General features: G+C 46.8%; 1 protein-coding gene, 1 long non-coding RNA gene and 1 pseudogene across 2 annotated transcripts; 1 reads left to right on the top strand and 2 right to left on the bottom strand.

Moving 5' to 3' along the window:
- Nucleotides 1–2,790: 2,790 nt before the first annotated feature.
- LOC120689869 lies at nucleotides 2,791–4,009 on the bottom strand (annotated as a pseudogene).
- An 11,932-nt stretch (nucleotides 4,010–15,941) lies between these two features.
- Nucleotides 15,942–21,868, bottom strand: LOC120687541. Its single transcript, XR_005680777.1, has 3 exons — nucleotides 21,602–21,868; nucleotides 16,404–16,511; nucleotides 15,942–16,296 (listed from the first exon to the last, which is right to left on the bottom strand). It is a non-coding gene; the product is annotated as an uncharacterized LOC120687541 (long non-coding RNA).
- A 2,227-nt stretch (nucleotides 21,869–24,095) lies between these two features.
- Nucleotides 24,096–25,698, top strand: LOC120691058 (extensin-like). The gene is made up of 2 exons (XM_039974021.1): nucleotides 24,096–24,295; nucleotides 24,423–25,698. The coding sequence occupies exons 1-2, from the start codon at nucleotides 24,133–24,135 to the stop codon at nucleotides 25,424–25,426; spliced, it is 1,167 nt and encodes a 388-aa protein (XP_039829955.1). The 5' UTR covers nucleotides 24,096–24,132; the 3' UTR covers nucleotides 25,427–25,698.
- Nucleotides 25,699–72,089: the final 46,391 nt, after the last annotated feature.

Raw genomic sequence — 72,089 nt, 5'->3', positions numbered from 1 at the left:
GCGTCATCGGCACCTCAGATGGGCTCGCCGGGCCTAGATGGGCTCGGCGGGCTCGTATTTTTTTATTTATTTTTATTGATTAACAGAGGCATTCACAAAAATGCCTCTGAAAATGTTGTATTTACACTGACTATAGCTCGAGGCATTTCCAAAAAATGCCTCTGAAAATAAAAAATGCACGCCTCTGAAAATGAAAAATGTAGTAGTGACTGCTTGCAGTTGGGGCTGGGATGGCTGTGAAGGGGCTCGTCGGCGATGGCGCGGCGGTGGCCGAGGTAGGGTTTCACTGCCAAGGTGGCCACGGCGGGTCTGGCTGGCAATCTCTAGGGGCTACAGTTCTGGGGGGTGAGGGGGTGGTTTTGGCTGGGTTGGATTGGCCAATGCGCGGCTGGAGAGGCAGCTCCACAGCGAGCTTGAGCTCGCCGGAGCAATGGCGGGCGGCGGAGGGGGTTATGGGGTGTACGCGCGACTCTGGGCCACTTGGGTCCTACTTATAGGCGAGCGGGGGGGGGGGGGGGGGGGCTAAGCAAGCTCCATGTCGAGTCATTACGCTCGGGGAAGGGCTATCTGGCCTTGGGAGGCTCGACGGCAAAGCGGCCGGCCGTGGCGACGCCGTCAGTGGCGTGTTGCGCAGCCGAGCTGGCCTGGACGCGTGGCGTCCTCGTGGGGTCCCAATTGGTTGCCCATGACCAGGCTGCGCCGTTCCCGACTGCCGGCGGCGTACAGACAGCGTTAGGGAGGGAGCGAGTGGTGGGAGAGAGAAAGAGGGTCCTAGCTGTAAATAGGGAAACATTTAGGGACCGGTCTGTAAACTAAAAGTTACTCCCTGTTCCCTAGGTCAAATCAATAAATTTTGAATACCAATTTTGTGTAGTTTTTCAAGATCTACAACTTTTATTTCAGGCACTTTTTCATTTGAGCAACGGTTTGTGAACTAATTTAAATTTTCAAACCTTTCACAAAGGACTTGATATTTTATGCAAAATTTCAGCTCTATTCAAACTAGAGTTCTAATAGACATGTGCTTCTATTACACTTACAAATAAGCCTACAAAATTTCCAAGTTATTTGTGACATGTTTTAAGAGTTGAAATAATTTTTTTATTTCACCTAAATATAATCCCATATTTTTGGTTCAAATTTATAATTAGCTTTTTAGGTGCCCTTTTTTTGAATTGTTCTCACATTAACCATATGATTTTGTTAATAAGATTACATTAGCATTTTAAACACCTAGGGTGTCACAGAAATACACCACACTAACAAAGAATTACTCTAACAATGGACCAACACGTGAGGTCGCTTTAGACAACTAGGTTGGAGGAGGGATGAGGAAAGATGGGGGAACAAAATCCAAACCTGATCTTGAGCGTGTGGCTGACGCAGTCGACAGTGTCGATGTAGTTACCTGCTGCGCCGGAACTGTAGGGGCAGCTACGGCACTCCCTAAGAGCATCTCCGGCAGTCTCCCAATTCCCAATCCAACTATCATATTAGGAGAGTTAATAAGAAAATAGTGTTTTACCAGTCTCCCTAGACTTTTCCCTTTTCCCACTAGTTATTGGGGCCACCCAATAATTCACCTCAACTCTCCCTAAATAAAGGGGGAGTTGTCACTCTCCCTATAAAATAGTTGGATTGAGATGAGATTATTGGGAAACTGCAAAAGCAATCCCCCAATAATCCTAAAGTTGCTATTAGGACATCTCCTAATATCAATTATTGGAAAATGATTATTGAGAACTGCTGGAGATGCTGTAGGGCGCCGCCCGATTCTCACAAGACCCCCCCCCCCCCCCCCCCCCCGCGCTTCCCAGGTCTGACTCGTGAGGCCTCCACCGCCCGTGGTCCCTGCTTGGTTCATGCTTCTGTTGGAGTTGCGGCATCCTCCCCTATATGCCCGCCCACGAAGGGAAGCGGTCATTATCCCCATTGCGGCACCGTTAGTGTGCGGGAAGATCCGTGCGGAGCTCCGCCTCCGGCCTCCCACCGTCGCTGCTGCCACGTGAGCTCTGTTGGCCAGGAGTATGGGTCCCAGCCACCTTGGCCCTTGGCGCCGGCTCGCGATGGGCATGCTCCGGAGTCGCCTCCCGTCGGCGAAGCCCTAAGCGCGAGATGGAAGAGTCGCTGAGGAGAAGAGAATGGAGATTGAGAGAGAGGTAGATAATAACGTGTGACGGAGAGCTGAAAGGCAATAGGGAGAGTAAATGGGTCGAGTTGCGTGGGGCCCTGACGTGGGTGAGAACTAGAAGCTCTAATCTAGTCGCGGAGCCGGCCGTTCAGCAGAAATAAAATACGGCCGACTACATATTACCTTCTAAATATTAGATAAAAGTAAAAAACAATCACAGTATTTTAGGTCGGCTACCTAATGGTTTGTCCTGCAGTATAAAAGAAAATCGGTGGTCTGGCCCAACTTGTACGCCGGCAAAAAGTGTAGTACTTCCCTATGTCAAAAGGTTGTGCAGGGTTAGCTGGGGTGCACTGTACTAAAGGGACAGTGTACAGTGTAACAATGAACGGATGTTCAATAAGAGCTAGCAGACACGGTGATCCATATGATCTCCTCTATCAAAGAGACTTTATTTGCTTGTGCACGATTGCTTCTTTAATCACCTCTTTTCCTATCGCTCACAGTAGCAGTAGTTGAAGCTGCACTGTCGTTTGAAACCGGTAGAGATGGAGTCTCTGTTTCTTGATCCAGCGGGAGCGGGGTACAGATGAAAAGGTAAACATCAGCAATGCGATAAAACTGTCAGTTGAATACCCATGTGGGTTGATCAAATTCAGTAGTGCTTTCGAACGATCAACACGGCTTAATCATAGATAAAAAGGTACATATATAAACCATAAAGCACATATCTTGGTACAGCTCCCCACTCATCATTACCGAAAATATTACATATGCCATGTCTCCGAATTCTCAATAAATTATAGCACCCCTATTTGTAGCTGAATGATAATCCATGGCTCCAATCTCACAGTTTGCTCGTGGAAAAAGAAAAAAAAAGTCTCGCACTTGTAATATAGCCATTATTCTGCAGACTGCAAATTAAGTCACGCAAGATTGACATGGATGCTACTCAGGGATAACGAAAGGAGTTCAATACTTTGCCGGAGGGTGATAGATCGGAGTCGGTGGTGGAGCGGAAGAGGGGTTCTCCGGTTGCGGCTCTGGCATGGGATCTGGTCTAGGCTCTGGTGGCACGGGCTTCTTGTGGAAGTGATCGAAGAAGTGGTCCAGCTCATGGTGTTTGTGGAAGTGTCCGGTCAAATGAACAGCTGGAGGCTTCGGTGAACCGTTGGACGGCGTTGGGGCCTTGGGCTCTGGTTCGGGCTTGGGCTGGTCTGGCTTCGGCTGTTCGCCCTTCTTGTGGAAGTAGCTGCGGAAATGTTTCATGATCGGGCCGCAGATGGTCACAGATATATGCACACTCTGCTGACGGTTGGTGCATATTCCCAGGGACGGCAACGAAGCTGCCATCCGCCAGCGGCGTGATCCTCGACGGCTCCTGTCCCGGGCACGCCGTGCCCGATGCACCGTGGAGCTGCGCGAAGCATTCGGCGCCGTGGAGATCGACGGAGAGGGGTACGTTGAAAGCGCCGGAGCTTTCGAGTTCGCCGACGGCCTTGCTCATGTACTCACCATTGTTGTTCTTGCACTTGATCGCCACCTTAAGACCTGAGATTACGGTGTCATAAGGACATCAAGGATTAAACATCACTTAATAGTGTAGCAAACACGTCTATCTTACCCTTGAAAGCTGCCTCAGCCTTCATGTTCTTCCTCGTGCAGTCGGCACACTTGGCCAGGCCGACGACAACCGATGCCACCTCGCCAGAGGCAGCGTTCGCGACGGCTATCGCCATCAGCATGGCGCAAACGCCGAGAATCCTGTGACATGCAGATCCCATGCTCGCAGAACAAGTCGATCCAACTTGCTGCTAGCTAGCTTGCTTCCTGATAAGTGTGAAGTGTTAGAGGTTGGGTTCAGAACTCGAATAGGCGACGCTTGGTATATAACTATATATAGGGTGTGTGTACATATCGAACGATGTGGTGAGTACGTGGATTGATTACAGATGATAAAGGTCTCCAAACACTTGGCGCCGAATTTGGTGGTTGTTAATAATCAATGCTCTCCCCGGCCCAAATGAGCCTGTCTCAACTGGTGGGAAGCAAATCGCCAGATTGTTGACGCAAGATTGGTCAACACTCAAGCACTAGAACGTGCGGATCGTAGCGATCACTTTACCAACGAGATCACAAGGCAACCGGTCAAACCCGTTGCGCCAACCGGTCAGACCGGTTAGACGCAGAGAGTCCGCGAAACCTAAAATCCCAAGTTCGGGAGGGACCCCATCGGAGCTTAGATATCTAGGGTTGTCTTGAAGTCGGCAGGCCACCCAAAACGCTCTTGAACGCCGTAGAGACGAGCAAAGAACAGCAAAAGATTGGAAAAGCTAGGATTTGATTGAAAATAATAGATTGATTGATTCGATTAGGAGAAAAACCTCACTCAGTCGTGGCCTTTATAGTTATAGGCCGGGGAGGACGTAACCCTTCCAAATCGGGTTACAAAAGAACTCTAAATACATATCTAACTCGACTTGGATTACACAAGCTCAGACCGGTCGACCTTAGTATTTGCTAATTTTGGCCGCCAATATATGCCCCCTGCCTTTTTGGTGAGCTTTGCAAGTCAAAAACCAAGTACCAGAAACTAACCTAGATACATGTTTACACATAAAGTACAAGGTCTTAAAAATAATGCTAAGGGCGATACTCATATACCGGCCGCCTTCGTCTTCAAGCGTCTTACCACACGCTGGGTAGTATTTCTTCAAGTATCTTCCATTGAAAGCCCTTGAAAGATGTTCTCCTTGCAACGTCTCCACCATATAAGAATTGTCGAATATAACCTTGACAATCTGATGCGGTCCTTTCTAGCTTGGCAACCTCTTGCCAAACCTCTTGCTCTTTGTCCCAAGAGATAGAATTATTTTCCAAACTAGTTCACCAACCTGAAAAGATTTAGCTCTTACATTCTTTTTGTAATCCCTAGCCACCCGAAACTTGTCCTTCTCAATTTTCTTCAAAGCTTGCAACTGCTTGTCACTCATGTCATCAATGTTATCCATCATCAAATCATGGTAATCAATAGAGGAGAGATCATTTTGTTCAGTCAATCTATAAGCGTCCAGATTCACCTCAATAGGTAAAACGGTCTCCTGACCATATACAAGCTCAAAAGTAGTAACTTTAGTAGCACCATGTCTAGATATGCGATGAGCCCACAAAGGCTCAGATAAAACCTCATGCCACCTCCTAGGATTGTCTTCTATCTTTTTTTTGATGAGCTTTATCAAGATCTTGTTACTAGACTCGGCCTGACCATTGGCCTGAGCATAATATGGAGATGAATTGAGTATCTTAATCTTGTAGGGTTCAGCAAACCTTTGAAATGAATGATGAGCCATGATCCGTTGTCAAAGTCTGCGGAATGCCGAATCTATGAATAATATGCTCTGTAATAAATTTAATCACCTCTCTATGTCATAATATTTAAAGGAACTACTTCGGTCTACTTAGTGAAGTAATCCATAGCAACCAACATGAAGGGATGCCCCTTTGAAGAAGGAGGATTAATTTGTCCAATAAAATCCAACTCCATCATCTTCGTCTTAATGGCTATGGCTTGATACTAGGATGTAATAATGTAGCAGACACCAATTGTATATCACCAAATTGCTGACATTCTTCACACTCTTTATAATATCTGAAACAATCCGTCATCATACTTGGCCAATAAAAACTGGCTCTCCTAAGTAATCACTTCATTTTATGAGCCGATTGATGTGTGCCATAGATGCCTTCATGAACTTCTCCCATAGCAACACGGGTCTGATTGGAATCTAAACCCTTGAGAAACAAATCTTCAGCGGTTCGATGATAAAGCTCACCATCGATCAAAATATACTTAAATATAATGTCAAACGCCGAATATTTCTCTCTGCACCACGACCAGAATCCCTCAAATATGTTATGATATACATCCTCCAATCCCCAGCTTCGGCCTTGCCCTTTGGATTAAGGTTATTGGCCGAATTGATGTTTTCGGCTGTCTCGGCCGGCCAGACCGGTTTGGGCGGTCAGATTGGTCGACGCGATGGATTGGACCGGTTAGTCCAGAACCAGTGACTCGGCTATTGTTCGCATCGGCCTCCTCATGTTAAAATATTTTTTGGTAACATTGTAGCAGATGCTTGCTGAGCCAGAGTATTAGCATTTCTATTATCTTCTCTTAGAATATGTTGAATTACAAATTCATGAAAGCAAGAGATAATATCAAGACATTTATCAAGATATGCACTTAAAGACCTGTTGTAACATTGGCATACCTTGGATACTTGCTACACCGCAAGAAGTGAATCTCCATAGGCATCGACATGCTTGACACCCATAGATTGCAAAAATTCCATGCCAAATAGAAGTGCTTCATATTCAGCTTGATTGTTCGTGCATTCCTCTTCCAATCGGTTAGAGAACTAAAAAATAGCACCATTCAGAGATATAAGAACAACACCAATTGCTTGACCATCATCACAAGCCGATTCATCAAAATACAGTTTTCATGGTGTACAAGTAACATAGCTGACTTCCAAATCATCATTAATCCGATGTTGAACAATGAAATCCACTACAATTTGACATTCTATAGCTCTTAATGACTCATAAGCCAAATCATATTCAACTAGTACATAAGCCCACTTTCCGTTCCTACCAGTTAAAATCGGCTTTTGTAGCATATGCTTAATAACATCGGCTTGACAAGTAACTATGTAAGTACTAGATAACAAATAATGTCTCAACTTGGTACAAGTATAGTACAAAGATAAGCACAACTTCTCAATAAAAGTGTACCTCATTTATGCATCAATAAGTCGTCGGCTCATATATGTAATAATATACTTCTTGCCTTCGGTTTCTTGAGTCAAAACAGCGCCAATAACTTTATCTTCTGCAGCCACATAAAATCTAAAAGGGGTTCCTCTCTTTGGCGTCTTGAGAACTAGTGGCGAAGATAAATAATTCTTGATCTTCTCAAAATCTTCTTGCTATTCTGCCCCCAAGTAAATTTAGGCTCATCTTTTAACCAAAGAATAGGAGTAAAAGCATTTATCTTTCTGGACAAATTAGATATAAACCTTGTCAAAAATTCACTTTGTCTAGAAACTTCTTCAATGTTTTCTTGCAAGTAGAAGCCTACACTTTCTTCATGGCCTCAATTTGCTTTGAATCAATCTCTATGCCCTTCTCATGAATAATGAAACCCAAAAAATTTCCAGCCGATACCCCAAAATTACAATTGAGAGGGTTCATCTTCAAACCATACCAACGCATTCTCTCAAGAGCAAGTTTTAAATCAGCCAAATGATAATCTAAACTGGCCGACTTAATCACAATATCATCAATATAAACTTCCAAGATAACACCAAGAAAATCATGGAAGATCAAATTCACCGCTCTTTGAGAAGTAACGCCAGCATTCTTTAAACCAAAAGTCATGACAACCCACTCAAACAAACCAACAAAACCAGGACATCTAAAGGTCATTTTAGGCGTATCTTCTTTGGCCATAAGAATTTGATTGTAATCTGCATTACCATCAAGAAAACTGATAACACGATGTCCAGAAGCTTCATTGATCAACATATCAGCTATAGGCATAGGATATTCATTTTTAGGAGTGGCTTTATTAAGATCTCTAAAATCAATACAAACTCTAATCTTGCCCGAATCTTTCTTTTCGATGGGCGCGACATTAGAGATCCACTCCGCATAATGACAAGACCGAATAAATCCCACAATTAATAAATGATTAATTTGTTCTTTAATTCAGTCGTACATAATAGGATTAAAACGCCTAGTAGGTTGTTTATATGGTCTAAAATCGGCCTTAATCGGCAGCCGATGCTCAACCAAATCATGACTCAAATATGGCATCTCAAAATATTCCCACACAAAACAATCGACATATTCTTTTAATAATTTTATTAAATCGGCTTTATAATCAACCGATAAATTTATATTTACAAAAGTCGGCCTAGGAACAATACCATCTCCAATATATACCTTTTCCAAAGGATTAGCCGACGTAAAACCTTGGCCTAACTTATCTATATCACCAAAGTCCTAAATGACCTCGCACATATCATTTGTCCTCACCCGATAGTGCCCAATGCGCTGCTGTAGCCAGTCTGCGCTAGACCGATCTGGTGCACCGGTCTGACCGGTTAGATGCTGCAGTCTAGCCAGTCAGCTCTGTGTTGCTGTACTGATGCAACACAATAGTAAATTTAGCCGATTCTCCATCGGCTTGAGAACAACAAATACAAAACCATCTTTGATGCACCTGATCAAGTCATAACCAGTCAGATCCAGGCCCGATAAGCACTTGATGTTGTCACGTGCACCATCAAACTCTTAATCGGCAATTGCAATGAAAGAAGAGGTATCACCGTGTACCACCTCAATTTCATCATCGATCCACTAAATAAGAAATTGATGTAAGGAAGATGGAACACACTGATTGGCATGAATCCAATCATGTCCAAGTATGAGGTTGAAGTTACCTCGCACTTCGAAGATGAAGAAGGCTATTGGTATCGTCTTGGTCCCAATGGTCAACTCCATGGAAGCAACCCCTTTAGAACCAATAGGATCGCCTCCACCGATGCCGCTGATCATCATGTTCGTCTTGATCAGCTCTTCGTCTGTACTGCCAAGCTTCTTGTACCATGAATAGGGCATCAAATTTAGAATTGCCGCGCTGTCCACAAGCATACGAGAAATTGGCTTCCCATTGATATGCTCGCTCATTTAGAGAGCCTTCAAGTGATTGTCAGACTCTTTGGGCTTCTGAAATGTAGTCTCGCGTGGCCTAAAGTCCAGATGAGTAATTTCCTCCTCCGAGATTGCCAAGTATTCCTCAGAGAAGTGCACAACATTGATCTCCATATTGCTGTGCTAAGGAGAAGCTTCATAATCCACCAACTCCTCATCATCCTATGTTGGAGGAGCTTCTGGCACCCTTGTTGCGCCAATAGCCGAAGCGGGAACAACTTCTTTGGCTTTTTGATCTGTTGCAGACTCGACCGGTCTAATCGGTTGCTCTGAGTGGTCAGATCGTGGCATGGTTGCATAGCCAAAGATATATAGGTTTCTGAAGTGCAAGCTTTCCCTGCACCTTTGGCTGGTTAGTCTTCCACATTTCCACTTCCAGATGCTTTGTCTTGAATGTCCGAGGCTGACAACCAGGGCGGTATGACCGGTGAACAGAACTGGTTTGACTAGTTGCGGCTACCAGTCTGACCGATCTTGCCTGAGCAACAGACCAATCACCTGAAGAAGAACCCTCTTGTTGCCCGGGCATATGAGCTTTGAGACTGATTTTCAAGGTCTTCTCACCTTCAGTAGTCTTCTCCTGAACCACCTCTCTGGCCAGAATCTTATATTTGACAGTTATCCGCCTTTTGTCACCAATGATCACGTTCTACCCTTTTGCTCCTTCGGCTTGCTCCGGCCGAATAAGCACCTTGGAGTTGTTCATATCAATGGAGCTTTGTCAATCTTCATCTCAGGAAAGGTCAATCATTCTTCATTTATGGCCGATTGTACTTGTCGACGAAACACATTACAATTATTAGTAGCATGAGATGAAGAATTATAAAATTTACAATACACATGCCACTTTAGCTCCTCAAGCAGCGGTATGACATGAGTAATTTTAAGATGCCCAAGTCTCAATAATTCATCAAAAATACGATCGCACTTGGACCCATCAAAAGTAAATTTCATCTCTTCCTACTGATTCTTTCGAGTCAGCTTGAGAGATGCGCAAGAACATGATTTGGCCATTGCTGGCCAAACAAACTCAGTAGTGTAGACCTATGAATCAGAATAACGCTCAACAACATAAGTATTAGAACGATGAGGCTTATGATTTTTTTCTCTTTTAAATCTACACTCTTCACCCAAAGCGCTTACGTGAATTTGATTTAGAGAGTAATGATTCATACCATCAAGTTTCTCCCTAAAGTTAGAACGCAAACCAGTAAGAGCTAAGATAGCCAAATCTTTTTCTGAAAGCAACAAATTAAAGCATCGGTTTTAATATCTTTAAATCTTTTAAAATACTCATGGATAGATTCATCTCTACCCTGTTTAACTGATGTCAAATCTGTCAACTTAGCCTCATTATCCCCATTTACAAAAATGATCATGAAACTTTTATTCTAATTCGTTCCAAGAGTGGACCGAATTCGGGGCCAATGAAGAAAACCAAGAAAAGCTATTCCAATTAATGAAAACGAAAATAAGCGAACACGTAAAGAGTTACTAGAACCAGCTTCCCCAAGTTGAGCGATGTATTGGCTAATATGCTCCCAAGTGGTTCTGTTATCATCACCGCTAAATTTAACAAAATCGGGAACACGCCAACCAACAGGGTAGGGAATTAAATCAAAACTATCAGAATACGGCCTTTGATATAGCCGATTCCTATCCACATCTAAACTAAGTTTAGATTCAAACATGCTGGCCAGATCTTCTTTCATCCTAGTAAGATTGGCCTCATAATTTCCCATAGATGTTTGGCCACTAGCATTTAAATGATGCATCATAGGATCAGTGGCAGACACCATTTATGTAGCATAATGGGGATTACTCTTAATGAGATCATCCCAAACATTTTTGAGGCATTGCTAGAGGAAAAGGGGTTCACCGTAATATTTTGTAGTATACGGCGGCTCGAAATTCGCCAATTCATCTATTCGGCCAGAGGCAGCCGAAGAGGGAAGAGGTGCGAGCTGTGGTTGCGGCGCTGAGCCCATCACCAACGCACCGGTTTGACTTGTCTGATCGATCCAGCCACCGAGGCACCAGTCTGATCGGTCGGAGGGGCCGGTCTGATCGGTTCGGCTGGTGTGGGCCGAACTGGGGCTGGTGGTGGTGATTGCCCTGCGAAATAATTCGGTGGCATACCATATTCTGGAATACCTGTATGTGCAGCCGAAGAATTGGCATTAGGGGTTTCAGTGGAATAATCATGAGCTAATTTTTTCCCCTTGTTACCATTGAGTTGCAGATTCATATAAATATGCAAATCTTGTGTAAGCTTTTGCGACTCTTCAAATCTAGTACCGAGAGCATCTACAAACTGTTTAACAAAGTCATTTATATGAAACTTACATTGCTTACACCAGAAGTAGATGTAGTGGTAGTAGATGGGTTCGGCGGCATTAACGTAGGCATGCGAATTGCTCCTTCTCGATGACACCTTGCCTAGTCTTCCCATAACATGCAAGCAACCTCTTCGTGGACACTTCTTGCTCCTTCTTGAGGTAGGCCTCAGACTGCTTGCAGCACTCCTCAGGTATGTCCTCATACTTGACATCAATAGTTGTAGCATCTACCTTGGAGGGATTTGTCTTGTCACCGGCCATAGCTGCCGATGGATGCTTATCCTTCCTCAGCGGAGTCGCCAAAATGTATGTTGATGCAAGATTAGTCAACACACAAGCGCTAGAACATGTGTATCGTAGCAATCACTACACCAGCGAGATCACCAGGCGATCGGTCAGATCGATCGTGCCAACTGGTCAGACCGGTTGGACGTAGAGAGCCCGCAAAACCTAAGACCCCAAGCTCGGGAGGGACCTTGTCTTGAAGATCTAGGGGTGTCTTGGAGTTGGCAGACCACTCAAGATGCCCTTGAACACCATAGAGATGAGCAAAGAATAGCAAGAGATTGGAAAAGCTTGGGTTTAATTGAATATAATAGATTGATTGATTCGATTGGGTAGAAAACCTCAATCCACCGTGATCTTTACATTTATAGGCCGATGGAGGACATACCCCTTCGAAATTGGGTTACAAAAGGACTCTAAATACAGATCTAACTTGACTCAGATTACACAGGCTCAGACCGGTCTGACCTGTCAGTCCAACTAGTCAGACCGATCGGCCTTGGTATTTGCCAATCTTGGCCGCCAACACTGATCTATTAGGAAAAATGATCTGATAATAACAACGGGAACACATCAACATAATGGACTGCCTCCATGATCTGGACGACGCAACCAGCGGTCATAGTGGTACAATACTGTGTACCTAAATCAAGAAGTTTACACAACAGATATAGAATAACGAGATAGGCTTGTTGGAAATAACAGCATTTTAGTGTTATGAATAAATTAATTCTAGCATGAAAGATAAATATTGCATAGACATGTATTCTAGGCATGGCATGAACAGCAGGCATTCCTATCTCAAATACATATACTATCAGATCACAAAAAGACAAGAGACATGAACTACTGACAGTAGAATCTAGGAACAAGATCATTTGGATCAATAGGTGATCCGATCTACTCATCATGGGGTTTTTCGAGAATGACTTACAAGGAAGCGCTCTATCGATGGGTGACGTAGAGTCTGGTGAGTCGATGCAGGCAGAAGCGGTGAAGGCGAAGACGACGTAGACAAACAGTGAGCAGTCATGACAACGCTTCCCAAAAACCTGATACGCCCCCTACCCCGTGCAGGGACACAAGACGACGCCGGCTTCGGGGACATGCTCTCCCGCAGCCGATGGCACATCAGCGATGGGATGGGGGAGATAATGAGTAGTGCAGCGCAATGGAACGGAAGGCAAAACATGGTACTGAATGAGGCTGATGTCTCATCCTCATATGGATCTCGAATCATGCACTTAAGGAAACCCGCGGTGATCAAGGAACCACATTAATCACCGGCCATTAAGTGAGAGATAATTTCCTACCATAATTGGCTAGTGCAATTAGCTCTTATGCATGCAAAAATAGAGTGGCAAAAGGAAGCTACAGGCAGGCCCACGCAAGGACCAGAATTGGCCAGACCATTCATGCGGGTGCCAGGCGCCTGCGCCCGGCCCGACCCAGCGGGGCGTGGCAAGGCAAGGTGTGCAAGAGCGCGCGTGTGTTTTTCCTTTTCCTCCCCTCTATAGCTTCAACCATGGTGGCACAACTCAACTATATAATTTGGTCTCACTCCACCGAGTCAAGCAATATGGGACTAAAGTTCCCACCATACCATGCATACATGAGTGGGCCTTTTGGATTGATTCGAATCATTATTTGGCCCAAGGCCCAAATCTTCTAACAATCCCCCACCAGATCCCAAAGGCACAACAGAATTGCTCAAAGTACCAAAGCGTTGTTTATATACCAGTGTTTCGGTGGAGACCAGTTAAGGTTGAACATCCACCTAGAACCCCAAGTTGCACTCAAACACAACTGCACAATGGACTAGGCCTTGAATTGGCAGTTTGGTGTGAAAGAGTTTTACCTGAGGCCTTAGCTGATACTTGGCTGTCAACTGACTACCCCGCGGATGGAGCATATGAGTCTTACTCTTGTCTCACTTCATGAGCTTTTCAAGAACTCCCTTGGTAAAGGGATCTACCAGGTTTTTAGCTGTATTGATATATTCTACAGCTATCACTCCGGAGTTTCTCAATTTCCTGACAGATTTCAATCTGTGCTTCACATGTTTGTTGCACTTCATATTATCCTGACTACTTCTCACCTTCACAATGACAATTTGATTGTCACAGTTTATGAGAATAGCATGAATTGGCTTTTCAGCCACTGGCAAGTCCATCAACAGTTCTCTCAACCACTCTGCTTCAGTAGTGGTTGTTTCTAGGGCTGTGAGCTCTGCTTCCATAGATGATTTTGTTAAGATCGTATTTTTACATGATCTCCATGAAACAGCCCCACCAATACATATCCACTAGTGGCATTGAGCTCATCAGCATCAGATATCCAGTTTGAATCACTATATCCTTCGAGTACACTAGGGTATCCTGAATAGTGAATTCCATAATTCAATGTGCCTTTTAGATAGCGCAGAACTCGATCAACCCACGCCAATGATCATCTCCCAGGTTTGAAGTAAACCGACTCAGTTTGCTTACAGCAAAGGAAATATCAGGTCGAGTTGTGCTAGCTAGGTACATCAGTTAGCCGATAATTTGGGAATATTTTAATTGATCCTTTTCATTTCCTTGATTCTTCCGAAGTATTAGACTAGGATCATATGGAGTTGGAGATGGTTTTCTGTCCATATAGCCAAATCGGCTCAAAACCTTCTCCACATAATGCGATTGCAAAAGAGAAATCCCATTCTCATCCCTTATCAATTTAATATTAAGGATCACATCTGCCTCTCCCAAATCCTTCATGTCAAAATTTTGAGACAAGTATGATTTCACATCATTTATCTCGTCAATACTTGTCCCAAATACCAATATGTCATCAACATACAGACATAGTATTACTCCCTTACCCCCACCATAGCGGTAATACACAAAAGTGTCAGCTTCATTTACCTCAAACCCAGCTGATGTTAAAGTTTTGTCAAACTTCTCATGCCACTGCTTTGGCGCTTGTTTCAGGCCATACAAAGATTCAGTAACCATCAGGCGGATCCATGTAAATTTCATCATCCAATTCTCCATTAAGGAAAGCTATCTTCACATCCATTTGATGTATGAGAAGACCATGTGAGGCAGCCAAGGACAGTAGTGCGAGGATTGTAGTTAATCTGGCAATTGGTGAATAAGTATCGAAGAAATCTTCGCCTTCTTTCTGAGTATAACCCTTAGCCACAAGTCTAGCCTTGTAATTTTTGATAGTACCATCAGGTCTGAGCTTTTTCTTGAACACCTGCTTGCATCCGACTGGTTTATAGCCAAGTGGTCTATCTATTATCTCTCATGTGCCGTTAGCTGTAATGGAATCCATCTCGCTATGAACCACATCCTTCCAGTACTCTACATTGGGAGATGCATATGCCTCTAAAATGGAAGTGGGAGTATCATCTACAAGATATATAGTGAAGTCATCAGTGACGGATTTTGCAATCTTTTGTCTCTTACTCCTTCGAGGAGCTATTTCACTGTCATCATCATTATTATCATGCGAGTGCTCAACTAAAGTTTCGGGTTCAGGAATATTGTTTGATGAACTAGGTAAGCTATGTGTCTTTTCCATCGGAAATAAATTCTCTCAAGACTCTAAAATTGTATCTACCAAGACATCAGGTGCTTCTGATTTGATCACGACAAACCTGTAAGTTGTGCTGTGATGTGCATATCCTAGAAAGACACAACCAACAGTCTTAGGCCCAAGTTTGCGCTTCTTATTTATTAGTATATTTACCATGGCCAAACAGCCCCAAGTGCGCAAAATATGAAAGTGATGGCTTTCTTCCTTTCCATCCTTCGTAAGGAGTGATATCACTGTTCTTAGTGGGAACTCTATTTGGAACGTGACATGCTGTTAAGACAGCTTCCCCCCACCATGCCTTTGACATACCGGACGTACTTAGCATGGCATTTACCAAGTCAGTCGATGTTCATTTCTTCCTTTCGGCAAGCCCATTGGATTGAGGCGAATATGGTGGTGTTCATTCATGAATAATTCCATTCTCCGAACTGAAAGAATCAAACTCATTGGAAAAGTACTCTCCACCACGATCTGACCTTACTCGTTTGATTTTCTTTTCTAGTTGATTTTCCACCTTAGCCTTATAGGTTTTAAAGAAATCTAAAGCCTCGTCCTTGGTTTTCAACAAGTACACATAGCAGAATTTCGTTGCATCATCAATCAAGGTTGTAAAGTATTTTTCACCTCCTTTTGTCAACACACCACTCATCTGACAAATATCAGAATGTATGAGTTTTAATAATGTCGAGTTTCTCTCCTCTATAGCCTTGTGAGGCTTTTGAGGTTGCTTTGCTTGCACACAAGGCTGAAATTTAGAACCCTTGACAGTATATATCTTTGGAATTAAACTCACAATGGACAGCTGAGACATACAACCAAAATTAATGTGACACAAACGAGAATGCCATATATCAGACTCACAATTTTTTGAATCACACATGTTGTTCACAACCTTATTACAAAAATCAGCAAGGGACAAGCGGAACAAGCCTCCTCTGTCGTAGACTTTGCCAATGAATTGGCCAAACCTAGAGATGACTACCTTATTAGACTCAATTACCAGTTTGAATCCATCTCGACACAAGAGGGATCCACTAATGAGGTTCTTGTTTATTGAGGGGGCATGCTGTACGTTCTTCAGACGCACGATCTTTTCCAAGTAAACTTCAGATCAATCGTACCGACACCAAGAACAGGAGCATGCGATCCATTCCCCATCATCACGCTTGACCCTCGTGCGACCTGGTAAGAGGAAAACATGTAGATATCAGCACAAACATGAATATCTTGTATCTATCTACCATTCATTAGATTGACAAACAGAAAATACAGTAGGTAAATTACCATACCCAGAGCCTCTACTAGGATCACCAATTGTCACATTGGCAGACTCCTGCCCTTGATGAATTTTCTTGCCCTTGCAGTTGCGACATTTCTTGATGAAGTGCCCATTCTCACTGCACACATAGCACACGATCTCATCCATGTTAATCTAGCAAGATCTAATCAGATGTCGATAACATAGCCTAGATTAAATAGGTCAACCTAGCAAGATCTAATCAGATGTCGATTACTTTTGGTGATAAAAGTAGTAAAAATCCAGATTAACGGATAAAGATTAACCTAACAGATTACTAGCTTTTATCGATAACTAGTGAGCAAATCAGACCCCGCCGGATGGATGCAAATTGCTCAATAACTGGTGAATAAGCTAGATCCCGCCGGACGGATCTAACTTACTCAGTAAATTGTGACCAATTAAGTCCCGACGGACGGACTCAACATGCTCGATAAATTATAGCACCATAGATGGAGGAAGAAGCGATGCGCCATCAACCTGAACCCATCTATGCAACTCTACTCAGAACTTTTCAACAAGCGAATGACATAACTGCTGAGAATAACTCGTAAAGAGAAAATCTACTGCAACTAGGGCAAAGATGCCGTACGAAAAAGTAGATGCATTGAAAGGTAAAGTATTTGGTTGGATGTGGTTGATAAGAATTTACAAATGCCGGCGGTCTACTATTTGTAGCCTAACCCTAACCTCCCTTACCGATACGACGAGATTACAACTTGATTGATGTGAAACAAACTTGCCTAACTAAACAAACTGAAAAATCTTAAAGATAAGCTACCAACATCATGTGTTGGCTACTTCCTTAGCCCCATCGGCTACGATGCTTCCTTCTTGCCCAAAGGCCCATTTTGCTCCGGCTTTATCTTCAGTCCAGCATCAGCCCATTCCAATCAACCACCTGCTCAAAGATTGACACGTGCCAAAAAAACGATGTCAACACATACCCCCCAATTTTGGAGTGAAATATAATTTTACTCCCAAAATTCTCCTACAGTACGATCAGCTCCCTTCTCTTCCGCGCGGATTCCGACTCCACACAGTTGTTTCCTCGCCTCCTGTGCAAGCGGCATGCCAAAAAACTCTGCCACTGGTTTTTCATCTTCCTGGCCACTCATCTGGAACGCAGCGGTACACCTTCCGTATTTTCACCCTGATTTTCTTTTCAATTCACCACCGGATCAAGACGTTCCATCTCCCTTAGCCGATTCCAGCCCTGCTTTTGGGTCACAATAAATAGGGAACTCCAAAATAGCAAACCCAAGCTCCGTCAACCGCCAAAGTTATTGCCTCCTTCTTCCTCCAGAAAACCCTAGTCGCTCCACGTTACATAATGGCCAGCAACAAGCACGCCGGTGGGGGTCCCTCTAGCCAACCATTAACAGCTTGCCGCCACGGGTAATTGATTTTGCTTCTTCTCAACCCCTATTTTCCTGCAGTTGCAAATTTGTTTCCTGACCTTCCTTTGCTTTAGCGATGATGAAGCTTCCAGCACACCACCCCACTCTTCTTCTTCAGAGCTGCCTGGCCCCTTTCATGGCATGGATGAAGAAACCAGAGAACTCATCAGGATGCTCCTTCGCGAGAAAGATGAAGCTCACAGCAATTATTCTGAAGAATCTAAGAAGACAAGGTGACTGGAAGCACATCTGAAAGCAGCTCGGGAGGCTCACACAGCCACCGAAGACATGGCACTGACATCATGCGCTCAACTGGTCACCACAGATGCGAGGGTAGCAGTTAGTTCGATCTAAATAACCCTCATTTGATACGGCATTAATTTCTCATTTGATTTTATCTCCACCCTTTTCTCTAGCCCTAGAATCGCAACTTCAGGCTCTTTATGCCGCCGCAGCCTCCGCCACAGATGTTGTGAATGCACAAGGCAATACCGTCGCCGGCTGCCTACAGGACATCCCCGACTGCGTCCGGGAGGTCACCGGCCACGAAGTCCGAGAAGGAGCCACCATTGCCCCGGCCGTGGTGCAGACCCGATTTAGAAACGACCTCTGGACTTTGCACCCGGTCTTCCCAGAAGACGAGGAGCAGGCTGACTTCGAGGAATTAGTTGGCGACCTCGACATGGATGCCTCCATCATCGGCAGAGAAGTCGATACTAATGCACTAATCAGCAATGTCTTCGCTGATGAGTAGATTAGTCATATTAGTAACTAGCCGATGTACCCGCCTGATCATTCAGATCGGCCCTTTGTAAATATAACTAATGATGAATGAATCGACTCTTTTTCTCTTCTATTGCATTCTGATGTTTCAGTGTATAAATTTCTGATTATTTTCATCACTAAGCAAGATTTCTTGATTAACTAAGAATGACTGAAATGTAACCCTCTGCAACCAACCAAGCAATCTGCCATCACAATTTTTCCTTCTGAATCCAAATCGTAGGTCCTCTGATCAAACTCATCAATTTCTAAAGAAAACCACAACTATAACACCAAGAACCACTGAATTTGATCGTTGATTTGACCTCAAGGATAACCCTTCCGACTTTGATTGATCAAATATCCAAACCAAGGCTTTATCGCTTAGCGAATAAATTTGGCCAAATTCAGATGAAGCAAATTGGCCACAACATATACTGCCAAATCCGATTGATATCTTCACTCCAACCCATATTGGCAAATCGACATCCATGAAACTCCATTTTATCTTCCAATTTCCGGTATTGATTCACCAATTGTCAAATAAGAAACGATACGACAAACCAGAAATTGGTAGATGCCTCTTCTGAATAATCATCAATGTAGCCAATCATAATAACCATGGATAAGAAAATTTTCAATCAAATTCTTTTGATAAATGAGGTAACATCAAAGCCAAGCCATTCAGCCATCAGAGATTTGTTTTGCTGATATTTTTGCACTAAGGTTGATACATGTCATATTGGCTAGGATACAAACAATGCTCGAAACAATCGGCTATGCAAAATGAATTCACCTTTGCGGAATTGTTGAATCATCAATCTTTAGCAACGATACATAGTATTGGCTACAAAAGGATTTGCTCTTAGAATGAAAGATGGTCCATCCGTACTGAAGCAATCCCAATCCTTTTCTTTTCTTTCATTATTTTTCTTTTATTTTTCTGCTAAAGGTGATGCATTGTATCAGCTATCTCCTGTCCTGTTCTGGATAATCAGGACGAACCTTCCGAGCCGATTTCTGAACTGTTTCCAGCTTGAAATCAGCCAACTTCGGGGTGCCCCTTGCCAGGCTTCACCAGATATGCACTTCATGCCAACACCATGCCAGACTTCAGGGTCGGCTGCAGCAACGTCAAAAGATGAATCAGTATGGACCACTTCCACAGAATCTCTGATCCATTGAATCAGGCGCTGATGCGTTGTTGATGGAATGTAACAGTTGGCATGAATCCAATCCCTACCGAGGAGTGCAGCATATGATCCCTTGCCTTTGATGACAAAGAATGTAGTGGGTAGAGTTTCTCTCCCAATTGTCAAGTCAACACAAACCGCACCTCATGTTGTTGATACATCTCCTTCAAAATCAGTCAGCATCATTTCAGTTTGGACTATATCTTTCTTCCCGAATCCGAGCTTTTTGAATGTCGCATATAGCATGAGATTCACCGCAGCACCTCCATCGACAAGCATCTTGGTCATTGGTTTGCCGTTGATGAACCCTTTGAGAAGCAATGGATTTAGATGCTTGCGCTTCTTATCTTTTGGCTTCTCAAATGTGGCCTCAACAGGATCCAATGATAATTCTGCCATGGCCTGCTCAATGTCTTCATCTCATGGAGCTTTAAATTTCATCGGCAAGACAAAAACTATGTTAACCGATGTGGTCTGAACCTCATCGGCTTTGTCTTTGGTAACGAGCACACTCTTATTCCTGACGAGCACGATTGCTTTTATCTAGGAGAAGTTGGTAGCTCGAAGTAAACAACTAGAATAGCGTGGTGTCCTTGGATTCTAAGCCATAGAAATCATCTCTACCCTTAACCACATATATAGCATGGTGTCCTTGGATGAATTTAAACCACAGATAATATAATAACATTCCTCTATAGATAAGATACCCTAGAATATTCACTTGCGAATTTATTTGTGCTGCTATAAAATACCAATAGGCATCATCATCCTCTGATGAAGCTTTGGGTTCATCTTCCGGTACTTATTTTTCAGAGTCCAACGACATGGTGATATGCCTCGGCTTGAGGTAATTAGGGCAATCAATATCAGGATGAGGAGTCATGCTCCTATATAAATTTATATCTTCCTACAAGCAGCACGTGTTAATATCAGTATATCAGCAGGTGCACAAAAGTAATCAATGAAAGGAAACAGCAACTCAATCTTACGATTTTGGAGGATTGCTTGCACTGAACAGCTTGGGGATGTATGGAACAACAATTACATCCAACAGGACTCAGTCTGTCCTCTTAAGTGCTTCTAATGGTGCTAGAACCTCTGCAGAAAATTAGGAGGAACCTTGGGTACCCAAGTACTCCCAACTGAATTTATCCCTTTTCTGCAGCGGCTGGATCCTCCTCCACATCCAATTGAAGACAACGGACGCCCAGTGACTCCCATCTCCTTATAATCTAGGATCACTTTGATCATCAGTTCAAGTATTTTCTCCTTGACATTCCCTGGGGGATCCTCCATCCACTCAGGTACAATCACGGGTGCTTTGTCTTCCCTGATAGGCAACATGGCTCACGGTTTCCAATAGAGAACCACTGGTCTTTAACCACTGGTCTTTCCACCCGGGCAAACTACTTGGGAGCTTGGACTCAACATGTTTATTGTCTCTGCCCTGCTTCAATTGGAAACCCGCCCTCCAACTATACTGTTAATTTTTTTTGGCTGGGCTGGGGTTTCACTAGGAAAAAGATTTGTGAAAAGATGGAAGTGGGGCTTGATGCCCAGAAAAGCCTCACATAAGTGCACAAAGATAGCAACGTGGAGGATGGAGTTGGGATTAAGATGGTGAATCTGATGGCTATATTGATAAAGAAGACCTTAGAGAAAATCACTAGACGACAATACCAGTCCACACTCAACGAAATGCTAGAAAAGAACAATTTCGGATGAAGACTCTTAGGGCAGGAAATCTCTTCTAGCCAGGCGCCACAAGATTATCTCCCTACTCTGGAACAAATCCTGATCTACCACACTTTGCAAATCAGATTCGAGGCACTTACTTTTGCCAAAACATGATGCCTCAGCCTTGGACTCCTCCTCCCGGCCCTCTTGTACTTCTCTCCTTGGTTGGTGACTTTTGATTTGCCCATCTTGAAAGTCACGGGCTGCTTTGATTGCATACGCTCGAGGGCTTCAGAGAGAGGGTGTGGAGGTGCGCGTGAAGTGTGGGGAAAGTGGCAAAATAGTATCTCCAAGGGCGGAGGGGAGGGGATTGGATCAGAAGAGAAGATCTGATAAAGGAGGCGGCAGCAGCGTAGAAGCTGAGGATGGCAAAGGGTTAGAGCAGGGAAAGTGTGAATTTTATCTAAGTGACTGTGCAGTTAAATAACCAGCAAAGAGTCAAAAGAGTTATTCTTTGGAAGATGAGATGTTTTTTATGGGATAAGATCTGTTTTGAGCGGTAATTTAGGGTTTGTATCAGGAAGTTATTTTCTTAACCGTTTTTTAGAGATTTCATTCCGGAACAAGGGGGGTTTCAAATTTATGAACGAGTAATCTATTTTAACCATCATATCAGATTATTTTAACATCTACAAATGCATGCCATGTTGTTTTGGATCCTTTTTCCAAATCTGATACTTTGATCTAAGGCTGGGGGTTGCGGGACACATGTCATCAGCAGCTTGTTTTCAATTTTATTTGGAAAACAAATAAGATTCAATATTTAAGTTAGATCCTCAACCCTCGAGCCAACTTAAGGATCGGGGGTATTCCATATGGTGTGCGATTTTTATCGCACTTCATATATGAAGATTATTTCTGATTATTTAAAACCTACTCGGGCAAGAGCACAACACATCCTTGGAGCATCCAGAAAATTACTTGGAAGATGCATTCCAGGAGGAGTTTGAAGAACTCAAGGATGACTTCTAGAGTACTCGAAGCCTGTACTACTCGGTTACGAAGAGCACGAGGGCTTATCAGACTTGGGGCCATAGGATAGCTTACGTGGCACAGATCCGTACTATATAACGGATGGGGTATGTCCCATACCGTGATATCATGTAAAGTACTTGTATACGAGTAGGAATAGTCGGTACAGAAGGAAACTATTCGCATAGAGTTCAGGGAGATTTCCTAGGCTCGTACCAAGCTTGATTTCCATGTAACTCTGTCCCTGAGTCTATATAAGGGCGAGCAAGGACCCCCTCAAATAGAAGACCGATCTTAGGCATTTCAAATCACCATACAGGATATATAGTATTACGCAACACGTGACCCAGGCCTGTCTAAACCTTGTGTAGATTGTACCATCGAATTCTTGATTTTGGTGGCTTGTTGCCTATAATCTACTACCTTGATGTATCCCTAAGTAGGCTTGGTTGTACAACACCGACAGAGTAAGTGCGTGGAGCTGCCACGTGGCGCGCCGGTAGACGCCGGGCCGCGCGGCACGCGGTGCGGAAGTTTCTGTCTTTTTTTTTGAAAAAAAAATCAGGGGCAATTCTTGAACCGGCGGTGATGGCACAATCCATCGCTGGCGGTCTTAATCCAACAAGTCGTAGAACCGGCGGTAATGTAGTTTTTGACCTGGCGGTGATAGGGTCATTTGTACAAGTGCCTAGAAGACAGAGCATTTTATTTCGTTCCATTTCATTTGGGTATATTTCATGGTACATTAGATTTCCTCTTGATTACTCGCCACGGACGAAATTTCGGTAGGTTTGACAGAATCCTCGGTGCGCACGTTCTTGAATTTATTGACCATAATGATGTGGCAGTGCAGTTGTGCTGTCGTTTTGAACTACAGCTTTGGGAGGTGGGAGTTGGGTTGGGACCATCCACGCCACATGTCGTACCTGGAAAAACTGTCAGGTTTATAGGTCTAACAAACAAAGTTCTGTCCGTATCGTCTTATATGTTCTATATACAATCGAAAAGGTTGAAATTGCAGCCTGCACCTTGATTAGTAACCGATGAGTTTTCAAATATATATGTTATAAGAAGGTAAAAAAGAAGAACAGTATGGCCGGCACTGTTACAATAATCTTTTACCTACTATTTTATACAAAACAGTGTGTATTGTTTTGGCCAGTTGGTATAAAACCAGTACTCAAAGTAACTGCAACACTATATGGATACATATATATAAGGTCAGGAAAGAACTTATTTTGTATGTACATTTTGAAAGTACTGTCCCTTTTCTGAAACACAAGTACTGCTGTCCTGCATATTTATTGTCCAGTACTCCAGAACACCGAACGCACGCTTTACAGCAACTTTGCTTTTCCGATGTCGCCAAGGAAAGCCTTACTATGCACGTACTGGGCGCTGCATGCATGCAACAAACGTAACCAACACAACTCAAACTACTACCAACCGATTGGACATGTACATGATGAATGAATGGGACAGAGATTGATCAACTCAAATGAGCGGCGTTAATTCCCGATCTGCAATTTCGGCGCCAATATTATGCATGTGTGCTGGCGCCTCATCTCTCGATCATCGAGCTGAATGATCGATGCATCACACGCCTATATAAGCCGTTGCATTCCCTCGTCGTCCTTTCATCGGATCATCATCAAACATGGCAGGGGCACCACGGGGGCTTCTCCTCGGCGTTTGCGCCGCGCTGATGGTAGTTGCCATCGCAAATGCGGCCAATGGCAACGCGGCATCTGTCATCGTCGGCCTGGCCAAATGTGCCGACTGCACGCGGAAGAACTTGAAGGCCGAGGCGGCTTTCAAAGGTACCTGATGAACGAATATATATGTCATAATTTTGCATGCTGTAATAACGTTATTAGCACGTCATGCTTAACATAATGACTAGATTAGAAGCAGGTACCAATGGTGCTTTTTCCTTATTCATTTCAGGTCTTCAGGTGGCGATCAAGTGCAAGAATAGTAAAGGTGACTACGAGAGCAAGGCCGTCGGCGAGCTGGACGGCTCTGGCGCATTCAACGTTCCGCTAACCACTGACCTCCACGGCGCTGACTGCTTTGCTCAGCTGCACAGCGCGGTGGGCACGCCGTGTCCCGGTCAGGAGCCTTCCCGGATCGTTCCACAGTCCGAGAGCCACTTCGTGGTGGTGCCTGGCAAGACAAACAACCCATCGGCAGAGTGCGCGTCGGTAACCATTTGCGGTCCAATCAAGAAGCACTTCATGGACCACTTCCACAAGAAGCCCGTGCCACCAAAGCCGAAGCCGGAACCGAAGCCACAGCCGGAGTACCACCCCCCGACGCCGACATATGGATCCCCAACTCCTATCTATCATCCTCCAGCGAGGCACTTGTTCGACAAGAAGAAATTGCTTGATCACTTCCACAAGGACCATGACCACCATCCCTTCCTTGACCACTTCCACAAGAAGCCTGTGCCACCAAAGCCAAAGCCAGAGCCCAAGCCGCAGCCAGAGTACCATCCCCCAACGCCCACATACGGGTCTCCGACACCGATCTACCACCCTCCAGCTAGGCATTTGTTCGACAAGTTGCTTGATCACTTCCACAAGGACCATCACCACCACCACCTCTTTGACCACTTCCACAAGAAGCCTGTTCCACCGAAGCCGGAGCCCAAACCACAGCCAGAGTACCACCCTCCAACACCCACGTATGGGTCTCCTACTCCAATCTACCATCCTCCTACTAAGCACTTGTCCGACAAGAAGCACTGGCTCGACCATTTCCACAAGGAGCACGAGCACCACCACTTCTTCGATCACTTCCACAAGAAACCTGTGCCGCCAAAGCCAAAGCCAGAGCCCATGCCCAAACCTCAGCCGGAATACCACCCCCCAACGCCTACATACAGTTCACCGACGCCTACATATGGGTCCCCGACTCCGGTATACCATCCTCCGGCCAAGCACTGAGTTGAAGAATGCTAAGTCATTGACACTGCAACAAGTTGTTGGATGCATGGTCGTCTTGTGTGATTTGAAGGCCTGTTATTTTGTTTCTACACAATAAACTACAGCTACATTACTTCTCATACGTTTGAGTGAGTATATATTACTTCTTTGGGTGTTGGGATATGTGTCGTATGTAATTAAAATACAGGTGTTCCTTTTTTGTATTCATTCAATGTTACTGTAATATCATTGTTCACTTTTAAATGCAAAAGTTGAAACTATTTAAAGTTGTACAGTGTGTTCTTAACTTCTCTTGCACATTGAAACTATTTAAATGCAAATATCTGCAGTTCAATTTGTATATGGAAATGGGCAGATGATCCCCGGCCTTGGGCTGTCTAACCTATATATATGGAAAAATCCATTCTACACTCGCTTGTAGCTACTCCCACGTGTATATCTCATGATGTATGATGTATCTGACCCAACAAAGAGTATGTACATGAAGTATGTGATCATACTAGACAATATATGATGATATATACATTAGATATGTGACCATACATGGACTATATGGACATACTTATTTTTAATATATAATAGTAATGTATAATCATAATATATTTAAAAAAACAGGGATGTTCTTGAAATTTTTCGCATGTATCTATTTGAAGTATCTTAGAATTAGTATATGAACATACTCAAAGTGATAAATGAGTATGTGGACATACGCCTGATGGTATATTGATGGTGAGAGTAGCTACACGCAAGTGTAGAAAAAACTCATCCATATGGAAAAATCCATTCTACACTCGCTTGTAGCTACTCCCACGTGTATATAATAATGCGGACCATGGTGGACTATATTAATTTATAGATAATGTTATAATAATACTATTCATCAGGAAGCTCTCTACAGTGTGATCTATTGGTGGCAACTGATAAGCATAACAATCTATAGATACGCTCTAAAGAATTGATACTACAACATAATCTGAAACACTACTTAAAAAACAATTTGTACCAATGTCATTTTTTCTCTTCAAGGGCGGGTCAAAATGTAATCTATTCCTATAGAAGAAGTGAGGTTACTCTAGCATTTGACCGCCCCTACAAAAGCCATTTTCATGGGCAGGTCAACCCCCCCCCCCCCCCACACCCCCCACACACACATGGTCCTGAAAACGGGCACTACTTTCACTGGTGGTCGCTTTACCCGCCCCTGCAAACAACATGTTAATTTTAGCTATGAAAAGCAGGGCTGGGTATGCATTGTAACACCCTAATTTAAATTCCAGCATTTATTAATAAATTTAATTGGTTTTATTTAAATTTCTAAGGTTTATTGTGTTAGACTTGCATTTAATCTAAATTTTTGTTCTATAAGCAATTAAAATTTATCATAAGTCTAATAGTTGTTGCATCATGCTGGAGCATCTCTTTTGTTTGTCTGAATGCTTGTATTGGATTCAAATTTGAATTTGAATTCAATATTGTTTGGGTTAGTTTTGGAATAAGAATTAGAATTAGAAATAGAAAAGGAAGCCCAGCCCAAAATAAGAAATCAAACCAAAACACCAACCCAAACCGGCCCAAAACTCCAAAACCCAAAGCCCAGCCCAAGGCAAAACCCAACCCAACTCAATCCTATCTAACCCCACCCTTTTCCTGGGCCCAACCCACTCTTTCCTCGCTCACCGCTCGGCCTTTTCCCTCGGCCCGCTTCCTCTCCCGCACGGCGCACACCACGGCCTGCCCCGACCGTGCAACACTCACCCTGGCCCAACCGCCCGCGGCCAGCCTCACCCCGTTTGACCTACAGCCGCGTCCCCGTTACCTTGTCTCGCTGCCGGGCCGGACCCACGGGTCAGGGGCGTCTCCTTCCCCGCGCCCACCGCTCGCTCCGCAACCGCGCGCAACAAACCGGCCGTGACCCCAGCCGCAATCCCCGCAGCCCTTTCCCTCTATCCCGCTCGCCGAGATTCTCGGTCCGGGCTCTTTAAACCACCCTGTAATCTCCTGCTCCCTATCCCGCATGCCAGCGTCGCCTAAAACCTAGCCGCCGCCTCGCCCTGCTCAGAGCGTAGCCCCGCCGCCACGGTCACGCCCCTCCGCCGCACCGGAGCCCCGACAAACCCTCGCAAGAGCGTCGCCGTAGCCCCAGGGAACTCCCCAAGTTCCTGCCCCGGAGCCCAGGCCCCACCTCGCCGGAATTTCGCCTGGATCGCTCGACGGTGAGACCCCGCGCCGCTGCAATTCGTCGTCTTCAGTGACCCCTGGACCTCCCTGACTCCGGCTACTGTTTCACAGCGACGCCGTGCATCGATCCGTGCCGCCCAGACGCCCGGAGACGCCCCCCTTCAACCCCTCCGCACGTTCCGCCGCGGACCGCCGCCGGAGCTTGCCGCCAGCCGTCCTGCACTGCGGCCCTCTCCACCCCAGGCCCTTGGTGAGCATCAAAGCGACTCCCCCTTCCTTTTGTGCTAGACAGCATAGGCTGCGACGCACCCTAGATGCTAGGACCCTGTCACAGGCGTTCTCGACGCCACGCCGCCATGCCTCGCCGCGGCAAGCACCCTACAGTGCCGTTCCGAGCACCCCCGCCCCCGCACATGGCACGGGTGGACGACGCATGCTGAGTAGTACCCTCTAGGCCCAAGCGTAGGTTGTTTTAGCCCCTGGAGCACCAGATTCACGAACTCCGGCGAGTCGGTGTTGGGCGCCACCACGGGAAAGGTCGCCGGCGTTTGAGCACCGCCGACCCGAGTGCCCAATCCATCCTGACCATCAGATCCAGAATCAGCGGATATGATTAGATCCCGCGCCGATCTATTGCTAGCCCTCAGATCTAGATCCAGCGGCCAGAAACGGCGCATAACGGTTCGGCCTGGCTCTTTTTCTAAAGAGACCCTAGCTTTCTTCTAAATCAACCCGCGGTCCACAGCCTTTCAAAAATAATTACAGATTAGGCATGTTTTAATCACTTAGGGCCCTGAGCTTTCCCAAATTAGTACCCGCCGTCCAGCCCTGGTTCTTTTATGAGTTAGACCCTGGAGTTAACGTTTAATTACGTTTAGGCCCTCGGTTTTAGCAGAAAAGCCCCTAGAACTTGTTTTTTGGCCTAGATAACGCGTTTTAGCTCCGTTTTAGGCGTTCTTTATGTCCACGCGATCGTTGTAACGCGTAGAATAGTTTTAGATTAGTTTAGTGTGCTGTTTTTATGTATTGATGTACTGTTTCTTAGTTTTTGTTAGTGTTTGCTTGTATGCTTATTTTTGTGCATTATTTTGGCCATGTGTTCGTGAGTAGACGTTGATCCATCTGAGGAGCCACAGTACCAGTACCAGGAGCAGCCGTCTTCGGAGCAGTTCGAGCAGCAGCCAGAGCAGTACGAGGAAGGCAAGTATAACATGAACAACCTATCATCTTTAAATACATCTTTCATACTGCATTTAATACTGTATGCCTATAAGGACTGTTCTAGCCACTTTATATCCTTTATATATATCCTTTGGGTTGCATTTTGGTTAGTTGTGCTAGGTTGCTGCGCTATAACACACACTCTGGTCCTTTTAATTAATTTGATTAATGGTTTACTTGAATTTAATTCTGAGAGTGGCACTCTGTGTGGCTTGAGTGGCTCACTTCTCATTAAAATTGGTTTTTGTTAGAAACATGGTTTAGGGGGCCAGCACGGTGCTTAGTGCTTGGTTGGCCACTCTCCATAAGGACCGGTTCATAGAGCGACAACCTGGGATAACAGCGCTGCCACAAGGCTAGAATGGGATAGACTTGGCTTACTAATTAGGTCTTTTTGGTTTGGAGTAACTTACCTGCGGGGCAAGAGTAGTAAGCTTCAATGGTCCCTGCTCCTCCGGCTTGGTCTGTGCTTGGATTGCGCTCCTGTGCTTGTACCCCCGGAGGTGGGCCCCATCGTCGCTGACGTAACTCTCGCGGTTACGCCTTACCAACGAGATTCTTTGTAACGGCCTCGTAGTGAGTCGCTAGTCATCTCACCTAAGGAAGTGTGATGAACCTCTAGCGTAGCTCACGACTTGTGGGTAAAGATGAGCAACCTCTGCAGAGTGTAAGACTGGTATACTAGCCGTGCTCACAGTTATGAGCGGCCCAGATCCTCCTTTTGATTAGTGGGGTTGTCTCCTTCCGACGAGGGAGGTGCCTCTCGGGGTTACCTTGGTGGCTTGGTTTTGGTTTGGTTCTCAGTAGTATCATGTTTAATCTTGATTAATTACTATGTAACTGGGTTAATGGTAATTCATCAACTCGTAGTAAATAGCTTTAATAAAATTTTGCCAAGACTTAAAAGCTAATGCAGTCAGTCAGCCAGTCTAGAGCCTCATAGTGTGTGTTATACTTGTTGAGTACAAGTTGTGTACTCACTCTTGCCTCTTCTCTACTTTTTCCTCTTGGCTACGCTACTGCTGCTCAGTTCCTGCCGACACGAGGGAGTTCGTCCAACGCTACCAGGACTACGAGGACTTCTAGGTGTTCGTCTCCCAGTCGACGTCCCTGTGGCGCCCTGCTTCAGCTTCGGAGAGTCTTTATCGTATTTTGTACTTCGCTTCCGCTGTATCAGACATTTATGTCATTAATATAATAAATAACGTTCGTATTTCGATTTATTATGTCTTATTCGTGATATGTGCTGTGAAATACTGTTCATTCTGTTGTATATACGTGTGACTTGATCCTGGCACGTATATGATTGCTCGGTTTATGTTCTTTTATAAACCGGGTGTTACATGCATCCACCCCTAAAATACGCTTTTTACCTGTCCCTAAAATTTTTTTTCGTAGTAGTGAAAGTTATAACACTACATGAGAACCAGAGATTTGTAACGGGCACATTACCCTTATTTCGTTACTATTGATAGGTCAAAGGTTACTCATAACACATATTTGCAACCCGCATTTAACAATGACCGTTACCAACAGCAGTAACCAATAACCTAAAATGGCTATTTTTATGGGCCCACAGAGAGATTTCATAATGGGTACAGGCTAGCGATGGTTACAAAGACATAAATTTCGTAACGGGCACTCCCTGAAGACTGTTACAGATATCCATTACCAGGTCTCCTTTTGGGCCCACTGGTCAGAGATTGTAATGGACGTTAATTAAAGCCTGTTACCTTCATACCATATAGGTAACTGTCATTTCTAGTGTCTACTGTGCTTTCTGCAAGAACACTTATGATGCCACCTTAGAAAAGGTTATTGGCCTCCTCGAAAGCTTTCTCCTTGTCGACGACCAAAATTGGCACCAAGTCAGATCAGGCTGAACAAGCCGGTATGACTAGTTCTACCAAGCAGTCTGACCAATCAAAGAGCGGATTGTCCGGTATTCACAAGCAGACCGTCCTCCGGTCACATGTTCCCAGTAGAATACAAAGGCGCAGACCATCCGGTACTAATAGGCGGACAGTCCGCTAGTCAGATGTTGGGACGATCGAACCCGGTTCCATCAAAGGCGCACAATGGAGTAATGTTCGAACAGCCAAAACTGCGGACAGTCCGGTTTCAACCGGACGTCCGCCAGAACGAGGTTCGGACACCCAAACGCCTTTGGCTTGGTCCCAGCAGACTAATGTTCGAATGTTCAAACCCGCGGACCGTCCGGTTCTTAACTAGCGGATTGTCCGCTGGAGCAAGGTTCGGACACCCGAGTGCTTTTGACTTGGTCTCAGCCGACTGACGCGTCCGAACCCGCGGACCGTCCGGTTATTAACTAGCGGACCGTCTGCCAAAGCGACGTTCGGACACCCGAGGCCAACCAGTCTAATCAGTGGTCTGACCGGTCTAATGCAGAATCCGATGCATCCAATTGATCAAATACACAATCTTTATCTTTTATTCTTTTACCCTAGCTCTTCCAATCTATTCTCTACAATGAGCGATTGAGGGCGTTCTAAGTGGCCCGCCGATCCTAGAACAACCCTGTGTGTACCTGCCCCGACGGGTCTTCTGAAACCGGTCTGACCGGCCTGCGTAACAGGTGCTGCAGGAGCTCCTCTTCGCGTTGCATGTTCGAGTGCATTCGAGGCGCTTGTAGCATCCCAGTCTCCTTTCACCCAACTTTACAGTCGATGTACCGAATGCCCACCTATTAAGTTGGTTAGGATAGTCTTTAACTACCCATACGGAATTAACCAGTTTTAAACTTCTTAGTTTTTATTCGTAGTCTTTAATTCTTTATTATTGGAATAAATGGGTCTAGCCCAAATATTCCAACATTTGTGAGATAGAGTTGCTTTACACTGGCAGGTCCGAAGTTAATTTTTCTACCACTTCCTCTACTGTCTCATAGACTCAATATATATTTTGTGCATTGTTCATCAGTATAATATAAAAAGCAAAGATTTGTTCGACTAAGTGAGCTATTATCTGACTAGGTTCCAGACATTCTGATCGAAAGTTTAAACCCTGGAATGATTAGACATGAAGCCCTATGTATATATTCTTTTTTAATAATGTTTTCTCTTATTAAGTTGCAAGATGCTGCACCTGAAAGATGACATAATGGCCCATTCTTTACGTACTGTCATTTTTGGCCATACTACTGCTGAGCTGGCAGAAATCTTATCTATGGTGAAGCGTACCAAGTGATCAAGTTCAAATTATCTTCAGAAAATCCATTTCTTATTTAGCATTGAAAAATTAGGTGTATTTTTTAATATATTACAATGATATGTGCCACTGTTTGTGTAGGAATTGTGCAGTAAGGGTCTCCTTTGAATATAAGTTAGCGTGATAGGGAGAACACCTACACAGCAAGTTTAGAATCATTTCAGCAGCATATGGCTACTTTACAAAAGCTCTTGCAAATCTATATGCTTCCAGTCCCATGCCAAGCAAAGCACGAAGTAGCAGTTAACTAGATTGTTCGTTCCTTTCAGGCGTCTCTCTCTATATATATTTGAAGTGCCTGGAATAGAGCTTCTCCATTATACCAGAGAAGTAAGCTAGTCACTATTGAAAGTATTGAAACTGGAAACAATGTCGACAATTACTTCTCACACCCTACTGAGCCGACCGGCAAGATCTCCCGGTGGTTTATTTTTTGGTTGTGGGACCAAAGCCGGCGACCAGAGGGGGGTGAATGGGAGTCGATCAAAATTTCTTCGAAATTCGAATCGTCGGCCTATGTCCCAAAATCGCCCAAACCCTCAAGCGTTCTGACCAAAGTTTGGAGTAGCTATTGAAAAGCTAAACCAACACAAAAGGCCTCGAACGAGCGAGCGAAACCACGAAAATCAATGAAACTTGGGGGATAGCTTCGCCCCTACCCCGTGAACATATCCCCAAAAGATCTCATCCTAAAGATCATCGAATCTTGAGAATTATGGAGGAGATCAAAAGGGATGGGGTTTTCTCTAGAACTCAAGAAATTGAATTCGAACGAGCTAGTGATTCCAGAGGGTTTAGGACAGGGCTAGAAGCACGGGAATCACTGTAAAGAACTCGTAGCCTCCTCTCAATCAAGTGAGCCAAAAATGAAATCGAAAATCCATTGCACAAGGCACAAAACCAGGGGATTGAATCGAATCAAAAACCCAGAGGGCATGAGGAGGATAGGGCCTCCTTTCCCAATCAAATCCCTTACAAGGTTTCAACAATCCATGGACAAAATCAACTCAAACGAGAGGAACAGAGGGAGGGAGACGCAGGGGCGGCGGCCTGGGGAAACAGAGAATTCACGGACAAGTTCTAAAAGCCGCTATTAACCTAACACAAGTGAAGGGGTATTTATACCCGCGGGACCGGTCAGACCGGTACGCTGGACCGGTCAGACCGGTTTGTTAGACCGGTCAGACCGGTGCCAAGGACTGGTCAGACTGGTGCTAGGGACCGGTCAAACCGGTTGGCCTGCAGCACCCCCTGTACACGATCTCATCCGACGGCCGAGGTTCTTTCTTCGAAACGAAGTCTTCTCCGCGATGCCGTCGTCTTGATAAAGATCCAGTCCGCGGTTTTGGAGGGTCCGCGAAACCCGGGGAGGTGGCCGGTTTTGAGAAAACCGCCAAAACCTCACGCGCGGGAAGATTCCCGCCTCCGCGCCGTGGCCCTGGACGCCGTTCCCGCCTCGGCCTTCTGACGGCCCTAGACGCCGCCCGACGCCCGTCACCTCCTCGCCCGCAGCGAGGCCCTAGACGCCGTCGACGCCCGTCGCCTCCGTCAGTCCCGAGACCGACGCCCGTCAGCTCCACAACTTGGCGTCTTCAACCGCCGTCCGTCTCCTTGGTTTTGTGGCGCAAACCAAGAAACCCGCCTTCCGTCGCCGCTTGCGCCCTCGATCCAGGAGTGGATGCCACAGCTGCCGCCCGGTCCGAGCTCCGGTCCCGGCTGCCCTTCACCACCGTCCACTGCACGGTCCATCGACCACAGCACCTCCACGGCAGCTCCCCGTCAACACTCAACGCCCGTGTACCTGCAATCCAAAGACCAAGCGCACGATCACACCGCACGGTTGACAGTTCACTCATCACAAGCAGGATAGAGTACTCAACATTCCTCAATCTCCCCCTTGATGAGTGCATTGTCAACACACCACAAACGAACTAAGAGAAGTGAAACCAGAAAGGAACAAAGAAGCACAAGCAAGTGACAAAAGGCTCAGAAAGGCAGGAGCAGTCACTCACTCAAGCAAAATCGATCCCCTAAGATAAGGGCAAAGGCTCGACGCAATCGATCAAAAGCCAAAACATGACTCCTCAAAGACAGAGGTAATGCTCGACGCAGTCATGCAAGAAGCAGAGGGAAAATGAGGAAAACCAGGAGCCAAAACCAAAGCAGAAACTCCCCAAGCAAAGTTTTTTCCCTCTCACAAGTGCAACTCTCCCAAAATGATGCACTCTCGAAGCCCTGTGCACAACAAGTTTTTCAAAAATCAAACAAGTCTCCCCCTTGTTCGATCACTTCTCTCAAAATTCTCCCCCTTGTTGGCACATGCACACATCAAGTCTAAAAAGACCTAAAGCTCCCCCTGAAGCAGAAACTCCCCCTGAACAGATGCTATGCAATGAATGCAATGCAGGAGGTGTAAGTGAAAGCATTCAGAGATACAAGGATATGAGCAGCATCTAGTCACAAGCACGTGTGCATACATAAACAAGACCTGCATCTAGCTCAACAGGGTATATCATATCAGTCTAGAGCTAGGCAAGTTCAGTTTATGAGAAATAAAAGCATCACCCATGATCTAGCACTAACAAGTAGGAAATGAAAAGCAGTGGTACTCATACTCATACAGGTGAGCCAAATCAGCCAAAACAAGTTGCCAACATTCACTTTTCAATCAATTTTTATATCAAGCAATTCTAAGTGCCAGGGGTTGAAAGCTTGTCATGCTTTACTTAGCAACGAGGCCAAGCCTATGCCAAAAGACAATCAGAAGCTTAAAGCACTCGTTTCAGTCATGCACAGCCTTGCCCGGGTTCTCACAAGTGCAAAGTGAGCCGTCCCGAAAGCTCGATCAGTGCGACAAGCAATCCCACCTGGATCTTTTCCATCCATTTCCAGAACAGTTCAAGCAATTTTATCAGATTTAGATCATTTCAAATATGAATTGCTGAACGAAAGGTCACACTAGCATGAATAAGATAGCAAAGCATATCAACACGCCCTAACATGCTAGTAGCCAAGACAGGGTGATCATGTTTTCAGATTTTCAAATCAAAATAGCTTAACTCAGATGATGTCATATACACAGTGGAGCAAGCTATACATGATCAAGTTTATCAACTCACACTAGCAGGCACTAGAAGATCATAGCAATGTATACAAGAATGCTAGTGCAAGTGAGACAATGCAAAATGCAAACATGTACAATGCATATGCACAATGCAACTACCAAACCTAGAAAACAAAGAGAAGCAAATAAAATCTACAAAGCTAACCAAAGAAAACTCAGCAATCAAAAGGGGTAACAAACCCCAAGCTCCCCTCGCAAGCGAGCAAAGGTGTCCTGCTCTAGCGGTTTGGTGAGGATATCTGTGGTTTGCCTCTCTGTAGGGACATGGATCAGGTCTATGTGTCCTCTCTCATGGTTATCTCGCAGGAAATGGAATCTGATATCTATGTGTTTGGTTCTGGAGTGTAGGACAGGGTTCTTTGCAATGCTAATGGCTGACATGTTGTCTACAAAGATAGGAACCCTACCGAAACTCAAGCTAAAATCCTGCAAGGTTTGTTTCATCCAAAGTATCTGGGAGCAGCAGCTAGCAGCGGTAACATACTCAGCTTCTGTGGAAGAAAGCGCTACGCTAGCCTGCTTGCGAGAGGACCAAGACACCAAAGATGTACCGAGAAATTGACAAGTGCCGGATGTCGACTTGCGATCCAACCGACACCCACCGAAATCGGCATCAGAAAAACCCACCAAAACCAGAGAAGAATCAGCAGAATACCAAAGACCAAATTCAGGGGTGAATTTCAAATACCTGAAGATGCGTTTCACCACCTGCCTGTGGGAGGTGCGCGGAGAAGCCTGGTAGCGCGCACAAAGGCAAACGCCGAACTTAATGTCCAGTCGCGTCGCCGTCAGGTACAGGAGGGAGCCGATCATGCTCCTGTACTCCTTCTGGTCCACCGCCTCGCCGTCCAATTCCTCATCAAGCACCGTAGATGTGCTGATAGGAGTCGGCTGAGGAGACAAGTCACTCATGTCGAACTTCCTCAGCAAGTATCTAGTGTACTTGGCTTGATGGACAAAAGTGCCCTGAGGAGTTTGCTTGATCTGCAGCCCGAGGAAGAACTACAACTCACCCATCATGCTCATCTCGAACTCCCTGGACATCTGCTCAGAAAACTTGGAGACAAGAGCGTGAGAAGAGCCACCAAAGATAATATCATCCACGTATATCTGAACTAAAAGAAAATCAGTGCCAGATCGCATGAGAAACAAAGTTTTATCAACACATCCCATTTTAAAGCCCTGAGCCAGCAAAAAGGTTTTCAATCTATCATACCAAGCTCTAGGTGCCTGTTTCAAACCGTAAAGAGCTTTCTGAAGTTTATAAACACGGTTTGGAAACTTGGGATTTTCGAAACCAGGGGGTTGCTTCACATAAACCTCTTCTTCAATAAAACCATTCAAGAAGGCAGATTTCACATCCATTTGGAAAACCTTAAAACCCTTGGAAGCAGCAAATGCAAGAAAAATTCGAATAGCTTCCAAACGAGCAACAGGGGCAAAAGTTTCCTCAAAATCAATACCCTCTTTTTGGCAAAACCCCTGGGCAACAAGACGAGCCTTGTTCCGAACAACTAAACCATCCTCACCCTGCTTGTTTTTGAAAACCCACTTCGTTCCGATGGGATTACAAGCAGATGGAGGCTCGACTAAAACCCAAACTTGGTTTCTTTCAAAATTCTCAAGTTCCTCATGCATTGCATTGACCCAATTAGAATCAGAAAGAGCGTGTCCAATATCCTTGGGCTCAAAAGAGGCAACAAATGCTGAATGAGCAAAGCCAGCGATACTTGTTACCTTGGACCTGGTGACTCGCTCGTTGAGATCACCTAGCATCTGTTGAGGTGGATGGCGACGCTGAATGTGTTGCGGTGCTTCCCGTGTCGAAGTCGCCTCCTCCTCAACCAAAGCTGGTGCCTCCTCAGGTGCAGCTGGTGAAGCCTGAGTCACCTCCTCGAACAGCCCCCGGGAAGTAGACGTAGTCGGGTTGGGGCCGTCGTCATCATCCGGGCTCGTATCAGAGATAGCTGGGTCCACAGCACGCGTGGTAGCCTCAGCATCACCATCTGCAGCTTCTTCCTCCTCATCTTCAAAGATGGAGGTGCCGATCTCATCATCTCCTGCAACTTCAAAGACAGAAGAATTTCACAGTGCAGTCTCGTCGAAAGTGACTTCACAAGTCTCTCTGACGATGTTAGTATCAATAATCAGCACACGGTACGCTCTAGAGTGAGAAGCATAACCGAGAAAAACACCGTCAGACGAGCGAGACTCAAACTTATCAAGATTTCCATCTTTCAGCACAAAGCACCGGCAACCGAAAACTCTGAGATGGTCAACACGGGGCTGGCGTCCAAACCGCAACTCATAAGAAGTCCTGTGCATGAAAGCACGCAAGAAAATGCGGTTGGATACGTAACAAGCGGTGTTTACCGCCTCTGCCCAGTATTTGCGAGGAGTCCTATGCTCATAGAGCATCGTCCTCGCCATCTCAACTAGCGTCCGATTCTTCCTCTCTACAACTCCATTCTGCTGTGGAGTGTAGGGAGAAGAATACTGGTGTTAAAGAACTTGATCACTGCAAAAGGCGTCAAAACGAGCGTTTTTGAATTCTGTTCCATTATCACTGCGAATCGCTTGCATGGCCTGGGGTAGCTCATTTTTCAACCTCAAGATCAAGTCTCGAACAAACTCGAAAGCCTCATCCTTGGTTCTCATGAAAAAGACCCAAAAATAGCGAGAAAAGTCGTCCACAATCACAAGCACGTACCACTTCCCACCAACAGACATCACCCTAGAAGGACCAACTGTGTCCATGTGTAGCAACTCTCCAGGGTGAGCGGTCATCACCTGATTAACAGGCGGATGAGAAGTGGCAATCATCTTCCCGTGGGGACACGGATGGCAAATAAGGTCCTTTTCAAACTTCAATTTGGGCAATCCTCGGATCAGACCAAGTGAGCTCAGTCTCGACAACAAATCGAAGCTCAAATGTCCAAGTCTCCTATGCCACTTCCACAAATCTGAAGAAGGACCAGCCATCAAACAATGAGAAGGGCCAAAAGGAGTTCCAGAGAAGTCAACCAAGAAAACTCGATCACGAGGTGTAATCCGGCAAACCAAATCTCCCCTGGAATCCAAAACACGCGAACAGCCCTCTTTGAAGGGAACCTCAAACCCCTCATCAAGAAGTTGCGAAACAGAAAGAAAATTAAAGCCAAGATTCGAAACCAAAGCAACTTCTCTCAGGGTGAAGCGATCAGAAACCCGAACAGTGCCAAGTCCACGTACCTTTCCTCTTCCATTATCCCCCAACACAATGTACTCCTTTGAGCGCATCGGGGTGAGGCTGGATAACCATTTGTCATTCCCGGTCATGTGGCGCGAACAGCCGGAGTCCATGATCCACCTATTCTCCAAGCCTCCGACCTGCACATCAGTAGTGAGACAAAGGGTGAGCAAATGTCTCAACACTAGGGTTAGCAAAGTGAGAAGCAAACCAGTGTTGAGCCATTTGCTCTACAGAAGGGTTAGCAAAACCAGACAAAGCGTATCCCCCGTCCCGTCTACCGCGTGACTGACGAACACCACCGTGAGGAAAGCGTGGAGCCTCAAAACCTCCTCCAAAGCCTCGGTCCCGTGGTCCATAGCCGTACTGAAAACGACCAGGAGCACGGCCGGCAAAGCGACCACCCGCTGGAGCACGGTAACCACCACCGTCCCCCTGACCTCAACCTACACGGCGTGCCCTAGCATCTCGCCTATCACCATGCCGAGAAGGACCATGCACCCGAGCAGAGTACATGTCCGCGTTCTGTCTCTCCTGCTCTCTCCTCACAGCCTGCTTCCTCCTGAAGCAAAACTCCTCCAGGTGACCTTCCCTGTCACAGAACTCACAGTGGTACCTCACCTCACGCTTGGGAGGTGGAGGCCTAGCCTGCGGACGGGGAGGAGCAGCCCTCTTCTTCTGGGCAACCTGGGCTATGGCAGCAGGGAGCGTGTCGAGGGAGTTCCTCAGCTCATTGGGCTTTGGAACCCAAACCTGCTTCTGCGGAGGTGCTTTCGATGGTTCTTTAAGCACACCATCCGCGGGGTCAACAAGCGAAGGCTGCATGCTCGTGCTAGCAGTGTTTCCAGCAGCCTTGCCAATCTTACCATACAACCTGTCAAAGTCTGACTTCGTGTATGTGTAACCGACCCCAAACCCATCACCACGCTTGAACTGCTTGATCATCATGCCCAACTGCGGCTCACTAGCAGAAACCCAACTAAGAATCGCCCTAAGATAGGTATTCTCATTCTCCAGGTTGGCTTTCTCTACCGCAAGATTATCCAAATCAGAGATCAAACCAGGGCAGACAGAGCAGTCAATAGGTGGGCTAGACTCCATGGCCTTAGTCTTTCCAAAAGACTTGATCAAAGCGTTCTTCTCCTCTAGCTCCGACCTAAGCGTGGGACAAAGCCTACAAGCACCAATCAAAGCAGGTCTAGATCTAAGCTCCTCTAGTTCAAAAACAACAGTAGCAAACTTGGACTGCAAAGAAGCTAGATCGGACTTAAAAATAGGACACTCCTCTCATTCAAGCACATCGCTAACAATAGGAGCATCCTTAACCAGTTCTAGTTCATGCTTGGCCTTAGCGAGCTCATGAGACACGTCAGAAAGAGAAGTCTTAGCAACATCTAAGTTTGTGACGTTCTCATCATGCTTGGCACGGAGAGCAACAAGATCATTCATGTGAAATATGCAGCCAGCGCACTCATCCTCACTAGACTTCTCTCTAGAACAAGCCAGCTCAGCCCTAAGCTTTCTACGCTCTCTAGCTGCTTCCTTAAGCAGCCTCTTCTGGTTGTCGAGAGCGGCGTACAACTCCCTAACCTCTGTATCAAGTAGGTCAATCGTGGAGTTTACCTCTGAATCGCTCTCGGATCCAGGAGAAGAGCCGGTGTGCGTCGGTGTAGCGTGTCCACCCGAAGACGCACGAGCACCATTGGCTTCGCCTGCCATGGTGCAGAAGCTCTTGCGCCGACCGGCCGCCAAGCAAAGGCCGATGAAGCCGGTGGCTTCCTTGTCCCGCTTCTTCTTCTTCTTGTCGTCGTCGTCGGAGGTCGGTGAAGAAGAGTGGTCGGTGTCGGAGCTCTTGTCGAGGTCGCTGAGCTGCGCCAGGAAAGCCTTCTCCCGCTTCTTGGCCTTGTACTGGAAGCGCTTCTTTAGTGACTCCTTGTCAAAGCGTCCTCCCCGGTCACGACTGCGGTGCTTGTGGCGCCGACGCTCCTTGTTGGAGCCTCCCTCGTCACGGTCGCGGTGGCGGTAGTAGTCGAAGGAGTTGTTCTGGCCACCACCGGACTTCTTGGGGCAATCGGCGACGAAGTGGTTCAGATCGCCGCAGTTGTAGCACCCGGGGTTCTTCTTCCTCTGCCTGTTGTGGTAGACGCGCTGGAACTTGCTGATGAGGAGGCACAAGTCGTCGTCGTCCAGTGTCTCCAGCTGCTCATCTGAAACAGAAGGCAAAGAGGCAAGAGAAAAACCAAGAGCAGAGTTAGCGTTAGAGCTCGATCCACCTGGGCCAGTCACAAGAGCGACGCTCTTGGAGGGAGGGGCACCATTGAGCTTGTTGAAAAGCTCGTTCACCGTCAGAGTCTCATAGCCAGCAGACTCAATGATGGTGTTCACCTTGAGATCCCACACAGAGCGATCAAGTGCGTAAAGCAACTTGAGGGCCTTCTCGTGCTCTGTGTACTCAAGGGCACCAGCAGATCTGTTCGCATTGACCTTGTTCACAATCGACTGAAAACGACTGAACATCAGGTCAATGCTCTCACCCGGCTCCTGTGTGAAGTTCTCGTACTCACGCCGGTGAGTCTCAAACAGTCTGGCCTTCACCTGACGTGTACCCTCGTGGTAGTTCTCAAGACACGTCCAAATTTTGTGGGCTTCCTGAAAACCCTGGACGCGTGAGAACTCCGCACGAGAAACGCCAGCGAACAAGGCATTGATGGCCTTGGCGTTAGCCTCGTGCTGGGTCACCAGAAGAGGTGTGGTCCGAACAGCCAGCACCTCGTAAAGCTGGTTCGTGGTAATCTCCCAGACATCGGCTCCCATGCTCTGCAGGAAGGCTCTCATGCGAACCTTCCAGTAGGTATAGTCCTCGCCGGAAAACACAGGGACCTTACCAAGACTCGCCATGGTCGCCGAGTGGTTTTCGAACCGGTTAAGGTACTGAAAACCTCAACCGAGCTCTGATACCAATTGTGGGACCGAAGCCGGCGACCAGAGGGGGGTGGATGGGAGCCGATCAAAATTTCTTCGAAATTCGAATCGTCGGCCTATGTCCCAAAATCGCCCAAACCCTCAAGCGTTCTGACCAAAGTTTGGAGTAGCTATTGAAAAGCTAAACCAACACAAAAGGCCTTGAACGAGCGAGCGAAACCACGAAAATCGATGAAACTTGGGGGATAGCTTCGCCCCTACCCCCGTGAACATATCCCCAAAAGATGTCGTCCTAAAGATAATCGAATCTTGAGAATTATGGAGGAGATCAAAAGGGATGGGGTTTTCTCTAGAACTCAAGAAATCGAATTCGAACGAGCTAGTGATTCCAGAGGGTTTAGGACAGGGCTAGAAGCACGGGAATCACTGCAAAGAACTCATAGCCTCCTCTCAATCAAGTGAGCCAAAAATGAAATCGAAAATCCATTGCACAAGGCACAAAACCAGGGGATTGAATCGAATCAAAAACCCAGAGGGCACGAGGAGGATAGGGCCTCCTTTCCCAATCAAATCCCTTACAAGGTTTCAACAATCCATGGACAAAATCAACTCAAACGAGAGGAACAGAGGGAGGGAGACGCAGGAGCGGCGGCCTGGGGAAACAGAGAATTCACGGACAAGTTCTAAAAGCCGCTATTAACCTAACACAAGTGAAGGGGTATTTATACCCACGGGACCGGTCAGACCGGTACGCTGGACCGGTCAGACCGGTTGGTTAGACCGGTCAGACCGGTGCTAGGGATCGGTCAGACCGGTTGGCCTGCAGCACCCCCTGTACACGATCTCATCCGACGGCCGAGGTTCTTTCTTCGAAACGAAGTCTTCTCCGCGATGCCGTCGTCTTGATGAAGATCCAGTCCGCGGTTTTGGAGGGTCCGCAAAACCCAGGTAGGTGGCCGGTTTTGAGAAAACCGCCAAAACCTCACGCGCGGGAAGATTCTCTCCTCCGCACCGTGGCCCTAGACGTCGTTCCCGCCTCGGCCTTCTGACGGCCCTAGACACCGCCCGACGCCCGTCACTTCCTCGCCCGCAGCGAGGCCCTAGACGCCGTCGACGCCCATCGCCTCCGTCAGTCCCGAGACCGACGCCCGTCACCTCCACGACTTGGCGTCTTCAACCGCCGTCCGCCTCCTTGGTTTTGTGGCGCAAACCAAGAAACCCGCCTTCCGTCGCCGCTTGCGCCCTCGATCCTGGAGTGGACGCCACAGCTGCCGCCCGGTCCGAGCTCTGGTCCCGGCTGCCCTTCACCGCCGTCCACCGCACGGTCCATCGGCCACAGCACCTCCACGGCAGCTCCCCGTCGACACTCGACGCCCGTGTACCTACAATCCAAAGACCAAGCGCACGATCACACCGCACGGTTGACAATTCACTCATCACAAGCAGGATAGAGTACTCAACATTCCTCATTGGTTGTGTGAAACCAGCAGTGGTAGGCCTCCCTTGTGCCTCTGTTGGGAAGAACAGGCCTCGTTCCATCTGTTACTCTGTGGATACCAAGAGTACTGACCATCAGTTCAACATCTCACCAGTCGGTATGTTCTTGCTAGTTTACATTTATCGATTGTGCTTCATTTGTTTCACGTATTAGCGCATAACTTCAATGGGGAAAACGTAAGACTAATTTACATATGAAAAAGGTTAATAAGAGACCATTAACATAATGCCCATTGAGTTAAGTGTAGCAACAACTAACCTTTTGTTACCTCAATGGGCTTCAATTGTGACAAATAGTCCCCCGAGTTAAGTTCTGTTACATTCTGTAATGGAGGCACTTGTATCCAAGTAGGAGAATAAAATTGAGGAATTATCAGTGGAAAATCCTATTCACTGTGGTTTCTGTTGAGTAAGCTATGAGTTGAAATGTGGCCAGTAAACTTTATTCTCTCTTTATCATGGACCGAAGCCCTTGTGCATCCATACGTCAACCCCGCGATGGGAGATCAAGGATGACAGCAAGAATGTCAGGCTGACATTATTCAACATGCCGGAGGGTGTGAAAGTGATCGGGTGCTCTAGCCTAAGAGGGGGAGGGGGTGAATTAGGCACTAATAAAAACTTAGACCTATGGCTCCAACTAGTTTGCACAAAACTTAAACTAAAACATGCTATCTAGATGTGCAACTAGGTTGTTGTAGTGTGAAACCCCTATCCCAAAAGAGTTTAGCAACCTATAGCCTTTCCTATCAAGAAACTATTCTATGAAAATAAAGGCACACAAATTGCTAGTATGAAATGCGGAAGCTTAAAGAAAAGGATAGGAGATAGCAAACTCTTGACGCGGGTGTTTATCCCGTGGTTCGGTTAACCACAAAGGCACACCTACATCCACGTTGTTGTAGCACTCACTAAGAGTATTGCTACTCGGCCACCAAGTCTCTTCCGTGAACACAATCACGGTCACCTTGGCCCCGGGTTCCACTAAGGAGCTTCTCCACAAAGGATGGGGGTCTCCACATCCCCCGCACAAAGTGTCGTCGCCGCTCCACACCAAGTCGGAGGGTCGATGACGTTGCCGGCGAGCTTCACGCTCCAAGGTGCCGGCGCACCAAGCTCTTGTTTTGGTTCACTAGAGAACCACAGCACAAAGGTTCAAGGCCTTGCAATCACACTCACTAAGAGCTAATCTAGCACTCACACTTTACAAAGCTAGTGCTATAAGCTAAGGATATGATCTATGAGCTCTTGTATGGCTTGGAGATGTTCTTGGATGTGTATGAGGTGTCTTGGGACTCCAGCAATCTTCAAATGGCCGAGGTGAGGCGTATATATAGGCCACCAAATCTTGTAGCCGTTGCTCCAACGGTTAGCTGAAAATCTGCGTACCACCGGAAGAATCGATGCCTCTTGGCGGGGTAGTGTCGGTTCATCCGGTCACTCATAACACGAAGTAGCCGTTGGACTCCTGACGGCTGACGCAGAGACCACCGGTTGAACCGATGCTTTGCACCGATGCCTCACCGGTTCAACCGGTGCTGAAGGAATCTTCTCCTGGACGCTGACGTCATTACACCGGTGGTATGCACCGATGCCCCATCGGTTGAACCAGTGCTGAAGACACTTCTCCTGGGCACCTGACATCGTCTCTGGTACAAAGGACGGCCAATGCACCGATGCCCCTTTTTGACCCGTCGGTTCAACCGGTGCCTATAGGCTGACTTGGCTTCGACTCCCTTCTGCACCAAAGTACCATGGCGTCGGTTCTTCCGACTACCATCGGATGCTCCGATGCCCATGGCGTCGGTTCTTCCGGTGCTACTGACCGAAGAGCGGAACCCCCGTAGGGGCGGCCCTTTGGGCCTTGCTATGCTTATCTTCTCTCTTTGTCATCACTTGAACCTAAAATCCTGAGAATGATCATCTTAACAAACATATTAGTCCAAGTGTTGTGTTGTCATTCGATCACCAAAATCACTCGAAATGGTATAAATGGTGCCATGTTCGCTACAGGGTGCCTTGCCAGGCGATTTCCAGGTCGCCATTGAGGACGACGTACTCGTGATCAGGACAAAAAATCCCAAGCTGCCAGTGGAGCAGCAAGAAGTACCCGAGAGCAGCATCTCGTTCCACATCCGGCTGCTGGTGCCCAGGGGTACGACAAGGAGAACGTCCGCGCCGAACTACAACTCCGGGCACTAGTGGTCGCCATCCCCAAGGTTAATCCTGCGTTCACCAAGGAGGTTGCTATCGATGGAAAGTAGAAATGCAGGAACCCTGTTTTCTGGCAAATGATGTCACGTCCATATTTCATTGCAATATGTGTGTATGTGGTTTATCAATTATCATGATGAGGCAGGTTGATAAATAAAATATCACATGTTTTTATTGCTGCAATGAGATTGAAAATATCAGCATGTTTGAGGTCACGGGCTGACCTGGCTTACAGCAACAATAGAATGTTGTTATGTTATACACACGTAAAAATATTTAATTCAGTTATAGGTCAGCAACGTTTATTGCAGCAACATTTAGGATGGTGCTGGTACATAAATAGAGGATTTTACGGTGTTTGGAAAAAATAACAGCCGTTAGCTGAATCAGTTTTTTCATTACTTTATTATTACTGCTCGACGTCATTGAATCGCCTGCTGGATGGATGTTACTGAATAGCACCTCTTGCTCTATGAGCATTAGCAGCCTCCTCATCTGCGTATTCATCGTTAGAACATCAGATCAGAGAAGGCAAAATCTGAAGCGCCATGAAAGCTGATATATAGGTCATGATATTATCTAAGGGCCAAAGCAGTTCATGCGCTACAGCACGAACCTTATGCATGCTACCCAACGTGTTAGGCTAGGGATCGGATCATGCTAGCTACTCACTACCAGAAAACGCATGTTTGCCGAGTGCCCTGAGCATTGCCGAGTGCATTATATCGGGTTCTTGGCAAATAGACTGTATGCCGAGTGCGGCCAACAAAACACTCGGCAAACAGATGACACTCGGTAAAACCTCACTTTGCCGAGTGTTTGTTCCTAGGCACTCGGCAAAGCCACCTTTTGCCGAGGATCACAAGCCAAGCACTTGGCAAACAATAGCATGCACATGCCACGGCCGGGGCATAGCCATGACGGTCGTTAATGTTTGCCGAGTGTACGATAGCTGTACTCGGCAAAGCATGGTATTGCCGAGTGGTAGCCCGGAGGCACTCAGCTAACATCTGTTTGACAATTTTAATTTTTTTACAATTAAACATTAGCAGGTGGACCGTCCGCTGCATTCGGCGGACGGTGCGCCACCCAAATGTTTGGACATCCGAACTGTCGTTTGACAAATTTAAAAAAAATTGCAATTAAAAATCTGAACTACCGTTTACCAATTTTAATTTTCTTTTGCAATTAAACATTAGCCGGCGGACCGTCCCCTGTCCACCGGCAGACCGTCCGCCTGCCAAACGTTCGGACATCCGAACTGTCTACAATAAGTTTTCGGATGTCTAAAAAGAACTGCCCCGGACCGTCTGCTACAGACTGGTGGACCGTCCACCGTTTGACTTGTGCCGGAAACCGTGTATATGCCGAGTGCAAGAAATGTTTGCCTAGTTGTTATCCATTTGGCACTCGGCAAAGTATTTGGTTGCGAGTGTTATTAAAAGCACTCAGCACATGTAAAAAAAAGCTTCCTTTTCTGCCCTACAAACTTTTCTCTCTGTTCTTATGCTATACGAAGTGCTACATATTAAAATTTGGTACATTTCTCGTTAAGTTTCCTATATTTAATCAATTTATTTCCTTAAAAGGATATTTTGGAGATAATTCAAATTTGAACTACAAACGATTTGAATAATGTTGTTGAGTCCAATTTGAGGCATTGTCAAAGAATTCAAAGAAAAATTCGAATATCTTATTCATGAAACATGACCACGAACGTGTGGCTGGATTGTTCTTAAATTCTATAAACAGCAAATGACGTCGGAACATCATGAGATTTGTCATGATATCATACCTGGAGACTGTGGTGAAAAATTGTGGAGGTTTCGCAAAAGTTGGCAAGTAGTTTGCTTACAAATCGAAGAATCGTCGAAGAAGTTCCGGTGAGTTGTGAATGATTCGTTAGGATTTGGAGTCAAAATGACGATTGAATTGAGATTTGACATTAAAGCTTTTTGTATTGGCAATATAATTTGGAATCTTTTTTGTAATTTCATGTAAAATTTTGGTTAATTTTGGAATCTTTTTTGTAATTTTAAATTTTTATGCAACTATTGTATTTAAAACAATGTAATTTGAATTTTGCTTGAATAATGGAATTTTTTTTCATGAGTAAATTCCACCTCAGGTCTCCAAACTTGTCGTGAGATTTCACCTAGGTCCCTAAACTCTCAAATCGTCCACTTGGGTCCCTTAACTTTGTTAAGTGGTCCGTTCGAGGTCCCAAACGCGCCACGTGAGTTTCCGACGCTGACGTGGAATGCCACGTGGTGCCACGCTGACAAAAATTACAAAAATCCCCCTGTAAATTCTTATCTTCTCCAGTCTACTGCTCTCCAATCTCTCTCTCTCCCTCCCTTTCCTCTCTCCCTCCGCTGCACGCCGCACTGCGCCTCTCCGTTGCCACGCCGCAAGCCGGACGGAGCCCGTCGTGGATCTCGCCGCTTCCCACAGTCGCGCGGCCCGCCGCTGCACTCCAGGCGCGTTATGGAGCTTAGCGGTGAGGGAGGCCCTGGCGTGCTCGGCTCGGCCTCCATGGTGGCCTCAGGCATCACCTCCCTTGGCTGCACCGCTGCCTCCGGCCGCTCCCTTCCGCTCATGGATGCCCTCCCGTCGCCTGCCTCTCGCCCTTCACCCTCGACGCCGAGCTGCGATTGCTCACTGCATGCCCCCATACGTATCACGCTGCCTGCGTCGACGCCTGGCTGCGCAACATCCCATCCTACCCGGTCTTCGCGTTGCCATCTCGCTCCTGCACCCACCGCTCCCGGCCGCCGCGTAGGAGCCGCTCGGCTCGCAGGACAGTAGCCTCTCCGGTCGCGGTGCTCGGCAACGGCCCCCGCGGCCTGCCGCGGTGGCCGCACCAGCGGCTCGCCTCCCCGTGGCCCTGGTGGCCCACCTTCCAGCGGTGGCGGTGGTGGGATTGGGGAGACGAGGGGCCTCCTGCGGCGGCGGCCCCATTGTCTTGCCTCCCCGTGGCCCTAGCGGCCCACCTTCCAGCGGTGGCGGTGGTGTGATTGGGGGGATAAGGGGCCTCCCGCGGCACTCGCCGTGCCCGCCGAGCACGGCAAAGAAGAGGTCCGGGTGGGTAGAGGGTGAGTAGATTTAGCACTTGCCGTCGCAGGTGACCACCTTGGCGCTGGCCATGGCGGGCTGCTGCAGGCAAGAAATGAGAGGGGGATTATGAGGGAACAGGGGAGTAGGGTTAGGGCGAGGCTGGGGTGCACGCCGTGCTGGCCGCCGGCAGGCCGCCGGGGCTGCAGCCTCCCTGCAGTGCGCCTGACCAGAACAAAGGAGGAAGGGGCTTAGATGAAGAAGAAAGAAAAGAGGAGGGGGTTAAGTGAGAAAGAGAGGGGGTTAGGGTGGGGGAAGATGGAACTCTGGAGGTTTTTTTGTAAATATTTACCACTGCGGTGCCCCGCGGCATGCCACATCGGTTTCAGACGCTTGCGCGGCACAATTGGGACCTCGTATGGAACACTTAACAAAGTTTAGAGACCCAAGTGGACGATTTGAGAGTTTAGGGACCTAGGTGAAATCTCGGGACAAGTTTGGGGACCTGGGGTGCAATTTACTCTTTTTTCATTGAATCATCAAATATGAACTACTGAGTGAGTTTGGCAAGGTATTTTCAAAGATCGTTCAAAAAAATTTAGTAAAACACATATTGGATAAGAATAATTAGTTGATCAAAATTGGATTTAAGCTATAACCACATGAAATACGAAATATCGAGTGAATTTGTCAAGGTATATTCAAAGTACACTTGAAAATTTTAAACAAAATTGAAAAAGAATTTCAGAAAAAAAATTGGAGCCTTGCTGAGCTGTAGATCTAGGGCACTCGGCAAACAGCTCCTTTGTCGAGTGCTGGACATAGGCGACACTCAGCAAAGCCTTATCCCTAGGGTTTAAATCACATGCGGCCCGACTTACACACACATCAGCGCACCAGCAGCCCCTCCCTGCCGCAACCGCTTGCCGTCGTCCCCCGCGGTGGCCTTTGCTCGCGCGCCGCCGGCCCCTGCCCCCACGCCCCTCCCCGCCGCCGCTGCCCCTGCCCGTAGTGGTCTTTGCCTGCACGGCCGCCGGCCCCTACCCCCGCCACACCACACTCCACGGTGCTCCCAGCCCGACCGCGCCCCTCGCCGCCCGTGCGCTCCACTCACCGTCCGCCCATGCAAGTGCTCGCCCGTGCAGTCGCCACCGCCACCACATCACTCCCCTGGCTATCTAACCTCATCTACGCATGCTCAAGTGGAATTAGAACCGATCTTCACCTATTAGAAAATGCAGACATCATGTAGATGCAATTGAGTTTTATATTACTCATTGGCATGCATGTTAGAGGATGGATGACCGTGAGTGGATGTACACGGGCTGGTCCCATCGGGGTGACTGGAGCGATGAATGGATTGAGAAGACCGAGGTTTTCTTGGATCGAGCATTTGCAAAGGCTAAAGGAGTGTGTACCACTTCATGTCCTGCAGCAGTTGTGCAAACAGGCATTGATAAACAAAGGAGGTCATGGCAAACATCTTTGCAAAAATGGATTTATGGCAAACTATACCCGGTGGACCTACCATGGGGAAGCTGATCATATGAGAGATGAGGTCGTCAGACAACGCATCGAGGATTATGATGCTGATACCGGGGTAGGAGACATGCTAAATGACTACCATGAAGCACGCTTCGAGGAAGGACGTAGGGAGGAGGAGCTAGAGGCTACCGCAAAGGCTTATTACGACTTGTTATCTGCGGCACAACAACCCCTACACGGGCATACCAACATGTCTCAACTGGATGCCATTGCGAGCCTAATGGCTATGAAGTCCCAGTTTACCCTAGGTCGAGACGCCTTCGATGTTATGTTGATAGTTTTTGGCAGCCTGCTTCTGAAAGGTCAAATTCAACCAAAGAGCATGTATGAGGCATAGTCCTTCATGCACTTAAGATGCCATATGAGCAGATACATGTCTATCCAAAGGGATGTATCTTATTTAGGAAAGAACATGTGGAAGCAAAGTAATGTCCAAAGTGTGAATCCTTGAGGTTCATGGAAGTAGACTCTGGTGATGGCTAGAAGAGGCAGCTTGCGGTCCCCGTGAAAGTCCTAGGGTACCTTCCTCCCGTACAGAGGATCCAATGGCTTTTCATGATTGAGAAATCCGCGAAACAGATGACATAGCACAAAACGGGAACTCTATACAATCCTGGGAAGCTTGTACATCCATCCGATGCTAAATTATGGACCCATTTTGATGCAACTCATCATGGAAAAGATAGAATGTACATGTTGGGTTGGCAATAGATGGGTTCCATCCTTATGGAATGTTTGCCGAGTGCTCTGACCAAAACACTTGTCAAAGCGTCCACTGGCGGATCGTCCGCTGTCCATCGGTAGACCTTCCGTCTGTCAAAAAGTTTGAACATCCGAAAAGGACTGCCAGCTATTGGGGGAATAGCCCAGCCCATAAGATTAATGAGCCTCATGTGGCGGCCCAGGGACCTTTTTGTAAATATTGTACCCACCAGGGGGCCGGGGCTAAATTGCCACCCCCTCCCCTCCTATATATAGCTAGCCCAAGGGGTCAAATGGGGACTCTCTCTCCTGCCATTGAGCATTTTTCACTCTCACTTGCTTTGGTTTCTCCCTCTCTCTCTGCTGTTTGGTGGAGTCTTGTAACACCCGGTTTATAAAAGGACATAAACCGAGCAGTCATATACGTGCCTGGATCAAGTCACACGTATATACAACAGAATGAACAATATATCACAACACATATCACGTAAAAGATATAATAAAGCGAATACGAATGTTATTTATTACAATAATGACAAAAGTCTGGTACAGAGTATGCGGAAGCGTAATACATAAACGATAACTCTCGTCGGAAGCTGAGTAGGGCGCCACAGGGACGTCGACTGGGAGACGAACGCCTAGAAGTCCTTGTACTCCTGGTAGCTCCGGGTGAACTCCCTCGCGTCGGCAGGAACTGAGCAGCAGTAGAGTGTCCCCAAGAGGAAAAAGAGTAGAGTAGGCAAGAGTGAGTACACAACTTGTACTCAACAAGTATAACACAAACTATGAGGCTCTAAGGTTGGCTACCTCAACTGCATTAGCTTTTAAGTCTTGGTAAAATTTTATTAAAGCTAATTACTACAAGTTGATGAATTACCATAAACCCAGTTACATAGTAATTAATCAAAATTAATCATGTTACTACTGAGAACCATACCAAACTAAGCCACCCGGGGAACCTGCCACATCAAAGGAAGATAACCCCACTAATCAAAAGGAGGATCTGGGCCGCTCATGACCGTGAGCATGGCTAGTATACCAGTTTTACACTCTGCAGAGATTGCACATCTTACCCCACAAGTCGTGAGCTACGCTAGTTGTTCATCACACTTCCTTAGGTGAGATGGCTAGCAAACTCACTACGAAGCTGTTACAAAGAATCTCGTTGGTAAGGCGTAACCGCGAAGAGTTGGATCGGCGATGATGGGGCCCACCTCACGGGAGTACAAGCACAGGTGCGCAAACCAAGCACAGACCAAGCCAGAGGAGCAGGGACCATTGAAGCTTACCACCCTTTGCCCCGCAGGTAAGTTACTGCAAACCAAAAAGACCTAATTAGTAAGCCAAGACCGTCCCATTCCAGTCTTGTGGTAGCGCTGTTGTCCCAGGTTGTCGCTCTATGAACCGGTCCTTATGAAGAGTGGCCAACCAAGCACTAAGCACCATGCTGGCCCCCTAAACCATGTTTCTAACAAAAACCAATTTTAACGAGACGTGAGCCCCTCAAACGGGCCACTCTCAGAATTAAGTTGCATAAACCATTAATAAAATTAATTAAAAAGGACCAAGTGTGTTATAGCGCGGCACCTAGTACAACTAACCAAAATGCAACCCAAGGGATATATAAAGGATATAAAGTGGCTAGGAAAGTCCTTATAGGCATACAATATTAAAATGCAGTATGGAAGTGTATTTAAAAGTGATAGGTTGTTCATGTTATACTTTCCTTCCTCAAATCGACCAGCCCTTGGGTCTAGGAGGGCCGGCGCGCTGTGCGTGATCGATCTAGGGCTACAGCGGGACTTGGCACGGCTCAGGGCAGTGAATTCGGCGGCGGGGGCGGAACTAAATGGCGGCGCTTGCCGACGTGCGGCGTTCGTGCCATTCTGGTGCTGGATTGTGGGTGCAAAGGGCTCGTGGATCTTGCGTAGAACCAAAGCAAACTGAAACCAGGGTCGTGCGTGGCTGGGAGGTGCTGCAACGTGCCCGCCATGGCGGAGCAGGGACGTGTGTGGCGGCGAGTCACTGGCGGCCGGTGTTCCGGCCACTGGAACGGCCTACGTGACAAGATTTATAGCACAAAATGTAGAGGGGACCAGGGTTGTGCTCACCTAGCACTGAATCGGGCAGGCGGGTGGCATAGAAGGGTTGACGGCGTCGGTCCGACGGCGGCGCACGGGCGGAGCTCGGGGTCCGACCGCTGCTGGGCATCTCCGGGTTCCTGGATTCCGAGGATCGACACGGAGCGACCCTGTGGAAGTGCTGCAGGGGCTAGAGCGGGTCAAGGGCCACCGGCGGCGAGAAAACGAGCGGGCGGCGCAACTCACCGGTGACGAGTTCGGGTCGAAATCCCGGGTGAAACGCGGTGCAGCGGGCTGAGGAGATGACCTGGGATGCTCCTGGAACTCAGGCGGGGCTCCGGTGGTGGTTCTCGGTGGCCGTGAAGCAGCAGAGCGGCGAGGGCACGGCGGCGCGGGGCTCTGCTCTGCTCGGAGCTCGGAGGGCGGCGGCTAGGGTTTGTTGGGGATGCTAGCGCGTAGGATTGGGAGCAGGGGGTCCGCGGGGGGCCAATTATAGGCCGGGCGGTGATCCTGGGCATCCGTGCCGTTGGGTGCAGGCGAGATCTCCGGCGGGGAGGTCGGGTTCTGTTGGCGCGCTGGAGAAGGAAAGGGGGAGGAGGGCGATGACAGGTGGGGCCGCTCGGTCAGTGGGGGCTCTGGCGACACGCTTGCGGGAGCACGCCGGCGTGTGGGGAGAGCTGGGCCGCGGCGTGGGCTGCTGGCGCGGGAGGGAAAGGGAAGGAGTGGGAGCGGGCTGGGCCGCCGTGGTGAGGAGGTGGGCCAGTCAGGTTTGGGCTTGGGTTACGGTGGGCTGCTACTGGGTGGGTTTCTTTTCCTTTTCTTCTCCATTTCCTAATTCAAACTAACTCAAACCTATTTGAATTCAAATTCAAATTTGAATTCAACTCTAACACTCAAACAAAAAGAACAATGCACCAGCATGAATGCATCAACAAATTTTTAAACTTAGACAAATTTTAATTACTTGCGAAACAAAATTAGATTAAATGCAACACTAATCATAATAAACCTTAGAAAATTAAATAAGGCCAATTAAATTTATAATTAATTGCTGAAATTTAAATTAGGGTGTTACAAGTCTTCTCTCCAACAGTTTGGCGGCCCACCGCATGTTTTGCACGAAAATGAAGCCCACGAGTACCACACTTCGCCTCTGGCTCTTCGCATGACTTCGGCTTGCCAGCTTCGGCTTCGGCTCCGGCCAGCCTTTGCTTCGCGGCTTCGTCCGAGCTTCGGCTCCGGCCTGGCTTCGTTTCGCGGCTTCGTCCGAGCTTCGGCTCTGGCCAGGCTTCCCTTCGCTTCTTTCGTCCGAGCTTCGCATCAGGCTTCGGCTCCAGCATCAGGGGTCTTCGCCCATCTTCGGCTCCAGCGAAGGCCTCATCAACGGCTCCAGCTGGCTTAGGCTCAAGCGAAGGCTTCACCAACGGCTCCAGCTGGCTTCGGCTCAAGCGAAGGCTTCATCAACGGCTCCAGCGAAGGCTTCACCAACGGCTCTAGCTGGCTTCGGCTCCCACGAAGATCTCGAGCCATGGCGAAGGCTGCGGTTACCGGTGGCCCACTGCGGAGCGCCACGGCTTCGGACCGCAGCGGCTTCGGCCTACTGCGAAGGCAGCCATGGCGGTTTTTTATTTTTTTATTTTTTATTTTCATTTTTTACAAAAATATATTTTCGTTTACGAAATTTACAGGAATATACCCCGGCCGCCTGGTAGCGGGGCGGCCGGGACCTGGTCGCACCGTTGCGGGGCGGCAGGGGCTTTTCTGCAAAAATTTCGAGAAATTTTTTGCAGAAAAGCCCCTGGAGGACCGGTCGCTCGGCAGCGGGGCGGCCGGCCGCCCAGGACGCTCAACAGCGGGGCGGCGGGCCCCGGCAGCCCAGCAGTAGGGCGACCGGCTCCCCCACCCTTATATAAGGGTTGGCTAGTCCCCCCACCCCTCATTTGCATCACTAAAATTCCAAAAACCAAGAAAAGAGAGGGAGGGAGGGAGAGAGAGAGGCGAAGCCCTGCCAGATTTTCGAGCCGGCGACTGCAGGTAACCAAAATTCTTCTACGCTTTACAAATAGATTATGTTGTAACTATTTTTGTTGACACAGTAGATTAGCAATTAGTTTGTGATACAGTACATTAGCAATCAGTTTGTGATACAGTAAATTAGCAATCTGATTGCGCCCTTGTGATTGCCAGAGCTCAACACCATGGCCTCCTCAGGATCCACCTACATTCCACGGAGTAAGGTGAGGGAAACAGTCCCCCAAGGAGTCCAGGTGCCTATGTGCTTTTGCGGATCCTTGTGCAAGCTAATGAAATCTAGGGTTTTGGGGGACGATTTTGGCATGAGGTTCTTCATGTGCAAGAATTATGAGTATAATCCGCCCAAGCATTACGGCAAGGATCGAGCAAAGGTACTACAAAACACTATCAGAGTTTGCCACTTTCGGATCCGGTAATGACTTCTAACATGATTTGGGGAAAGACTCCACCGCCTCTATGTGATTTCGTGCAGTGGTTAGACACTGAGCTATCTCAGCAGGACAAGGACCATGTTGAGCATCAAGCAAGGTGGGCTGCACAAAGGTGGCAACGAATGCTACATGAAGAACAGATGGAGGAGAAGTGCAAGAAAGATCAGGAAGAGATTCAGAAGAGGATTACAGAAGTGGAACGTCAGAAGGCAGAGGAACGTGAAGCTGACAGGGAGAGGAAGTGAGAGAGGGCCCGCCGTGCTAAGGAAGCAGGGCCTAAAGCTATTAGGAAGGGAAAATATCCCCAGTGCACTCAGTAAAGCACCATCATGTATTCCCGGCATTTTACATTTCCTAAGGCATGTCAGGTTTAGTCACAACACGAGGTTACCGTGTTGCATATGCCACTGTTGTTCATTGTTAAAGTACCTAGTTTACAGCAAAGGTCTCAGTGTTATTTACCGTAGTAGTACGAACGCCTTAGGCATCTGTTTTGTAATCGTAGCATTGTTTACAAAATTGTATTGCAAGCCGGGAATTTATGGTTCGTAACCTACCTTATCCTTCTATTTTCAGTACACTACATTCAGTTAGCAATCTAATTCAAGCAACCTACACATTTAGAATTGCAACCAAGAAACCTTACTACACAAATACCTTCGTATTGTTACATGCTACCATCTGGTTCAAATACATATCCATACATAACGAAATGTAATTGTCACATACAGGTGGGAATACATATCCATACATCTGGTTCAAATACATATCCATACATAACGAAATCTAAACGTGACGGGCTCCAAAATCCGGAGACAATCCATCGGTGGGATTCCCAGAAGGTCCAACCTCGGCACCAGCATTATCTTCATGCATTTTAGGGCACTTCTTATAAGTGTGACCATCTGCTCCACACAGGTTGCATTGTTTTTTCTTCTTTTCTGCCTCAGACTCATCCATTCCGTTACGGATACGAAGTGTCGGCCGTCGACCTACCCCTCTCCTAGCATCTGGATTGGGAATGTACATTGGAGGGATATTTGGTGTAGTGAATGATCCCAGACTGCCTATGCCATATATCTCATGGCCCCAAGTGTGCACAGCGGTTTCTTTTCTGTAATATTCAGAAACAAAAACCCAGCTTCCAATCCAGATTCTGAACATGCCGCAATGACATGGGAGCATGGTAAGTGAAGAAGTTGTGGCTTCTTGCATCTGCAAAACACCTTGCCTTCCGGCGTTATCAAGCAATCCTGAACCACCCTTTGTCTGCGGACACCCTGAACTGTCCTGTCCTTGCATAAAACCTCAAACCTTTGATCCATTGTGCCCATGGAGACCACTCTGTGATAGTGAGCCTTTTCAATCTTTTCTTTCATGTATTTAGTGACCATATTACAAAAAACCACTCGTGGATCATTAAGTAAGTGTTGTCGGTCAAAACCGACCGGCGAGTAGCGACAGGCAACACGAAGAGCCGGGAGGCTGCCGAGGCACTAGCTGGCACTGGTCCCTCGGTGAACGGCCCAGATCCTGGCACACGCCGACGCTTCTGGAGATGCAGGGCGTGCCACCTGACCTATACCCGATCAGGAAGGTGCAAACGTGCTTTCGATGGTTTGCCTACATGCACAAATACGTGTAAACATTAGTCCGAGCCATGGTCGGCTCCCCAGGACGACTCTTGCATCGGCTTTAAAGAGCCGATCGAGTCCCGGTGTCAGATCAGATCTGCATATTTGGATATTAATAGATAAAGCAAATAAATGCAAAAACTACTTCAATTAGATCTAGTTAATCTAATCCACGACGGTAAAAGCTTCACTGCTAGATCGGAACATCCTACATGTAATTAGGCCTAACGAGCGTAATATATAACCAAACTTTAACCAGAATAGAGGCCTAAGAATAAGCAAAAGCCGATTCCCAGATCAATCCCTGTTAAGATCAAGGCAAAGCATCTAATACATCGCCGGATCGTCCAACCCGTTTGCAAGGCCTAACCTAGCAGATATTAAGCCGATTCTTAAGTATAAGAACAAACCATAACAGATTAGATCTACTAGATAAAAAAGAAGCTGGGTGTTATCTCTACGCGACTAATTCCTATGCAACGAGAAATAGCGTAAGATTAATACATGATCACGCAGAGATAACACGATATTCGTAGATGATAAACAACAAGAGCATGATAGATCTACTAAAGGTCATGCTACGAACATCGGGATAACTAGCATTACTCGCCATCAAAAACGCTTCAGTACGAGTAATACCAAGGTAAAAGAAAAAACAATGCTGCCCTGATCACAAGAAGTGATCAGGGAAGCATGGCGCTTACTGGGATGAAACTCTAGGATTAGGGGTGGCGGTGCGCCGAGAATTATTGTTGCGAGACATGATGATGTTCTCTCTCTTTCATTAAATGAATAGGTACATATTTATAGTCTAAATGACTTGACCCGTAAGGCAAACTCTAACTAACAAAAGGAAACAAAATATAATATCTAAATAACTAACTAAATCTGGACTCCTGCCTTCCGTCAATCCAGATCTTCATGAAGCTTCCAGATATCAGCCGAAACAATCGTGGCAGATCTTATTGTTTCAGCAATCCCCGTCGATTCCGAACGTATCTTGACGTGATTCTAGCAGCATCGGGAACCCCTGCTGTAGGGTCGGGCGAGGCAGACCTCCCACGCAGACGTCGGCTGGGTTCGGCCGATGGCCGCATGTAGCGCGTCGGAGGTGTCAACGAGTGCAGCCTCTTCCTGGGCTTCAACATGGATTAGGCCCGTGACCCCATCTCAACTTGACCCTTGAGTGCCCAATTATCATTGTATTTGGCCAAACTTATGATATAAGCCTGGCTAAGTGGACTCCTCTACCGTGGGCTTCTTCTGACATTTGGCCTACCAATCCTGGTCAAATTCTGGCGATAACACATGCCCCCAAGTTTGGCCAAATATGACAGAATCTTCTAAGCGCCAGCCATAAACCAAATAAGAACATCATCTCCTCAAATTGTCTTCTCATGCCACTGATGGTCTTGCCCCCCGAGCCGATAGATCGGCTATTAGCCAACTGACTTTGTCACCGATTGCTTGAACCGGCCTCACGCCTTCCTCGACCAATCTCAATGTTGTTGCAGACTGGTCCTAGTTTTCATATTCCATGGATGGCACTAACTTATGTGATCATCCTCGTGCTTCATCATCTCAGCATCAACACACACAGCCTCTCCTGCAAAACAATCACTTGCCGAACTGACGCTACAAAGATCATTGTGAATCGGCTAAAAGCTGATGAATCATATTCAGTTAGCCAAACAGTCCACAGAAACCAAACAATCATCATTGATAAAAATTTCTTCCCCCCACAAAAATATGCTATGTCATGCAAAGAGTGAGTGTGAGCTTCCAAGTATGTCTCAAAGCATTTACAAGTGCTAGCATGTATATACAGTGAGGGTATAGCATAAAGACACCGCATAGAAAAGCTCAAAAGAATATATCTATATTAGAACATGAGCAAGCAATTTTTAGGATTTTCAAAATAAAAAGCATCACCACTTAGCCCAACCAACTAGTACATTAAAGCATGACAAGCAAAAACCAGCAAGTACCTACACCAGTGAGCTCTTTCCGATACAAGAATCTTTTAACAAGCTTGATTACTCATCCCCTCAGGTCTTGCAGGTTAAAACATATTGCATTTGAAACTCAAACAAGCCTTTTGTTCTGTGCCAGGGGTTATTTGCTTATCAGGCCACTTCTTACCAACCAATGCTAAGCCTAGGTCCGTTGAACCATCAGAAGCTTAAAGCAAGGTTTTAGTCATTCACAGCCTAGTCCATGTTCATGCTAAAGTGCAATAGCAAGCAGTCTCGAACTAGATCAGTGATACAAAACAAACCCACCTGAATCTTTTCATTATAGCACAGCATGGACATCATTCAGATTTTAATGTAATTTAGCACAAGATTATCATATAAGCATTGAGACTCGAGCTGCATAAATGATTCCAAGAAAAGGATATAGCTACCAGGCATGTACAAGATAGTAAAAGCAAAGTCAGCCTACACATACTAGTAGCCAAGTAAAGCGGTGACCATATTTCAGATTTTCAAAAGAATAAAAGCCATGCTCGGTATTAGATATTCAACATATTCAAATGAGCCTAACCACACATGGTCACCAGCATCCACACCTCAAAATATATACACGAAACACAAGTAGAAGCTACTAAGCATACAAGGAAGCTAGTGCAAGTGATAAACACATATACTGTATGATGATGCAATGGTGGGTTTGAATATTACCAATCAAATTGGCTGTTGACGAGCCGATGGTTAAAATCCCGCCTGGTCCATACTTGCCATAATGCATTCTCATTACAACTATCGGCTATTAGAAAGCCGAACATCTGTAGCCTAAAGTCCAATCAGCACATTGCAATCATAAAGAGCTCTGCAAATTCTTTGTCGACGTGGATGAAGTAACCGATGTTGATCGCATCGAAGGAGCACAGAAGCTGAATCAGCCGGTTGATGTGACGAACGCCCTGACCCTCTATCCGCGGGGGTCGGGCGAGACGGACCCTGTCCGCAGGGGTCGGGCGAGGCGGACCCGTCCGTAGGTGACGAATGCCCTGACCGTAAAGCTGAATTCGCCGATGTCGATTTGCTGGATCGGCTGATGTAACAGACACTCCCACGCACACGTGGGAGTAGGAGTAACCGATGGCGATGAACTCTCTGACCCCGTAGGAGCCGAATTCGCCAATGTCGATGGTGTCGCAGGAACAGGAATAGCCGATGATGATGACGATGCAGAAGTACTGTTGGCCGGATTGGTCGGCTAATGTATCAGACACTCCCACGCCCACATGTGAGCAGAAGTAGCCGATGTCGATGGCCGAAATTGCAGAGTCGGGCGAGGGAGCGGAAGTAGCTGATGGCGAAGAAGTTGTAGGAGCACCGGCGGTAGTTCTTCAACCGGACGAAAATTTCTGTATGGGTCTCCATATTTCATCACCAAATCTCCGCTTATGCCCCCCGAGCCGGATCCTTCATGTATTGGAGGAGATCGGCTCTCCAATCGGCCGTGCCCAACTGCAGTATTTCATCCTCGTCCAACTCAGCGCTGCAAATCACGTGAGACATAACATAATAAAAAGGGGCCGGTGGCCTGCATCGGCTGATATTACTTCACTATGAACCGGAGAATTCAGACGTTTTGCCGCCGATTGCTGGTATCGGCTGTGTTTCGGGCTGATCTGCCCATCGGCCCGGACTCGGATGTTAGCCAGGCAGCTAATTTGTTCTGCTACTATTTCTTTTGACTTTCTTTTTCTTAAGGCGATGCTAGTGCACCGGCTTTTCTAGGCCCCGATGGCATCGCATCGGCTGGGGCCGATCGCTTAGATCGGCCACTACAGGGCATGATCCCGTAGAATTCATGAAGTGGTGCCAGAATGTGTTTATTCTGTGGGGCCAGTGGATAGGACCAGCCTCAATCCGTTTTTTGTCGGTTCGATCCGATCACAGTCTTCCAGCACAATCCCTAAGATCTGCTCTTGTCCTTCCGCATCCCAGGCATTCATGTCTGCGAGCGAAACCTCGCTGGAGTCATCTGCACGGGCCACCTCCACTTCATTGCCATCCCATTGAACCAAACACTGGTGCATTGTGGAAGGAACACAACAATTGGCGTGAATCCTATCCCTCCCAAGCAGCACTGTGTACGTACTCTTACTGTTGACGATGAAGAATGAGGTTGGGACGGTCTTGCGGCCAACTGTCAACTCCACATTGAGGACGCCCTTTGCCTCTGACGGCTGCCCGTTGAAATCATTGAGCATTACATTGGTCTTGATAAGGTCAACAGCAGAACGACCTAATCGGCGTAGCACTGAATACGGCATCAAATTGACTGTGGCGCCGGTGTCGACCAACATCCTGTTCATAGGCTTGCCGTCGATGAAACCCTTGAGATATAACCCCTTTAGGTGCTTGTAGCTTTTCTCCTTGGGCTTCTCAAAGATGATCGGCTGTGGGCCAAGATCCAGTTGTGCGACGGCCAGCTCCTCCGGATGAGGCGCTCGAAATTCCGACGGGAGCACAAATACCATATTCACATCAGCCGACGGTTTCTCATCGGCTTTTAAATGCTTGGGACGCTACTCCCTCCTTGGAGGGTGCCTTGCCACTCTTTGCGGGCGCCTGACTTGCCCCGCGAGATCCGGGCGTGCCCTCCTCAATACGTCGAGGTACCTTGCTTCCGCCTCTTCGAGATTGCGTAAGCGCTGCACTCTGTGCATCTGCGAGCGACTGAGTCCGTCAGGACACCATCGCGGACGATAATACTTACCCTCCCCTTCGAGCTCAAGATCATCCCTGGGTGGCCGCTCAACATGGTCATTGTGACGTGCTTTGGGCCCCAAGCGTCGGAACACTAACGTCTCGCCTGACTGGCGTCCCCGAGGCCTGCACTCCAGGCAATCATCTATAGTAGGCAATCAGCTCATGCCAGAATTCCAACAGTACCTGAAGATCGGGCAATGCCAGTGGTCGCGTACAACTTGGTGTCTCCCCAGCGTTCTCCCCGCGCGGTGCTCGTACTCCTCCTCTTCCGATTCATACCGGCGACGCAGCTTGTACTGATACTCGTATTTTTCAAGAAGCCGATTGGAAGCTGGGTGTTGATTGCGGATGTGACGCACTTGTTCTTCAGTAATTTGTTGCTGCTCCGACTCGTCTTCATCCTGGGGCCGTTTGCCAGAATTGGCCTCTTTCCTATGCTCGTCACGGCGGCGTACGGATCCCACCATGTTAATCCGGAACGCAAAATTATGGCCCTCAGATCTAAGATCTGATAGCCCCACCATGTTAGCCTGTGGGAACGATTGACTGTCAACCTTCATTGTGTGTTGGGCCAGAATTAATCGGCCTTGCTCAATAGCCGATTGGATCTGCCGACGCAGCTCCTTGCAGTCATTCGTGGCATGGGTGAATGAGTGGTGCCACTTGCAGTACGGCCTCCCCTGCAGCTCTTGCGCCGTTGGCAGCTTGTGATTCTCTGGGAACTTCAACTGCTTTTCCTTGAGCAGTAGATCGAATATCTTCTCTGCCTTGGCCACGTCAAAGTCAAAGCCCTTCACAAGCCCCTTCTGTTTGACCCACTTGCACGGGACGGGGTTTGCCCCCCGGGTCCACTCTGCCACAGCCACTTCTTGCTCCCCGCTAGAATCATCAGAATCATCTGCTTGGGTCATATTCACATGGCGCTTAAATTTTTCCTGGTACAGCTCAGGGTGATAGTGTTCATACGTCGTGAGCTTCTGCACCATGTGCGCCAGAGAGGTGAAATCCAACTGAAAAACCAGATCCTTGATCGGCTTAGCGAGCCCCAGAACTGCCAAATCGACTGCCTCTTTTTCTGTGATGCGCGATGAGTAGCATTGATTCTTAACTTCTCTGAAGCGTTGCACGTACTCCGACACACTTTCCCCTCATTTCTGCTTGACTTGGGCGAGGTCGGCAATCCCAGCTTCAGCAGCCTCTGAGTGATACTGGGTGTGGAACTGATCTTCCAGCTGCCTCCAAGTGCGGATCGAATCTGGGGCCAATGACGTGTACCATCCAAAGGCTGAGCCCGTGAGAGACTGGCAGAAGAACCGGACCTTCAGAGGATCCGATACTGAAATCATCCCGAGTTGTGTTAGGTATCGGCTCGCATGCTCGATGGAGCTGGCCCCTTCTGACCCGCTGAACTTAGTGAACTCCGGGAGCCGATACTTGGGTGGCAACGAGATCAAGTCGTAGTCGCTTGGGTACAGCTTGGAATAGCCGATCGCCTTTCTCTTGGGCAGAATGCCGAACTGGTCCCTTAGTATTGCACTGATCTGTTCCACACTAAGAACTCCTGGGGCCGAGGGCTCAGCACTCGGCCCGGTAGCGTACTTCGCTAGCCATGCTTGTTTCTCCGCATCTGTCCCTGAAGCTCCTGTACTCGCCAACTGTCCCGCGCGTGTTGGGTTGATGTTGTCAGGTATGTACACGCACGTGTAGCCATGTGGGATCTCCTTAGGTGGCTCGCTCAGGAACTAGCCCTCCCCAGGATCTCCGCTGATCTTGTAGACGACGTAGATCGGCGAACTCTACGGCCCTGTAGTTGTGAGCGAGTATGGCAATGGCGGAGTACTAGTTCTTGATCACCTCCTGGACGACGCGATATACCACGCACTCGAGCTCGTTCACCAGGCTTTCTGAGTGCCGATGAAGCGAGTGAGCCACCATGTAGTTCATCTCCTGGCGCAGGACCCTGGTGCGCTCCTCTGATGGTACGGACAGGTCGACGTTGTCGAGAGCGCCTTCGGGTGAGAACCCCTTCCACCTGATGCCGTGGCTGCGGGTCCTCTCGAAAGAGCCGATGAGATCGGCTTCGAACTGAGCTTTGACCTCATCATACTTCTGCTGGTGTTCGGGGGTCAACTCTTCATATGTGATAGGGTTGGTGACCGGCGGAACCGGGGCTTGGTTCTGAGGTCCAATCATCCTGGCGGTGGATGTTGTTGCTAATGAAGGTCCCACTGGGCGTGCCAGAATGTGTTGTCGGTCAAAACCCACAGGTGAGTAGCGACAGGCAACACGCTGAGCCGAAAGGCTGCCGGGGCGCTGGCTGGCACCGGTCCCTCGGTCAACGGCCTAGATCCTGGCACACGCCGACGCTTCCGGAGATGCAGGGCGTGCCACCTGACCCATACCCGATTAGGAAGGAGCAAACGTGCTTTCGATGGTTTGCCTACATGCACAAACATGTGTAAACATTAGTCCGAGCCGTGGTCGGCTCCACGGGACGACTCTTGCATCGGCTTTAAAGAGCCGATCGAGTCCCGGTGTTAGATCAGATCTGCATATCTGGATATTAATAGATAAAGCAAATAACTGCAAAAACTACTTCAATTAGATCTAGTTAATCTAATCCACGACGGTAAAAGCTTCACTGCTATATCGGAACATCCTACACGTAGTTAGGCCTAACGAGCGTAATAGATAACCAAACTTTAACCAGAATAGAGGCCTAAGAATAAGCAAAAGCTGATTCCTGGATCAATCCCTGTTAAGATCAAGGCAAAGCATCCAATACGTCGCCGGATCGTCCAACCCGTTTGCAAGGCTTAACCTAGCAGATATTAAGACGATTCTTAAGTATAAGAACAAACCATAACCAATTAGATCTACTAGATAAAAAAGAAGCAGGGTGTTATCTCTACGCGACTAATTCCTATGCAACGAGAAATAGCGTAAGATTAATACATAATCACACAAAGATAACATGATATTCATAGACGATAAACAACAAGAGCATGATAGATCTACTAAAGGTCATGCTACGAACATCGGGATAACTAGCATTACTCGCCATAAAAAATGCTTCAGTACGAATAATACTGTGACACCCCAGGTGTTCAATTAGATGAACCAGAGTCATTAGCACCAAATCATACATCCTTAACCAAGAAACATTGAAATGGATGTGTATGTATGTATGTCTAGATGTATTTGTGCATAGGTCGAAAACCTTAAATAGTTTTTAAACTGATGCAAGTTTGTTTGTGAAATTTCCTAGGCATCTCACTAAAATCATAATAAACCATAGTCCAGTTGAAGCCATGAGAAGAAAGTGAGTTTTTACACATGAAATGATAAGTCGATCCACAGTACATTTTCTCCCATAATTAATTTCAGAAAATGCTGAAAAGATCCGAAAATACAAAGTGCAAACCATAGCTTAAATTAATTTTTGCCCAAAACAAAAGTTGTAGAGTTTCATATAACAAACAACTTTCATGTTCATAGTTTTTCAAGTTAGCACACAAAATTTGGAGAAAAATTCGAAAAAAATAATGTGTTTAGGGTAATTTTCTTTTGCATTTAATTTGAATTCTTAACTTTCAAACGGAGCTTCAAACGAAAATGTGCCTGAAATGAAAGTTGCAGGATTTTGAATTTTGAACAACTTTCGTATTCAAACTTTTTCAAGCTTCCATTGAAAATTTTGAGAACATTTAAAGTCAACTCTCTGACTTTTCTCTCTTTCTCTCTCTTCTCTCTCTCCCTCGCTCTCCCTGGCTTCTCTGCTCACGCCAAGCTACTTGAGCGCGCACGCCCGCGCGCGCTGCACCGCTGCCGCCCGCTCGCTACGCCTGCTGCCGCTGCGTGCTGCCTCGCTGCGCCGCTGCACCGCCGCGCTCGCTGCCTTACTGCCATCCTGCTGCTGCCGCTTGCTGCGCCACGGCCCGGCCATGAGTCCTCCCCGCACGCCACTGCAGGCCACAAGAGCCGGACAAGCGCTCGGCGACGCGCACTCGACGCCGCCGGCCACCAATGCCGAGCGCCGCGGTCGACGCGCCTGCCCTGGCCTTCAATGTCGAGCCTACGTCGTCGCTGATGCCGAGCTCAGCGAGCAGCCTGCACCCGACGCCCGCCACACAACGCACCGCTGCTGCCACCAGCCGCACGCGCACCTCCGGCCAAGTCCGGGCTGCTGCCCGCCTGCCCGAGCTGCCCGGCCTCCCCAGCACCACCTCCCCTCCCTCGTGCGCCTATTTGAGGCCGAGCTGGGACCCTGCACGCGCGCGCCCAGAGCTGCCGCCGCCATTGTTGCCGCGAAGCACGGGCTCGCCGCGGAGCCCCCTCCTCCACCCTTCCTCGCGCCCAAACGACCCCGTAGCTATCTTCCTTGGCCTCCACCGGTGCTCCCCGAACCGCTTGCCACCGTCCAAAGCCACCAGACCACTGCCGCCGCGGCACCCCATGGCCGCAGTCGCCCTGCTTCCGCGGAGCTCCCACCTCCGGTCTCCCTTCGTCCAAACTGAGCCCGGGAATCGCTCCACGACCTTCCCCTGAAGCTCACCGACCCCTCCACCGCTCGCCCTCACCCACCGGAACGCCGCAGCGCCGGAGCAGACCGCCGCTGTCCGCCGGCGCCTGTGGAGCCGACGCCTCGGACCTTCTCCCCGCGAACCAAGGACACCCAGAGGTGCGGCTCAGTCCCCTCTATCCTTTCCCCAACTTTCCCCTCGCCCCCAGGGTCGAACCTCGCCGGAAACCAGGCCGAAATCCCTCCTCTGTTCTCCAATGTCCGCCAGAGACCTCCAGTTAGAAGAACCAAAACTTCTAGGGGCCTATATGCAAAAGTTTGTTTCCTTTTTCTTTTGTTTTCAAAAACAGCAAACTTGTAAACTCCATATAAAATCGTAGGGAAATCAGAAAAATGAAAAATAAAATGTTTTGGAATCCTTAGATCAAAACCTACAACTTTTGTTACAGTCACATGTTAATATTATGCTTCTATTTTAATCTAGAATAAAGATTAGATTAAATAGCACACAAATGTATCTCCTGTTGTAATCATGAACTAAGACTACTTTTTGGACAGTGTGCTATACCCTAGATTGATAGTTTAGTGTAAAAATTTGAGGACATTTTGACAACTCTAGCTAAAGGTTTCTTTAAATCTTGACGTATGCCTAGGATAAATAGTTTTAATTTTCCAAGTTGTTACACCTTGAACCATAAGCTGAAACTTTTTCAGTGATTTTTAATTGCTACCTTGATGCTTTAGAAAAATGTATAGACTTTTTACCCAAGCAAAACATGCTCAAGTGATTTATGCTATGAATAAATGCACTAAACTGAGAAAAATAGCTTCTGTGCCTAGAAAAATCTGATACTTTTACTAAAGCTTGATTTTGAGTACTTAATCATGATAGTAATGTTTGAGCTCCTGGTACTCAGCATAACTACCTATAGAATTTATTTTTCTTTACTGCAGTTGTACATTGTGCTATTTTTCATGCCTTGTGTAATGTTTAGTTAAATCTGAAAAAAATATTTCCAGTAGGTTCATAATAGGATCATAAATACTCAGTTAAATTTTCGGCACTAGTACTTACATGGTTTGATCTATACAAATTAATCTTGTTCCTAGCTGTGGCTGTGTATTTTGTTTTTCATAATTTTTTTTATGGTACATGAAACTTTCTGAAATTTATACAGTAGGACCTACACTTGTTGAAGTACAATACATAAAAATTTCAACCCTATAAGCACTGTGTAACTATAGTTTTGGACAGCACGTGTATCTCTAGTGTTTGTTAAAGAAAATGACTTTTGGTATGTGTTGGTAAATGATGGAAACCCCACAGTGACTCTATGAACTAATAATTGTTGTTTATTACTCTATAAATGATTGCCCAAAATGATGTAACAGAATATATTGCAAATCATCTTGAGTTGCGTTGGATTACAACTCTATAGTGAAGAATTGATTAAATCGTATCACTAAAATAACTCACGCATATGCATTTCATATAGATTCGACTACTCTCCCTGACGGTACGTACGAGCTGGTGCCCGAGTCCGAGAGTGAGCAGTGTGAAGCTCAAGTGAATCTAACTGAAGCCGTCGAAGACCCGAACCAAAGCTCGGAAGAGCCCAAGGCTAACTTTGCTTAGCAAGGCAAGCCCCGGAGCATGTCCTACCTATTTTAATTCATGCAACTATTTGTATTCCTGTTTATTGTGCATTTAAGTTGCAGGAATTGTTTGGAACCTTAGTTGCATGATCCTAGGTACCTATGCTTGAACACTAGTATGTGTAGGTCGCTAGTTGGCTATGCTGATGGTTCGGTAGAAGTCGAGTGATTTCCTGTCACTCGCGAGCTCATAGAAGTTGAATGCTTACTACACACTGCAATATAAGGTTTACGGGCGGGGTTGTTGTACTTGTGATACCCCGTCTGTTTAGTCAAAATGGATAAGGCCGCGGTGTGTGGTAGTGGTGGTTAAGCGTTTGAACGTACTAACCACATGCCGAGAATATGGTAATCGGTAAGCTTAAGTACCTGATGGAACCGGCCGTGGAACATACTCCCCACCGTCTGGTCTATGGTCACGCACGGGTGCAGGGCACCATAGGGCGGTGGGCCTGTTTCATGCCCGGGGAAAAAGGGGAAAAGTCGCGTGGGTGATTGTATTCCCCATGCGTGTGTTTAGGTCTGCCTGGCCAGGTTAACAAATTCGATTCGAATCGTCCGTCTCTCACGGATATTGAGACTGCTTAACCCTTTTGCCACATAGAGTAAGAAGTGGAACAATGATGATCAGAAATATGATTGAATGATGAAAATAATTGTTTCTCACCATGTATGCTTTAGGATAGATGCTAATGTAGAATGGTTAATCAAACTAGAACTTGAGAGCTAAAATCGGAAAATAAGGACTCACTCTTTATTGCTTCCCGGCAAAGATAAACCCCTCAAGCCAAAAGCCTTGCATGTCTAGTTAGAGGGCTAGTTATATTCTAGTCGGGTAAGCCTTGCTGAGTATTAGTATACTCAGCCTTGCTTGTGGCTCAATTTTGTTTCAGGTGATACTTTTGAGGACATGATTGATAGTTTGACGTGGCCGTGTACTCTGCCTCCTAGTTGGTCGGTGGAGTGGGATACGACTCCGGCCAGCGATGGCAATGCCGAGTGATATCATGTACGGGCTTCATCATGACATCATGTATCGTCGTTTAGAACTCGTTTTATTTCCGCTGCAGTGAACTCTGAACTACTTTCAATTCAATTTTCAAGTACCTTTCGAAGATTTCGAACTTGGTTTGTAATAATTAAGTTAAGACCCTGTAATGTAATGTATCTGTGAAATGTTGTACTCTCTGGACTCACCTTCGTGTGGGTTGCATGTAAGCTTTGGGTTCGATCGATGCTAAGGTGGATTCTTCGGGACTTTACCCGACAGCACTGCCGAATTACTCCATTTGAAGTGCGTGTTAGCCGGGATTCTCTTTAAGATGATGGTTAGCGCACTTGAGCCGGATTAATTAGGGCGGTACTGCCACAGCTGGTATCAGAGCCGAACAAAGCGCACACCTGAGAGTGCGACTAGATTTTAAAAGTTTTACTTAAAACTTGGCCACATAATCGCGTTTGGTAAATACGGTGGTTCGTTAAGGATTGTGTATAGTACGTAAAGCCCTAGGGATATTATGAGAGTTTTTATGTGGCTATCTAACTTATGGTTTATTTATAACTGACTTCCAGCACGTTTCTTTCTGTACTTTAAATTCAGTATTTACATTTGTAACGACGCACCTACGCTAAGGTAAGACGGTAAGGATCCTCAGTCAGCTGAGGGAGTCTGACCTTCCCGTCGGTGATGCAAGCCGAACGCTGCCCTCAAGCAGTGGCTTACTTGAGGTGCTGCCAATATACCAACTATTAGTTGGCTATATTGGGAGTAAAGTATACTCAGTCAGCTGAGAGAGTCTGACCTTCCCGTCGGTGATGCGAACCGAACGCTGCGCTCAAGCAGTGGCCTACTTGAGCTGCTGCCAATATACCGACCATCGGTCGATTATATTGGGAGTAAAAGGAAACCGTGAATACGTCACCTCGGTAGCGTATGAGCGCTGTCCCTGCAGTGTTGGACGCATGGATGCCGCTTCTATAGTGAGCGGTAATGTATGGGGACGCTTTCATGTGTGCTGGCATGAAAGGTTCAATGAAATTTATATCTGTCAATTTTCTGTAGGTACACTAACCACAATTACGTAAGTTAAGCACGGTTAGAACTCGGCTAGAAATCTATATAGGGAGAGACGTAAATTGTGCCATGCCACCGGTGCTAACCCCGTAAGCCCAAAACTATTTGGCAATTGTTTTCCTTGGGAGGACGATTAGGTCGTGCATGCATCATACTCATATAATTGAAAGCCACTGAAAATAGATGTGGGTTAGTCGGTAAGGTTAAGGTTTGCACGTGAGCACGGTTCATCTTCTCTCAATTAAGGTCTATCTAGAAATCTGTCATTTCTGCTATATCGTGGAAGATGAATTATTTGGCATGGTAGAAGACTTTATCTGTAGAGGCGCCAGTGGATAATTTTTCTCCAAAACTTGTCTACTAGTTTCTGTTTAAATTTGGGAATTTTTCGACTTGTATACATTGGGGCACATTAGAAACTTTGACACCCAGTTTTTCTGTCAGCCTTGAGCACTTGGGTTGCACGAATTTTAGGCCTTCCTAGAGATATTTTATGCAGAAGTGTTCAACACAAAACTTGTGCCAAATTTACTTACCAAGCTTCTGTAAAAATTTGGTAATTTTAGGCTTAGTAAATTGTCCTCAGCACTCAGTTTACTGGCTCTCTGGTCCCTGAAAATTTCGGGCTGACAGCAAAGCAAAACTATAAGGATATGACCATCTTAGAATCTGATCTAGCCCAAGGGTTGACTAGCAAAGTTGTGCGCAACTATCTTAGGCATGTTCGGGTGAAATTTGAAAATTTTTGGACATCAACTCCTTGAGTTATGGCTACTTTAGTGCACTACCTAGAATCTGTTTTTATCATCTTGATTCACAAGTTTTTCCCATATCACACACCAAATAATTTCTTTAGAGGGCCAACCCTGTCTAGGGGAAAATGTGTCACCTACCTCCTGTATGATATTGAGCATTTATTGCTTTCTCCGCTTCGAGCTATGGTCAATTTTGTGCCCCTCATTTTTCTGAAATTTCAAAACAAGCACCTGCAGCCCACACACTTTGTAGCCTAGCTTTGAGTTCGAATCTATTAAGTAGAATATGAGGGAATTATTGGACAACAAGTGGGTAAGATATATATGACTTTTCCTTGGAAGTTGAGATGGAATTTGAGAAGGATATTTGCGGGGATCCCAGGATCCAGCCTGGCTCCCTAGTCAGCCCATCAAAGAGGAGTAATGGTATCCCCCTTGGACAAGTTTGAGGAAATCTCAATTGCCCTTCTTGCACATATAATTCTTTTGAAAAACTAAAAATGCTGCATACAAATACGAGAATATCATGTAGGATAATTACATGCATGGTTGTGCCATTGTCATTGCTAAATCACCTGCATTTTTGGGGCTCCGTCTACATTAACATCATATGCATCTAGGAAGGACTTCTGATTTTCACCAGGCTCTATCTTCCTTCCTAGCCATGCACATTATTTGGGTCGCTATATTTTCATCTTGTCGTGGTGTTTGTCACTGACATATGGTGCCGCGACGGAACCTAGGGCCTCGTATGCGCTACAGCCATACACTTGTGTCACTAGGTGCGCGCTGGTATCATAGTCCGCGATAGCAACCCCGCGACATACTATTTTCGCAACCTGCATAATGTGATGACTTGGGTTCTAATTCGGGTTAAAATACAAGTATTAAGGAGTATCTGCATGACTCCCACGGTTGCTAACATGCATTCCAACACGTGCACCATCAGTCATGCATCATGACCGGCACATCATAACCAATGCAACACGCCATGTGCATAATTTCATAATTGCATCGGTCATCGCATCCATACATTGTATCATCGATCTCCTGGCATGTTGGCATTTCCATAATACATTATTTTTTTCTCAAAATAAATATAAACTCCATTAAAATAAAAGCAACTTTGAGCAAGAATGTCTTGCGAAAACCTTGCTTTTGCCACATAATAAGATCTCGAGTTAAAAATGCCCAAATAGTAGTAGACTTGATCCTGTTGTTTTCCATGCTACGCATGTGCCAGTGCAACTATTCGATTATATACGTATAAGATCCTCAGGAGTCACCATACCGAGGAGGAAGACACGTGGGACACTGGAAGTTACCTAAACCAAAATTTTCGTGTTTCCCCAATCTCACTCCAAGGCACACGCATGTTCCCCTCTAATTTTACTCACCCGAATCTCGGGACGAGATTCTTTTTAAGGGGGGTAGGCTGTGACACCCCAGGTGTTCAATTAGATGAACCAGAGTCATTAGCACCAAATCATACATCCTTAACCAAGAAACATTGAAATGGATGTGTATGTATGTATGTCTAGATGTATTTGTGCATAGGTCGAAAACCTTAAATAGTTTTTAAACTGATGCAAGTTTGTTTGTGAAATTTCCTAGGCATCTCACTAAAATCATAATAAACCATAGTCCAGTTGAAGCCATGGGAAGAAAGTGAGTTTTTACACATGAAATGATAAGTCGATCCATAGTACATTTTCTCCCATAATTAATTTCAGAAAATGCTGAAAAGATCCGAAAATACAAAGTGCAAACCATAGCTTAAATTAATTTTTGCCCAAAACAAAAGTTGTAGAGTTTCATATAACAAACAACTTTCA

Source organism: Panicum virgatum, chromosome 9N (assembly GCF_016808335.1).
Source record: "Panicum virgatum strain AP13 chromosome 9N, P.virgatum_v5, whole genome shotgun sequence".
Taxonomy (NCBI): domain Eukaryota; kingdom Viridiplantae; phylum Streptophyta; class Magnoliopsida; order Poales; family Poaceae; genus Panicum; species Panicum virgatum.
Note: the sequence above shows the minus strand (reverse complement) of the source record. Positions and strands in the feature narration are given on the sequence as shown.

Coding starts and splice junctions, on each gene's coding strand:
- LOC120691058 (XM_039974021.1), top strand. CDS start 24,133: ATGGCAGGGGCACCACGGGGGCTTCTCCTCGGCGTTTGCGCCGCGCTG. Junction 24,296..24,422: donor GGCCGAGGCGGCTTTCAAAG/GTACCTGATGAA, acceptor TATTCATTTCAG/GTCTTCAGGTGGCGATCAAG.